This window comes from Capsicum annuum, chromosome 3 (assembly GCF_002878395.1).
Source record: "Capsicum annuum cultivar UCD-10X-F1 chromosome 3, UCD10Xv1.1, whole genome shotgun sequence".
NCBI classification, from domain to species: domain Eukaryota; kingdom Viridiplantae; phylum Streptophyta; class Magnoliopsida; order Solanales; family Solanaceae; genus Capsicum; species Capsicum annuum.
This window is the reverse complement of record NC_061113.1, coordinates 23992201-24064289: the sequence shown is the minus strand read 5'-3', so window position 1 is coordinate 24064289 and position 72089 is coordinate 23992201. Positions and strand designations below refer to the sequence as shown.

General features: G+C 34.9%; 3 protein-coding genes and 1 pseudogene across 3 annotated transcripts; 1 reads left to right on the top strand and 3 right to left on the bottom strand.

Moving 5' to 3' along the window:
- Positions 1-26152: 26152 nt before the first annotated feature.
- LOC107865521 lies at positions 26153-28411 on the top strand (annotated as a pseudogene).
- Positions 28412-28661: 250 nt separating this feature from the next.
- Positions 28662-32416, bottom strand: LOC107866444 (G-type lectin S-receptor-like serine/threonine-protein kinase LECRK2). The gene has a single exon (XM_016712504.2). The coding sequence runs from the start codon at positions 31436-31438 to the stop codon at positions 29084-29086; it is 2355 nt and encodes a 784-aa protein (XP_016567990.2). The 5' UTR covers positions 31439-32416; the 3' UTR covers positions 28662-29083.
- On the bottom strand, positions 32413-47492 carry LOC107865520. Its single transcript, XM_047408205.1, is given in 9 exon segments — positions 32413-34870; positions 39208-39401; positions 39510-39845; positions 40781-40834; positions 44901-45048; positions 45542-45956; positions 45959-46079; positions 46162-46265; positions 46346-47492. Coding segments are annotated over 9 exon segments (4977 nt in total).
- Positions 47493-51603: 4111 nt separating this feature from the next.
- Positions 51604-64964, bottom strand: LOC107865519 (primary amine oxidase 2-like). The gene is made up of 6 exons (XM_047408204.1): positions 64126-64964; positions 63359-63755; positions 63175-63294; positions 62906-63059; positions 62733-62784; positions 51604-51760 (listed from the first exon to the last, which is right to left on the bottom strand). Exons 1-6 carry the CDS (start codon positions 64905-64907, stop codon positions 51604-51606), a joined length of 1662 nt encoding a protein of 553 aa, XP_047264160.1. The 5' UTR covers positions 64908-64964.
- Positions 64965-72089: the final 7125 nt, after the last annotated feature.

Genomic DNA, 72089 nt, shown 5'->3' with positions numbered 1-72089 from the left:
CAGTAATCTCAGAAAGCTTAGAAATTCATTAATTTTAGTAGTATTCCATCAGTCAACGGAACTCAATGAACTCAGTCCAGTTCAGTTTAGTTAATAATGTTCAGTGTCTATTCAGATGAGAGTAGGATTTAGGACTGAGAGAGCCCAAGGATGGGAACTCACCTGTTATTAGAGGGTGTGATTCTTAGAAGCAGTCTTTGCGCTCCAAAACTATGTAGCCAGCTTAGGTTGAGACATCAAACCTACTATTTTGAGAGTAGATGAGATGGATTAACCTGTTATATGAGGGTCCCACCATTCTCCTTTGAGTACCTGTTATATGAGGGATCACTCACAGCTTGTCCTTACCAGTCGCGCAGTATTGACACCTTTCCAATTAGGGTTACAGATTGGACCCCAACTCAGTTATAATAGCTTATTCAGGGCATGTTGGTTAGATGAATTTTCCCATAATTTCAGTTACAGAATTAGGATTGTCAGATACAGTCACTCAATCTCAGTAATAGAACTCAGATAGTTCTTCAGATATCAGGACTGTCAGATATAGTAGCTTAGTACAATACGAAACTCATCTAGTTTCATCAAAATCTAGACTGTCAGATACAGTTACTCAGTATCAGTTATCTCAGTTATCAGTAGATCATGTTATTAGTATTCAAACTTAGTAGTCAGTATTACCATGTATTCAGTTTCAGTTACTTATCCATACATGTATTCTCATGTTCATGTTGTACAGTCAGTTAGTATTGTTCATCCATATGAACCCTTTGCATTTAGCTTACCTCACTTGCATACCAGTACATTCAATTGTATTGATGCATTTGCGCTATGGTATTTTATACCATAGGTTTAGAAGCCCGAGCTCCCAAACATCCTTAGTGGATCAGACGTTCAGCAGCCAGACTAGCAGTGAGTCCTCATCATTCGAGGATAGCATGATTATTTTATTACTTTATTATTTTAGTAGTTCAAAGTTAGTTGGGTACATGTCCCATCAACTCCATAGATTTCAGATAGTTTAGAGGCTTTTAGACTATAATATATTTCGGACAGTTTATTTCAATTTTAGGTATTGTTATACCCCCATTATAGACATTGTTTTCTTTTCAGTATTATTTCAGTTTTGAACCTTTGTCCTTACAACTTATATTCCACATATTTATAGTATATTATTCAGTACTCAGTTATAAATATTAGTCATGGGTTAGCTTGTGGTCCTTTGGGGTCATTAGCACTGTGTAGCATTCTGGGTACCAGATTCGGGGCGTTACATTAACATCAAGTTGATAAAGTGACCATTTTAGTTGAGCAACCAAGGCAAAAATTATTCTTATAGTTTCAAATTGAGCAACAGGGGAAAATGTATCTTCAAAATCAATGCCCTGCTACTATGAGTATCCCTTCACGACAAGTCTTGCCTTGTGTTTCTATATGATTCCATCTGCATGATACTTTGTTTTGAATATCCACTTTAAGCCAACAATATTTTTTCCATTTGGCAAGTCAGTGAGATGCCACATTTCATTTCTTTGTATTGCCATCAGTTCTTACTTCATTGCATTCTTCCACTTCTCTTTTTCAATTGCTTCTTCATAAAATTTAGGATCTGAAATAATAAAAGCAATTTGACAAGATTGATTAGAATATCTGGGATTCTCTTTTCTGACTCGTGTTGATCTTCTTGGTGGAATTGGCTCTACTGAATGTCCTTCAAGTGTTACAGATTTCTCTGGTGCACAAGTGAATCTGGGTCAGCCTCCCGTCCTTCATCTGGAGAGACTTCAAAGGGTATCAAAATCTCCTATTGTACTTATTTTTCACTCCAATTCCAACTTGTCTTTTCATCAAAGATAACATTTATGCTTATTATCACTTTGCCACTAAGTGGGTTATATAACCTGTATACTTTGGATTCAAGACAATAACTAATGAAAATACATTTTTGTGATTTTTCATCTAGTTTTTGACGAGTTTGGGAGTTAACTAAAGCATAAGCAATACACCAAAAAATTCGCAAATGGCTTACTGAAGGACTTGTACCTTTCCAAGCTTCATATGGCATTTGGTTCATAACGACCTTTGTAGGAGATAGGTCCAGTAGGTACACTGAGGTTGCAACTGCTTCTGCCCAATATTAGTTTGGAAGTCCCTTGCCTTTCAATAAACTTCTTGCCATCTCTACAATGATACAATTTTGGCGTTCAGCTACACCATTTTGCCCAGTGTGTAGGGTGCGGTAAGTTTCCTGTGAATTCTAGATTCGTCACAAAAATGGACAAATTCATTCGATAAGAACTCACCACCTCTGTCTATTTGAAAAGTTTTTATGCGCAACCCACTGTGATTCTCCACTAAAGCCTTGTATATTCTAAAATTCTCAAAAGCTTCTGATTTGTATTTTAGACAATACACCCAACTCATTCGACTGAAATCATCTGAGTGAAAAATATCAACTTCCACCAAAATATTCAGTATTCATTGAACCACACAAATTTGCATGAATTAATTCTAGGCAAGTAGAAGCTCTCCAAGTCTTTCCAACAGAAAATGACTTTCTACTTTGCTTCCCATAAATGCAACCTTCCCATAAATTAAAAGAATTATTTTTTGGTAATCCAATGACCATACCTTTTTGGCTTAGCAGCTTTAGTCCCTTGAAAGTGAGATGCCCATACCTCAAATGCAATAATTCAGAGTCATTTTTGGCATAAGTAACCAAAGCAAAATTTTCCACGTTTGAAACTTTTAGCGGAAACATTCTATTTTCAGCCATGAGCACATTAACCATTGTTTGTCCTGATTTTTTATCTTTAATAACACATGCTCCATCATCAAACAAAAGTGAATATCCAGCGGCCATGAGAACATTAACCATTGTTTGTCCTACTTTTTTATCTTCAATAACACATGCTCCATAATCAAACAAAAGTGAATATCCAGCTGCCATTAGTTGCCCAACACTCAGTATCTTAAGTGCGAAACTAGGAAAAAATTGAACATCATGAAGAAGTTTTACTTTATCATAGCTGCATTTGATTGCTACTGAAGGCCATTATTATCATCAAGCCTGACTGTTGATTTTTGTGTCTCATCAAGTTCCTTGAAGATTGACTTCATGCCTGAAATATGGTTGGAGCAACCACTATCTACAAACCATATATCACTTGCAACTTCATTAGTATCACAATAAGCCATGAGTAACTTACTTTCTTTATTAGTTGTCTCGGCATAGTTCATTTGTTTCTCCTTGTACCATCAATCTTCTTGCACATGACCAAACCTCTTGCAATGATAACATTGCTTGCTACTTCTATTGCCCCTTTGCTCATTAAAGTTCCTTTTTTCAAAGCCTCTACCCTGGTCTCAAACTCCGCTATTTCCAAAAAATACACCTCTGCCTCATCCTCTTCCTATTGCTTCCTTATCATGCTCTCTCGAATTGGGTGCCTCAACCTCAGATTGAAAGGCTTTTTCTTCCTGCTTTTCTGCTGACCTATTTATCCTTGCCTCGTGGGGTTGCAAAGAACCCATTAATTCATCGAATGAAAAATTTGAAAAATCCTTGGACTCTTCAATTGCATCCACAACATGATCAAACTTAAGAGTCAAACTCCTCAGATTTTTTTCAACAATGGTTTGATCAGTTATTTGGTTTCCATATGGCCTCATTTAACTAATAATAGTCATTGCTCTAGACAAGAAATCTTGCACAGATTTATTTCCTTTCATTATTAAAGCTTCAAACTAATGCCGAAGATTTTGGAGTTTTACGACTATTACCTTTAAGGATCCTTGAAATTCAGTTTGAAAAAATCTCCATGCCTGCCTCGACGTGATGGCTGTTGTAATTTGGGAAAACACTGTCTCATGGACTGCCTGTTGAAGGAAGAACAATACCTTTGCGTCCTTCTTTTTGTTTTTCTTCATCCGCCACTCTTTATTCGGATCTGCATATGTTGTCTCAATCAAGCCCCAAAGATCTTGTGACTTAAACAAAGTCTTCATCTTGATGCTCCAGAACTGATAACTTTGTCCTATAAAAATGGGGATGGAAGGCTGAGATATGTTCAATGAATTTCCATTGGAAGCCATGGGGTTTTTTCGGTTAATAAGATCATCTCAATCTAAAACTATCTCTGATACCACAGATGTTGGATAAAAGATCTCAAGCTCACTCAAGAACAAAATGTTAGAAAGAAAGAAAAAACTAGCAATAAAATAGAATGACAGAGAGTTCTTTGAAATCGCAAAGCTTTTTTTCTATATGTCATTCATCACTGATAAGCCCTTATAAATAGCTTACAAATCAACTAAAAGATGCAACATAATGGGCACTAACTGCACTAAATAGGCACTAACTCAGTAGTGCTTTCAACTAACAAGAGAAACTTAAGGACTAAACAACAACTACTCTAGACTAAGTCAAAAATAGTGAAATGTTGAAAGAAAGCTGCAGTAACTTTTCTCCTTTTTTTTGAATCACTTATTCAACAAAAACTTAATGCATTCCTAATGTCATGACTACATAAGAAAATAATGAACTTTGCTAAATATTAGTAATTGTATTGTACTAGTGATTTTCTAGTGGCTATAAGAAGACTTTTTCTGTAAAACTAAAATTAATTATTACTTGAAATATTGAAATAAAAACTTGATAATATAGAAAGAAGATTTAAAGCCAAATTCATCGACATGCACCTCAATTTGGCACGATCTTTCACTTTGAAACCTAAAGTCAGATTTTATTCATTTTAAGCACCTCAACTAATGTCCAACTGTGTCATTTTGACTCCTTTTGCATAGCTGGAATGGTGCGTGTATCACACTTGCCTTAAGACACGTGCATGAAAGGTATTTTTTGGCCGATGTGGCATCCAAATTGGCCCACACGAAATATATTAACTCATCCCCATTAATTTATACCTTCTTCTTCATTTTATCCACCATTTTTACCAATCTTAAACTTATTTAATGGTGAAAATTATTGGGAGAAATTTAAAAATTAAATACTCATTTAAGGTTTTGTCCTCTCTCATACGAATGAGGTTTGCAATAATATTCAGTTTAACTAGTTTAGTTGGGTGCATAATAACTAAATTGAATCTAAATAATGATTCAACCAGTCATATAATTTATAAAATTGATTTAACTAGTAATATAGTTTATAAAATTGAATAATAACTAGTCATACAATTTATAAAAATCCATTCGTATAAATAAAATTGATATTATTAATTTGATCTAGTATCGAATGCGGTAAGCTTTTTTTCAGGAAAATAATCTAAAATAAATTGAAACGAAAAACACCACAAAACAAAAAATTTTAAACCAAATAATTGTAAAAAAAAAAAAGGATTATATTTACACCCACCCCCACCAAATCTCTCTTCTCCAGCCCGCCCACCCACCCACCCCCACCCCTCGCCCACTCCCCTATCCTTAGTCGTATTCTCCAATGCCCACCATCGCGTCACCTCCTCTCCCCACCCAACCACTCACACCAACCCTCCACAACAAAATTTTCTCTTCAATTATCTCTAAATACACAACATTTTCTTTTTCAAAAAGAAAATTTGTTAAGAATTCTTTTTTAACAAAATCTATTAGAAATTTGTTGAGATTTCACAATTGAAGAAAATTTTCACAATTGAATTGCGTTGACATTATTCATTCTTTCATGTTAACTCTAAAATCTATCTCAAAATATTTCACCATTGAAGGAGCTTAAAATTTTTCAATGTGATAATCATAAGGTTAATGTTAATTTAACTTTTTAAACTATTTGTATGGTGGAATTTGCATTGTATAGTGGAATCTGGAGAAGTAGGAAGTCGTGGTAGATTAATGGTTACATAAAATGGTTTAGTTTGATGTATCCTTTGAATGTTGGATACACAAATAGAGTGGAATGGATACCAATTATTCTTATTATTGACCCTAGCTAATTGGGGATTGATATGTAGTTCGTTGGTTGATACATGTTTATGGAGAGTTTAATTGGATTAATGTATTTTAGGGAGGGGGTGGGTGGGGTGGGGGGAGGGAAAGGGTGGGAGAAGACAATTTGGGGGTGTGGTGGTTGAGGAAGATGATATGGGGTGGAGGTGGGGTGGTTGAGGAAGATGATATGGGGTTGGGGTGGGGTTATTAACATTTTTCTACTTAAATTAATTACATAAAAATTATTTTGATAAAAATGAAAAATGTCCTCTTATAATTGGTCTCTTTACATGTCATAGCGCGTGCAATACACATGCAACATATATATTTGTCGATTATGCAAAAAGTGTCAAAGTGACACATCGAAATGTTAGTTGAGGTGTCAAAAATGAACATTGTCTACTTTAGGTGCCAAAGTGAAAGATCGTACAAAGTTTAGGTGTCTGTTGATGGGTTTCGTCAAGATTTAATGCAATTCACATGTCACTATACATGAAAACTATACCCATCAATGGGCACTTAAACTTGACACGATCTTTCCCTTTGACACCTAAAATAGACGGTGTTCATTTTAAACACCTAAAGTAGCCATCAAGTGTGTCATTTTGGCACCTTGTGCAGAGTTGTCATGGTGCGTGTATTACACCTACATGAAAGTGCATGAAATCCTTTTTTTGACTGATGTGGCATCCAAGTTGACCCACAAATAATATATTAACTCATCTCCATTAATTTATACCTTCTTCCTCATTTTATTCCATCATTTTTGTCAATCTTAAGCTTATTTAATGGTGAAAATTATTGGAAGAGATTTAAAAATTAGATACACATTTAGGGATTCGTCCGGACAAAAATAATACATTAACTCACCCTCATTAATTTATACCTCCTTTCTCATTTTTATCCACCATTTTTGTCAATCTCGAATTTATTTATTGATAAAAATTTAAAAATTGTATATGCATTTAGGGGTTAGTAAAGATTAGATAATAAGCACCATTTTTTTAATTATTTAGGGCAAAATTGATGAAGAAAAACTAAAAATCAAGCAACATCAATGAATAAAAAATGGAGATTGAGCAACATTAATGAAGAAAAATTGGAAATTGAGCTAAATCGATGAAGAAAAATTAAAAAATGGGCTAAATCCATGAAGAAAAACTGAAAATAATCAGAATCGATGAAGAAAATCTAAAAAATGAAGCTAAATCCATGAATAAAACTGAAACCAAGAAAAATCAATGAAGAGAAACTGAAAATCAAGTATAATCAATGAAAAAAATCTAAAAAATCAAGATAATTTGGTGAAGAAAAACTAAAATCAAGCTAAATTGGTGAACAAACACTGAAAATCGAGCTAAATCGATGAAGAAAAACTTCACCATTATTTTCCTACACTGAATTTCTCAAAAGAAACAGTGTTGGAGAAGACATAAAGCAATACAAAACCTAATTTTGTTCATCCACCATTCTTAAATTGATTGGTGTTTGGTATTTGAAAATATAGTACATGGAGAAGATTAATGTTTTGTTTATCCAACAATAAACCTAATTTTTTTTATCTAACAATAACATAAATGGGGGTTGGGGAAGATGATTGTGGTAGTGGCGGGGGTGGGCCTGCGGGCAGCATTTGGAGAAGATTTGGATGGGTGGGTGGGACGATGGGGTGGGGGAATTTGGAGAAGATCATTCATGGGGGAAGAGGGGGGAGGGGGGAACGGAGGTTTTGCAGAAAGATAATTTGGGTGGGGGGGGGAGGGTGTTTGGAGAAGAGGATTGATAGGGGTTTGGGAGGGGGTTGACTTTCTTTTCATTTAAATTTCTTATTTAAAAATTATTTAAATAAAAAATGATAAATGTCCTCTTATTATTCGTCACTTTACATGTATATTAGTCACTCTACGTGTCATATGTCATGATCCCAAATTGTTAGTTAAATATTGTTGCTGGGGTTGGATATCGAATAAAAAGTCTTAATGGCTAAGAGGGAATAAACATCGAAGGGCTGATATTGATTCCATTTGAATGAAGAGGAATGGTCATGATTAGGCCACATGGCACAAGCAGTTATAAGAATATCCTCAGAGGAGAGAGATGGCAATGAAATTCAGGTGAAACTTTCTTCCCTCTTATTTTCTGCTTCTTTCTCTTTCTACTGCTCTTCTCTTCACCCTCATTCTAATTCTCTTCTCTTCTCATCCCATTTTGCAGGTCCATTGGCTATGGCAATTTCTTTTATTTGTTGTTGAATTTATTTTACGTAGTTGTATTAGGAACTCTGTTTTGGTTTATAAAATTCTAGAAAATCTCCCAAAATTCCTGTTTGTGTTTGATTAATATTTGTAATTGAATTTCAATCTCAGTAGAGGTCATAACAATTGGTATCAGAGCTCAAATCATGCGACCTGTGAGGTAGTTATGGCGGAAGGCTCTCGTTGGAAGCTTACAGATAATAAGCTAGCTCGTCATGGTGAGTTACTGGTGGAATTATTGAGTTTGCAACAGGACATGCACAATGCACAAGACGAGGTGCGTAATGTTCAACGGGGTATTTAAGTAATGTTAGAGCTTATCCTTGACAGATTAGGAGCATTTAAGAGAGCTCCGGCAGGTCAGAATAATGGTGGAGGTTTATTGCCTATTCCAATTCAGGACAATAGGAATCACAAGGTGCAGTAGGCACCAATACTCCCTCCTAAGTGGGAATTACCTATTTTTCAAGGGCATGAGCCGAAAGTATGGTTGCGGAAGTGTGAGAGGTATTTCACTCAGTATCGAACACTGGAGAATCAAAGAGTAGAGTCAGCTGCTTTATATCTGAATGAAACTGCTGAAGTGTGGTATCATTTCCTAGTATTGAGTAGGGGAATGATGAACTGGATCTAGTTTAATGAGGAGTTGATTAGTAGATTTGGTGAGATTATGTTAGAAGATGTAGTTGAGGAGTTCAATAAGTTACATCAAATAGGAACAGTTGATGAATTTTTGGATAAATTTGAAGATCTTAAGGCCCAAATGCTTATCAGGAATCCAGCTTTGAATGAAGCTTACTTCCTATCATGTTTTATAGGTGCATTAAAAGAGAAAATTCAATTTGTAGTAAAGATGTTTAAGACAACAACCTTGAAGGTTGTGATTGAGAAAGCTAGGATGCAAGAGTTGGCCATTGAAGCTGTACAGAAGAGGCATAAGGTGAACATTAAAGCCTCTCCACTAGTAGCTTCGACTCTACCTAATAAAATGCATGTTTCTCTAACCACTAAATCCACTTCCTATAGGATTTTTCTTGAATTTTACGAGTACAGGAAGACTAATTAGTTATGCTTTAGGTGTGGAGAAAAGTTTGGACCTGGACATATTTGTAATAGAAAGCAACTGAATTATATGATGGGAGTGGTAGAAGAGGAAATTAAGCCTGAGAAGTCTGAAGTTTGTGAAGAAAATGCAAAAATAGTGATTAAAGGGATGTTAGAATAGGAGATACAACAAGTTTTTTGTTTAAATGCTCTAACAGGTCATAGTAAAGGAGAGAATACAATTTTAGTTGGAGGAATAGTTAAGAAAAGACAGTTGGCTATCCTAATTGTCAGGTAGCACTCATAGTTTTGTTGATGAGCACACTGTCAGGGCAACAGGTTATCATTCAAGTCATTATCCACCAATTAGAGTGACAGTAGCAGATGGCAATTATGTCATGTGCACCTCCTATTGCAAAGGTTTTCTGTGGAAAATGCAGGGCAGATCCTTCCTAGAAGACTTACTTGTTATTCCGTTGGGTGGTTGTGATTTGGTATTGGGAAATGACTTGATGAAGAGGCATAATCCTACAAAATTTGATCATAAAAAAAGGTGTGTCACTATTAGAAGAAAGAGTAACAAGTTTATGTTGCCTGGCTTAGCTGAAGAAAGAAGATTGAGTATGATGACTAGTGGTGCAATGAGCAAAGTATTCATGAAAGGGCAAGCTCTTATAGCTCATTTGTTTATGCTGAATGTGGTCGCTGAAAAAGAGGAAGATAAGATTGATGATAGAAAATAGGATGTTCTTGACCAATATTCTGAGGTATTTGTGGAACCAAAGTCCTTACCACCTGCTAGAGAAATTGACCATGCTATACCACTCAAACCTGGTTCTATGCCATTAAGTTTGAGACCCTACAGGTACAACTACCATCAAAAGGATGAACTGGGGAGACAAGTGAAAGAAATGCTCATTAGTAGAGTGATTCAACCAAACCAATCACCCTTTTCTTCGCCTGCTTTGTTAGTAAAGAAGAAGGATAGGACGTGGAGATTTTGCGTAGACTATAGAGGCCTCAAAGACATTACAATTAAAGACAAATACCCCATTCCTATTGGAGATGATTTGCTAGATGAATTGCATAGAACCTCAATCTTTTCCAAAGTGGACCTCTGTAATGCCCCAAATCTGATGCCTAAAATACTACACGGTGCTCATGACCCCAAAGGACCACAAGCTAACCCATGACTGATATTTGCACCTGTATACTACATAAAATACTGAATAATGTAGAAATATAAACTGAAAGGACATAAGGTTCAAAACTAAACATAATTTGAATAATATAATATCTGTGTGGGGTAATAGAATACCCAAAATAGAACTAAAAATACTGAAGTCTGAAACATGATAGTCTAGAAAGCCTTAAACTGACTGAACTATCTGAGTAAGAAGCTGATGGGACATGTTCCCAACTAACTCCAACTAATAAACTAATTAATGAGATAATAGGGAATAATCATGTCCTCGAATAATGAGGACTCACTTCTAACTCTGACTGCTAAAACTGGAATCTACTATTGATCTAGAGCTCGTGTCTCTAAACCTATGGTATAAGACACTATAGCGCAAATGTGTCAGTACTTTGAATGTACTGATATGTATGTGAGGTAGGCTGAATACAGGGGGTTCATATGCATGAACAATAATAATAACTGACTAACTATCATGAGCGTGATAATACATACATAAGACATAACAACTGACACTAATACTGTGATAACATGATTACTGAATCTTAATACTGATAACATGAGTGACTATATCTGACAGTCCTGAATCTGATGGTACTATCTGAGTTCTGTACTGTGTCTGAGTTGACTGTATCTAACAGTCCTAAATTCTGAAGAACTATCTGAGTTCTTTTACTGAGACTGATACTGAGACTATGGGAGGTAGTCATCTAACCGAAATGCCCCAAATGATGCATTATAGCTGAATTGGGGTCCAATCTATGCCCTGATTGGAAGGGTGTCAATATCGCTCCACTGGTAAGGATAACCTGTGAGTGACCCTAATATAACAAGTAACTCTAATGAGAATGGTGGGAACCCTCATATAGCAGGTTAAGCCACCTCATCTACCCTCATATAGTAGGTTGTGATGTCTCAACCTATGTTGGCTACATAGTTCTAGAATGCAAGGATTGCTTCTAAGAACCACATCCTCATATAACAGGTGAGTTCCCATCCTTGGGTTCACTCGGTGCTAATTTCTACTCCTATCTGAATAGACACTGAACATAATTTACTGAAATGAACATGGATTGGGTTAATGAATTTCGTTGACTGATGGAATATTACTGATATCTGACAACTGACTAAATTCATAAGATCATGGAGATTTCCTGAGTCATAAAACTGTCTGAAGTCTAAGGATTTATAGCTTGGCTGAGAGTATCGTGGAAACATGACATGGCTCTAGGCACACAACTAATATTTTGGGTACAAGTACCCCCAAGACTCGATGAAAGGAAAACTGACCAAGCATAACTTACTTGAACATATAACTAACATCATAATATATAATACATTTATAAAAAACATTCCATAAAAATATGTGATAGGCATAACTTGCACGTACATGGAGATTTTATGATATCATACTAGTTGGGCATTGTTCCTTTATCTTGGCACTTAATCAAACACATGATAGGCATAGTACATGTAGACAACATTAAACAACAATTAATCATCATGATTCATCTCTAATTTCATCATCTAGGGTTTATTCATAAGTTCACATGAATATACATTTATACAAATCAATTCCACATAAAATTAATCACCCCAACATGGATTTGAATTCAATTGATCATTCTCAACATAAACAAAACAAACCCAACATGTAATTCATAAATAAATCCATAAACTTAAACTTAGAAAAGAGATTCTTGGATTTCATGGATGAAAGGAGTCCATGAATAAACACTATGCATACCTTAGTTCGTGATTTCGTAAGGAGTGACGAAGGAAATTCTTAATTATGAATCTTCTATGAAAAGCCCTAGGTTGTTCTTGAGAGGCTTTTTGAGAGAAACTAGTAAATTATGGGTGAAAAGAGGCTGAATCATGTGTTAAAAGGCTTAAATAGGGGTGGAAAGTTGACCTTTTTAACCCTGGACGCGTCATTTAATTTCAATAAAAATTTCCCGAATTGAAACCCTGGTACGACGCGGCGCTATCCCGCTGTGTCACTGAAATTTGAAAATTGGTAAATTGAGGGATGATGCGACGCGGATCCATCGCGCTGCCCCTTCTTTTGTGACCTGGAACTTTGGCGCGACGGGGAGGAAATTGCGCTAAGACACTGGAAAAGGACAATTCTGAATTGTGGCCCTGGCACGACACACCATAATCGCGGACCCCTACTGGAATTTGTCAAATGCCATTTCCTCTAGTGGCGCGGCGCGCCACAAACTAATATGGCGTTGTTTTATGACGGGAACTTGAAATAGTTGTAACTTTTGACTCGATTATCGAATTTGGGCGAATCTTATATCGATGGAAAGATTATTGAATTTTCCACATGACAAAAAGTGAAAATCTTAGTTATTCCTAATGGAATAACTATCATTCAATTTAGAAGCTAATACTAGACATTCTTAATATGAAATTATCTAGAAAAAGTATGGGGTATTACAATATATCTCCCGTGAAAACATTCATCCTCAAATGAGACTGACAGAGAGGGAAGAAAAGACAACTGATGTACATACTGAACATGAATAACTAGAACATAATCGCATGACTGACATGACTGACAAGCTGAACATATAATATTGAACATGCATATCTGATGCATGTGTAACTAATTAATGAATGCATGACTAAGTGTTCTGAAGAACTAAGTTTGTCATAATGAGAATGCATGTCTGATGCATAATTACATAACTAAACTGATACATGCGTGCATGACTGAATAAGCAATGGTACTTGATACCAAGTTTATAATGGGAATGTGAGCATAAAACTGCATACCAAGTTTATGATGAACATTGAACATGAAACTGAGTAAACTTAAGGAGAACTGTTACCTTAAGCTTGATCTGAGTTGGAGAAAAAGAGGTAAGGATACTAGGTACGCATGTCTTCCCCTACTTCCCAAGTAGCTCCCTCGACGGACTGATTTCACCAAAGAAACTTAACTAGAGGGACTTCTTTGTTTCTCAATCTATGAGTCTGATAGTTTAAGATTTTGACTGGAATCTCTTCATAAGAGAGAGTGTTCTGAACATCAATGCTCTGAATAAGTACTACAACTGATGGGTCACCTACGTACTTCTTAAGCAAAGAGACACGAAAGACTTGATGAATTGAGGCTAGATCTGAAGGCAATTCGAGCTCATAAGCTACCTTGCCGAATCAACTGAGAATCTTGAAGGGACTGACATATCGGGGACTGAGTTTCCCTTTCTTGCCGAACCACTTTACTCCCTTCATGGGAGAGATCTTTAGATAGACATAGTCACCAATCTTGTACTCGAGATCTTTTCTACAAATATCTACATAAGACTTCTGTCGGCTCTGATCAGCCCGGAGTCTTTCTCTAATCAGCTGGACTTTTTCTAAGGCATCGAATACTAAGTCAGGCCCTATAACTGAGGCCTCACTAACTTTGAACCAACCAATTGGAAACCTATATCTCCTACCATAGAAAGCTTTAAATAGAGCTATCTGAATATTGGAATAATAGTTGTTGTTGTATGCAAACTCAATCAAAAGTAAGTGGTGATCCCAACTTCCCTTGAAATCGAATGCACATGCCCTTAGCATATCTTCTAACGTCTAAATGGTCCTTTCTTCTTGACTATCTATCTAAGGATTAAAGTCTATATTAAGATAAACTAGGATACCAAGACCCTTTTGGAATGCTTTCCAGAAATAAGAGGTGAACTGGCTGTCTGAGATAATAGATAGCGAAACACCGTGCAATCTAACCAACTCCCTGATATAGAGTTTGACGTAATCATCGGCTGAATAAGAGGTATGAACTAGAAGGAAATAAGCTGATTTGGTCATTCTGTCAATAATGACCCAGATGAATCATGCTGATAACGAGTTAGAGGCAAACCCATCACGAAGTCCATGATCACAACTTCCCACTTCCAAGTAGGAATACTGAACTCCTTCATGGACCCACTAGGCTTCTGATGCTTTATCTTAATCTATTGACATGTAGAGCACTTAGCCATAAACTTTGCAATGTCTCTCTTCATCCCACTCCACCAATAGATTTTCTGTCAGTTACGGTACATCTTTATGGCCCCTAAATGAATAGAGTAGCATGCACCATGCACTTCTGCAAGAATTCATTGCCTTAAGTCATCTATACCTGGAACACAGAGATGACCCTGACAATAAAAAATACTATCTCCCCCTTAGAAGAAAACCTCTATTTTGTTATCCTGAACTGACTCTTTCAACTTGACAAGGTTGGGATCTCTATCTTGTTTTTCTTTCACCTCTAAAACTAGAGATGATTCTAAACTACTTTGAACCCATAAATCACCCTCATCTGTATCGACTAAGCGAACGCCTAATCTGGCAAGATGATGGACTTCCTGAGCTAACTTCTTCTTACTGTCATCCACATGAGCAACACTACCCATAGACAGTCTACTGAGAGCATCGGCCACTATATTGGCATTGTTCGGATAATAGAGGACACTCATGTCATAATCTTTCAAGAGCTCTAACCACCTTCTCTAACGAATATTGAGATCTTTCTTAGAAAAGACATACTTAAGACTTTTATGATCTGTGAAGACATCTACATGAACTCCATAGAGATAATGCCTCCAAATCTTCAAGGCAAAGACTACGGCTGCTAACTCACGATCATGAGTAGGATAATTTCTCTTATGAGGTTTAAGTTGTCTGGAGTTGTAGGCTATGACCTTACCATGCTACATGAGGACACAACCCAAACCTACTCTAGATGTATCACAATACACTACAAAACTATCTGGAAGATCTAATACTGGAGATGAGGTAAGTCGAGTCTTCAACTCCTGAAAACTCTTCTTGCAAGGATCTGACCACTAAAACTTAACTTTCTTCTGAGTCAATCTAGACATAGGGGGTGAATTAGAAGAAAATCTCTCAACAAATCACCTGTAATAGCCGCCGAAACCCAAGAAATTCTTGATATCTAATGGAGAGATAGGGCGAGGCTAGTTTCTTACTGCTTCGGTCTTTTAAGGATCCACTCTAATGCCATCACCGAAAATGATATGACCAAGGAATGCTACTGACCTTAGCCAAAATTTGCACTTACTAAATTTGGTGAATAGCTGATGATCTCTGAGAGTCTGAAGTATTGTTCTGAGATGGTCTGCATGATCACGCTCACTGCGGGAATAGATCAGAATATCATCTATGAAGACTATGACGAACATGTCTAAGTACTGTTTGAACACACGGTTCATCAAGTCCATGAAAGTGGTTGGGGCATTGGTAAGACCAAATAACATGACTAGGAATTTAAAGTAACCATACTAGGTACGGAAAGCTATTTTTAGAATGTCATATTCTCTGACTCTAAGCTGATGATAGCCGGATCTGAGGTCTATCTTTGAGAAATAATTGGCACCCAAAAGTTGGTCAAACAAGTCATCAATTCTGGGAAGAGGATACTTTTTCTTGACCGTGACCTTATTTAGTTGACGGTGGTCTATACATATTCTGATAGAACTATCTTTCTTATGCACGAATATTACTGAAGCGCCCCACGGGGAAACGCTGGGCCTGATGAATCCCTTATCTAAGAGATTCTTCAATTGTTCTTTCAGTTCTCTGAGTTCTGCTGGTGCCATTCTGTATGGCGGAATAGAGATAAACTGAGTATCTGGAAGAAAATAAATACCGAAGTCTATTTCCCTTTCGGGAGGAATTTCTGAAAGATCTTTGGGAAAGACATCTGAATATTCATTTACTACTGGGACTGATTCAAGGCTGAGAGTTTTGGAACTAGTGTCCTTAACTCGAACAATATGATAGACATATCCTTTAGATATCATTTTCCATGCCTGAAGATAGAAAATAAGCTGACCTCTGAAAGCGGATACACTACCCTTCTACTCTAGGATGGGTTCATTCGGAAACTGAAATTGGACTATTCTATTTCTGTAGTCGACTGTGGCATAGAAGGAATAAAGCCGATCCATGCCGAGAATGACATCAAAATCAGTCATCTTTAATTTGACTAAGTCTGCTAAAGTGACTTTCTGAAATACATAACCGGGCAGTTCCTATATACCCGCCAGGCTATGATGGTTTTACCCACTGGGTTAGAGATTGAAAAGAGCTCTGCTAGGACTTTGAGACTGATTCCAAAATCGCCTGCTATATAGGGAGTAACAAAACACAAAGAAGCTTCTCGATCTAGCAAAGCGTGAACATGCACATGAAAAATCTGTAACATACCAGTAACTACATTAAGAGAATTTTCCTGATCCTTTTGGGACTGAAGAGCATAAAGATGATTTGGGCGTTGCTCACTAGTAGCACTGGTGGTGGCACCCTGCTAATTCGGGTGACCAAACTGAGCTGAGGAGCAGATATAACTCTGATAACCTGACTGAGGGCAGTCTTTGACTCTGTGTCCTAGCTTGCCACAACAAAAATAGAAATCGCTACCAGCTCTGCATCTACCCTTATGGTTCTTACCACAAGTCTGAAAAAGGGGATTAGTTCGGGCATTGCTAACACTGCCCTGAGACCTAGAGTCTGGCACTCTATCTCTATTACCCTCCCTGAACTTAAGAACTGGAGTACTAACTGAAGAAGGGGCTGGAGCTGATGACTTAGGACAAAACTGGGAACGGTTTTCTCATTCTGATCTAGGCCGAGTGAAGTTGAAACTACCTATTTTCGCTCTCTTATTCTGCTTCTCCCTCTACTTAATCTTCTGCTCCTCTATTTGCTGAGCAAGAGTCATAAACCTAGCTAAAGTTATGTCACTGTTCAGTATGGCAGATCTGTACTTATTTACCACGCTATCATTTACCCCTAAAGTAAACTTACTCATCTTGTTTCTGTTATCTGTAACCATATGAGGGGCATATCTTGCTAATTGAGTAAACTTAAGAGAATACTCTTGCACCGTCATATTTTCCTGCCTGAGGTTGATGAATTTTAGCACCTTAGCCTCTCTAAGCTCTTGGGGAAAGAATCTGTCTAAGAATGCAGTGATAAACTCCTCCTACTCTATAGGACCTGCATCATCTAACCTTTCTGACTTCTACTGTTTGAACCAAGTATGAGCCACATCCTACAAATGATATGCAGCTAGCTCAGCACTCTCAACAGTAGTCACCCCCATGATGTCTATCATCTTTTGAACCTTATTAATGAATTCCTGAGGGTACTTATCTACCTTAGACTCGAGAAAGGGCAAAGGATTCATTCGGGTAAAGTCCCGAATCCTAGCTGCGGCTGAGTTAGCCATTGGATTGGTCGGAATGACAGTTGGTCATTCATTCTAAGCAGCAATTGAGTTATCAAGAGTCAAGAATGCAGCTCAGAACTCTGCATGAGAAACATGATCGCCCAACGGTTCTTCGGGCTGAGGGGCTGGCTGATTCCCATTTCTTTTTTTAAGAGGTATGTTCTATAGAAGAAAGGGAGAAATGGATTAGACTGAGAGATTGACTTGAGATTATGCTCACTGGCACAACATGAATACTGAAAGAGGGGAAACTGCTCCTAAAATATCTTACAACCTCTTGCACATAAATGTGGTGCGCAACACACCCATGTACAAGACTCTACTAGATGCGGCTTTCAGATTTCCTAGGACTCTATTGAACCTTAGGCTCGAATACCAAGTTTATAACGCCCCAAATCTGATACCCGGAATGCTACACGATGCTCATGACCCCGAAGGACCATAAGCTAACCCATGACTGATATATGTACCTGTCTACTACATAAAATACTGAATAATGCAGAAACATAAACTGAAAGGATGTAAGGTTCAAAACTGATTTGAATGATATAACATCTGTGTGGGGCAATAGAATATCCAAAATAGAACTAAAACTACTGAAGTCTGAAACATGATAGTCTAGAAAGCCTTAAACTGACTGAACTATCTGAGTAAGAAGCTGATGGGACATGTCCCCAACTAACTCCAACTAATAAACTAATTAATGAGATAATAGGGAATAATCATGTCCTCGAATGATGAGGACTCACTTCTAACTCTGACTGCTGAAATTGGAATCTACTGCTGATCTGGAGTTTGTGTCTCTGAATCTATGGTATAAGACATCATAACGCAAATGCGCCAGTACTTTGAATGTACTAGTATGCATGTGAGGTAGGCTGAATTCATGGGGTTCATATGCATGAACAATAATAATAACTAACTAACTATCATGAGCGTGAGAATACATGCATGAGACATAACAACTGGAACTAATACTGTGATAACATGATTACTGAATCTTAATACTGATAACATGAGTGACTATATCTGACAGTCCTGAATCTGATGGTACTATCGTAGTTCTGTACTGTGTCTGAGTTGACTGTATCTAACAGTCCTAAATTCTGAAGAACTATCTGAGTTCTTTTACTGAGACTGATACAGAGACTATAGGAGGTAGTCATCTAATTGAAATGCCCCAAATAATGCATTATAGCTGAATTGGGGTCCAATCTATGCCCTGATTGGAAGGGTGTCAATACCGCTCCACTAGTAAGGACAACCTGTGAGTGACCCTAATATAACAAGTAACTCTAATGAGAATGGTGGGAACCCTCATATAGCAGGTTAAGCCACCTCATCTACCCTTATATAGCAGGTTGTGATGTCTCAACCTATGTTGGCTACATAGTTCTAGAATGCAAGGATGGCTTCTAAGAATCACACCCTCATATAACAAGTGAGTTCCCATCCTTGGGTTCACTCGGTGCTAATTTCTACTCCCATATGAATAGACACTGAACATAATTTACTGAACTGAATATGGATTGGGTTAATGAATTCCATTGACTGACAGAATATTACTGATATCTGACAACTGACTGAGTTCATGAGATCACGGAGATTTCCTGAGTCATAAGACTGTCTGAAGTCTAAGGATTTATAGCTTGACTAAGAGTATCATGGAAACATGACATGGCTCTAGGCACACAGCTAATATTTTGGGTACAAGTACCCCCAAGACTCGATGGAAGGAAAACTGACCAAGCATAACTTACTTGAACATCTAACTAACATCATAATCCATAATACATTTATAGAAGCATTCCATCAAAACATGTGATAGGCATAACTTGCACGTACATGGGGATTTCATGTTATCATACTAGTTGGGCATTGTTCCTTCATCTAGGCATTTAATAAAACACATGGTAGGCATAGTACATGTAGACAACATTATACAATAATTAATCATCATGATTCATCTCTAATTTCATCATCTAGGGTTTATTCATAAGTTCACATGAATATACATTTATATAAATCAATTCCACATAAAATTGATCACCCCAACATGGATTTGAATTCAATTGATCATTCTCAACATAAAAAAAACAAACCCAACATGAAATTAATAAAGAAATCCATAAACTTAAACTTAGAAAAGAGATTCTTGGGCTTCATGGACGAAAGGAGTCCATGAATGAACACTACGCATACCTTAGTTCGTGATTTTGTGAGGATATAGGGAGGAAATTCTTGATTTTGAATCTTCTATGAAAAGCCCTAGGTTGTTTTTGAGAGATGTTTTGAGAGAAACTAGTATATTGTGAATGAAAAGTGGCTGAATCACATGTTTAAGGGGTTAAATAGGGGTGGGAAGTTGACCCTTTTAACCCTGGACATGTCATTTAATTTCAGTAAAAATTTCCCGAATTGAACCCTTGGCGCATGCGGCGCTATTGCTCCGTGTCACTAGAATTTGATAATTGGTAAACTGAGGGATCGAGTGATGTGGAGCCATCGTGTTGCCCCTTCTTTTGCGACCTAGAACTTTGGTGCGACGCGGAGGAAATCGCGCTAAGACACTGGAAAAGGAAAATTCTGAATTTAGGCCCTAGCGCGACGCGCTATAATCGCAGAACCTTACTGGAATTTGCCAAATGCCATTTCCTCTAGTGGCGCAGTGCACCACTAACTAATATGGCATTGTTTTACAATGGAAACTTGAAATAGTCGTAACTTCTGACTTGATTATCGGATTTGGGCGAATCTTATATCTATGGAAAGCTTATTGAATTTCCCACATGACAAAAAGTGAAAATCTTGGTTATTCCTCATGGAATAATGATCATTCAATTTATAAGATAATACTAGACATTCTTGAGATGAAATTAGCTAGGAAAAGTACGGGGCATTATCACCAAATCAGAATGAAGGTGGAAGATGTGTACAAGACTTCTTTTAGAACTCACATGGGACACTATGAGTTTAGGGTGATGCTCTTTGGGCTCACTAATGCACCGACAACCTTCCAAGCCTTGATGAATCAAGTTTTTCAAACTTTTCTCAGGAAATTTGTACTGGTATTCTTTGATGATATCCTAATTTATAGCATGTCAGTAACTGATCACATACAATATTTGAGAATGGTGTTTGATACTCTAAAAACTCATTCACTCCTTGCTAAGAGGTCTAAATGCTTATTTGGACAGCCTCAAGTAGAGTACTTAGGCCATATTATTACTAAGGAAGGAGTAACTACTGATCCACAAAAGATCAAGGCTATGGTGGACTGGCCTAAACCTAAAACACTCAGAACTCTTAGAGGTTTCCTTGGTCTTACTGGCTACTACAAAAAGTATGTTGCAAATTATGGTACCCTCTGCAGACCGCTGACTGATTTATTAAAAAAATATCTTTAAGTGGAACCCTGAGGCTGATATTTCCTTTGAGGCACTTAAGTCTGTAATGACCACTACTTTAGTCTTAGCCCTTCCTGATTACACTCAGGAATTTATGGTGGAAACTGATGCAAGTTATAGTGGAATTGGTGTTGTTCTTACACAAAAAGGAAGACCAATTGTTTACTTCAGTAAGGTGTTATCTCCTAAGCATAGAGGTAGGTTTATTTATAAGAAAGAGTATATGGCTTTACTGAGTGTTGTTGACAGGTGGAGAAATTACCTTCAGTTCAAGCTTTTTGTAGTTAAAATAGACCACCATAGTTTAAACTACAGCCATCCAACAGAAAGGACTGACCAAATTATTGGGACTTAATTATGAGGTGAAGCACAAGAAAGGTGCAGAAAATAGAGTAGTTGATGCCTTGTCTAGGCAGCAAGAGGGATTGGAACAGCTAAATCCTCCCATTCAAGGTCAACTTATGTCTATCAGCTTCACCACACCTACTTGGGAACAAGAGATAATCCAAAGCTATGATGGAGATCCTTATGCCCAAGAGTTGATCACTATTTTATCATCTGATGTACATGGACCTAGTTTGTGGTATTATACTGCTGGTGTGTTAAAAAAGAAGGGTAAGGTGTACATTGAGTCACAGGGTCCTCTTAGACAGCAACTCATCTATAATTTTCATGATACTCCTCTAGGAGGTCACTCTGGACAATTAGGAACCTTGAAGAGGTTGTCACAACACTTCTATTGGCCTACGATGAATCTTATAGTGAATGACTATGTCTCCAGCTGTGATGTTTACCACAAAAATAAAGATGACAATTCAGCTTACTCGGGGTTATTATAGCCACTCCCCATTCCTAACCAAGCTTGGAGCCATATTAGCATGGATTTTATGAAAGATCTACCAAAATCCAAAGCTAAAGATGTGATCTGGTGGTGGTAGACAAGCTTACCAAGTATGCTCATTTCATAGCTTTATCTTATCCCTATTCTGCAATATATGTCACCTTTTTGTATTGGAAAAGAATTCATAGCCTCCATGGAACTCCTGAATCAATTATCACTGACAGGGATAAGGTTTTCTTGAGTAACTTTTGGCAGGCCTTATTTAAGCTTTTGGGAACACAACTGCACTATAGTTCTGCATACCATCCCCAAAGTGATGACCAGACTAAGAGATTTAACAAGTGTTTAGAAAATTATCTTAGGTACATGACCACGAGCAGACCTAATTAGTGGAAACAGTGGCTCCCAGCTGCTAAGTGGTGGCACAATACTAATTTTCACACAAGTCTCAAGTGTACTCCCTTTGAAGACTTGTATGGTTACACACCCCCTCAATTATCCCTTGGAACCCTTCTTGAGACTATTGTTTTTACTGCAGAGGATGTTGTGATGATAAGACAATAATTTCTTCAACTACTCAAGGATAACTTGATTGCAACTCAAGCTAGGATGAAACACTTTGCTGATAACAATAGAAGTGACAGAGAGTTTGTTGTGGGTGACTCGGTCTATCTCAAACTTCAACCTTATAGACAGACTTCTATTGCATTAAGAAGGAACCTCAAGCTCAACTCTAAGTATTATGGACCCTACTTGATTACTGATTGGATTGGCCCTGTGGCTTATCGACTAGCACTACCTCCTGAGTCTAAGATCCATCCTGTGTTTCATGTTTCACTACTAAAGAAGAAAGTGGGTAATAGAGTGGTAGTACAATCTGTTTTACCCTCTACTAGTTCTGATTGTCAGTTCTTGGTCCAGACTGTGGCAATTTCGCAAAGGCAACCAGTAAATAGGAATAATACAGTTGCTGTGAGGGTATTGGTTCAATGGTATAACCTTCCACCTGAAGATGCTACTTGGGAGGATTATCAATTTTTGCATGCCAAGTTTCCTCACTTCGAGTATGATCCTTGAGGACAAGAATCATTTGAAGCGGTAGGGTATGTCATGATCCCAAATTGTTAGTTAATTAAATGTTGCTGCTGGGGTTGGATATCGAATAAAAAGTCTTAACGGCTAAGAGGGAATAAACATCGAAAGGTTGAGATTGATTCCATTTAAATGAAAAGGGATGGTCACGATTAGGCCACGTGGCATGGGCAGTTATAAAAATATCCTCAGAGAAGAGAGAAGACAATGAAATTCTGGTGAAACTTTCTTCCCTCGTTTTTTCTGCTTTTTTCTCTTTCTGTTGCTCTTCTCTTCACCCTCATTCTATTTCCCTTCTCTTCTCATCCCATTCTACAGGTCTTGGCTATGGTAATTTCTTTTATTTGTTGTTGAATTCAATTTACGCAGTTGTATTAGGAACTCTGTTTTGGTTTATAAAATTCCAGAAAATCCCCAAAATTCCTGTTTGTGTTCAATTAATATTTGTAATTGAATTTCGATCTCAGTAGAGGTCGTAACATCATAGCGCGTGTAATACACGCATACTATATATTTTTGCAGATTGTTCAAAAGGTGTCAAAATGACACATCCATACGCTACTTGAGGTTTCAAAAGTGAACAACGTCCACTTGAGGTTCTAAAGTGAAAGATGACGCCAAGTTGAGGGACGTGCCTATGGGTTCCGCCAAAAAATTTACTAAAAAGGTTTGAAATAGTATTTTATTCTATATAACATCATTTGGCAAGTTGACCTTCTCACAGAAAAAATATTGATTGAAAATTTTCTCTCAATTATTTTATTAAGTATAGGAGGACTTTAAATAGCCAATTTTAAACATTAAATATGCATAGTTTAAAATTTAAAGGACTTAAAATATCTCAACAACTTAAATTAATTATTTGACAAGAATTTGAATTTAAACAAAGTAGAATTCTGCTGCAACTAAATTGTTTATTATTCAAATCAACAATAATTTCAACAAATACACAACACCAGCGCAAATAAAGGTCCAACAACTTGGACATGACAATGGAAAATTTGAAGCACAGATTATAAACTAGCAAAAGTAACAAGTCAAATTCATGTCTTCAAACACATGAAAAAAAAAACTCTTAATGACCAAATTATAAGACCTGAGACTAGTTTATAAGAGCACAAGCACTCAAAGGAGGTCACTTAAGGTTCTTCAATACTAACTATTAACAATATGATAGTTTTCATTGTTCACTTGCACTCAATACAACAATAAAGGCTTTTAGGGACTATAAATATGCACTTTAATTAACAAAGAGTGTTAAAACTTTTACCGATATTACTTAATTTCCATTGGATCCAATATTGCTTAGACTTTAGGCACATTTACAAAGAGTGCAAAAATATAATTGTCCCTAATCTTTTTTTGGTGTAGTATCTTTGCAATACCAATAGGCCTTTCTCCTTAACTTTTTCTTCTTGTTCCTATGCTCCTCCTTGTTGATGATTTAAGCAATTCATTTGATGATCTAGAATTGGAGGAACTCCAACCTTTACTGTCCTTGAAGCATTTTTGCATCACTATTTTCATTGAAGGTCTAAGAATTGGATCAGGGTGGACACACCACAATCCCGCCTTGACGAATCGATCAAGTTGTTTAATATCATTCAATTCTTCTGTAGAAATTCAAGAGACAGTGTTTGGAAATTTTCTTCTATATTGGTCATTAAGTGTTTTTTTTCAGGAGTTTGAATTCATGAATTTGAATTGTTACTTTTGCTAGTTTATAATCTATGATTCAGTTTCTCCCTTGTCATGTCCAAGTTGATGGGCCTTTATTTACTCTAATGGTGTGCATTGCCTGTTATCCTCAGGCTAAGAAGGCAATTATTAAGTATTTCTCTTTGCTATTTGATGCAGTTCTGCTGGAACAAGATACTAGTGAAGCTGGCAGGGAGAATAGTTACTACTTTTTTTCTTATTACATGAAAAAAAAAATACATTTATAATAAAGACATTTATCTTGAGCCGGGGTCTATCGGAAACAGCCTCTCTACTTCACCGCTGAGGTGGTAGTACGGACTGTGCAGACTCTATCCTCCCCAGACCCCACTTTGTGGAAAAATATTGGGTATTATGTTGTTCTTGTTGTTTATAATAAAGACATTGGAGAATTGATTTACCTCTTATTTTGTTCAATTATCCTTTTGGTGCAGAATCTGAAGCTTAAGTTTAAAGAATGGCCGTATTCAAAGTTGAATGTTTCAAGAATTCATATACACTAATAGTCTAATAGGATATTTAATGGATTGGAAAGTTTGTTGCGTTAAGTTTTGGGGTCGAGGATTATGCTTTCGCCAGAGTCAGAGTTGAATGGTTGAATTTATTTTTAAAAGGTATGCTTAAAGATATTAAAACATTCAGATGCTATTCAATGTTGTAATCATTTTATTAAAGTATAGAAAAAGTTTTTTTAAAAATATTCAGATATAGTTGAATGTTTAAAGAATTAATATATGCAAAAGCTATTCAACATTGAAATTATTTGATTACATATATGCAAAAGCTATTCAACATTGAAACTATTTGTTTATCTGTGGAAAGTGAAAGTCAAGTACTTAAGGGGAAACTATTGAATAAAATCATGCAGACTTCAGCAATAAAGAAGCCTATCATGTGTGGATATACAATGATTTAGAAGGATGTTCAAACACTAATTCAGTTTTCACAAGGCAGATGACTCTAACATTGGAAAATATGTTATCCAAAACTACATAAAAATCCTTTATCTTTTTGTGCCAAATACAGAAACAAGAACAACATTCCTAGTGCAATCCCACAAGCAGGGTATGAAAAGGATAGTGTGTATGTAAACCTTACCCCTACCTTGGGAGTTAGAGAGGTTGTTCCCGATGCACCATCGGCTCAAGGAAAAACATATCAAAGCAGTGTTGTCAAAGGAGACCGAAAAAGAAATAACCGAAGAAAAGAAATCATGACAAAATACTATAATGAAAGCATGACAAAGTGGAAAATAGTACTTTTATCTTTAAATGCAGGAGAAGATGTCAAGCTTTGCAATATGACTTAGTACTAAATGTAAAAAGGCTACTATCATGATTCTTGGAAACTTACTCAACCAATAAAACATAAAAAATGAGGGGACTTAAAGGAAAAGGATAAACTCTGCTTAATCAATATATATGTATGTGTCAAAACAGTTGCTGCATTCTCAAGCACCACTTTGGTTCAATGGAACTGATAAAATTAGTATCCATGAATATTCCCATCAAAGTTATTGCTAAAGTCTTTTTGTTTTTTCTTTATAATAGCCAATCTCATCCTTTAGACCCTCTTAATCCAGCTGAAATCAACCAGTCTAGAGATATCATTCAGAAGTCTCACCTTGGTTCCCTCTCGAATTTAACATTTCACTATCTTGATCTTGAAGAACCAGAAAAAGAGGATGTGATCCATTGGTTGTCCTTGCATAAACCAAGAAATATTTCTTTTCCTTATCGTCGAGCCAAAGTGGTGGTTCGTGCAAATGGTGAGACTCATGAAGTCGTTTTAGACCTGTTCAATAGCTCTATCATATCAGAAAAACTATACACTGGTCATGGTTTCCCTTCATTTACTCGTGACGAAATTATACAATCTATCGTGCTGACAATAACGAATCCTAAATTTCAAGAATCAATAATGAGGAGGGGATTGAATACATCTGAGGTCAGCTGTATTCCATTGACAGTTGGATGGTTTGGTGAGGTGAAGACCAAAAGAGTTCTTAGTGTTACATGTTTTTATAGGGGAGGGACGACAAATTTTTATGCAAGGCCTATTGAAGGAATTATTACACATATAGATGTTGAATCAAGGAAGGTTATCAAGTATCTCGATAGAACCAGAGTCCCCCTGCCTAAAGCAGAAGGTGTTGATTTCCAGTCATCAAGCCAGGGATCAATCACTTGCAATGTGTCTAACACCAGCAGGATTATCATAGAAGGTAATGAGGTCAAATGGGCTAATTGGGTTTTTCATGTTGGATTAAATTCTAGAGCAGGAACAATTATATCTACAGCTTCTGTATTTGATGCTACAAGAAATGAATATCGACCTGTGCTCTATCGAGGACATATCTCTGAGACATTTGTGCCTTACATGGATCCTACATTTGAATGGTACTACAAGACTTTCATGGATAATGGTGAATTTGGTTTTGGAGGAGCAATTGCTGGCCTTGTCCCATTGCTAGATTGTCCAAGCAATTCAGTATATAAGGATGGATACCTGGTTGATGCAGAAGGACAAGTAGTGCAAATCCCTCGAGCCATTTGCATTTTTGAGCGCTATGCTGGTGATGCTGCTTGGAGACATTTAGAAGTACACCGGGCAATTTAGTAAGCTGCTAAATTACAGATTCCTAGTTATTATCTCATAATTAGTCACAGTAGAATTAACCATGTGGCTTTGCAGAATACCAAAGGAGAGCAAGAAGTAATTTTGGTGGTCAGAATGATCGCGACAGTAGGAAATTTGTTGATGTAGGCAAGTCTTAATGGAGTTGTGAATATGAAGGCTGTGAGGTATAAAGACAACAACAATATTACTGAGGATGTTTATGGTACGCTAGTGGCGGAAAACACAGTTGCAGTCAACCATGATCACTTCCTTACTTACTACCTGGATATTGATATTGATGGTAGCGACAATTCATTCTTAAAACCCAAACTGAAAACTACAAGGGTGAAGGATCCAAAAATTTCACCAAGGAAGACTTATTGGACCGTTGTCAAAAGAATTATGAAAACAGAAGTTGAGGCTAAGACTAAACTAGGACTAGAACCTTCTGATTTCTTGTTCATTAATCCTAACAAAAAAACAAAGCTTGGAAATGATGTAGCTTACCGACTAATTCCAAGTCATACTGCCACATCCTTGCTATCAGACGATGACTATCCTCAAATTCGCGCCGCCTATACCAAATACCAGTTGTGGGTGACTCCTTACAATAAGTCAGAAAGATGGGCTGCAGGGTTCTATGCTGATAGGAGCCTTGGTGATGATAACTTAGCAATCTGGAGCCGCAGGTAAAATCTAGTCCAGATTTCCGCCAGTCATTTCAAGTGTGCCGTTGTAAAGTGTCAACGTGTGCATCTCCAAGAGTCATCAAGATCAATTAGTCATTTTTTATGGCTTTTATCGGTGTTTTTTCTTTCTTTTTACGTTGTCCAATCTAATTATATGAAGTGATTATGTGTTGTCTGCAGGAATAGGACGATCGTAAACAAGGACATTGTGCTTTGGTACACTCTTGGATTTCATCACGTTCCTTGCCAGGAAGATTTTCCTATAATGTCAAGCGTTTATGATAGTTTTGAGCTCCGGCCAGCAAACTTCTTTGAAAGAAACCCATTGCTGACAAAATGATATTATTGTAATACAGCTTGAACATTTTAACCAAATGCAAAATCCCTGTTGACCTGATAATAATATGTAAAAGGAGCTTGATAGTTCAAGTGTTTCTCTAAATTTCTTTGTACTTCAGAATACGCTACATCATGTGAATATACTCCTCATCTCCAAATCCTATGCTAGCAATATTGACTCAGTACAACAACACATATGCAGTATAACCCCACAAGTGGGGTCTAGGGAAAGTGGGTTTCCACATACCTTACCCCTACCTTTGTGGGATACAGAGAATGTTTTCGATAGACTGAGCCTCGGCTCAAAAAAATCATTTTCAAGAACAGTTTTGAAAGAAACGTCAGAGTAGAAATAAATGCGGAAAATAATGAAGAAAGAAAAGTACTAACAGTAAAAATAGTAAAATAATCAAAAAAGAACAGCAGTAGTAATTAAATTGAAGAATAGGATCAATGCTGCTAGCGTAACTTTATTAACCATAGAGGGATTTAAATAGCTAACTTGAAAACATATTTTGTAGAACAAGAATTAGAAAAAAACTAAAATATCTCAACAAACTAAAAAAAATCTAATAGAAATTTAAAATTCAAACAGCAGATTATGCTAAAAAAAAGTCAATAACTTCTTCATGTTCCTTTGCATTCTCTTGCCTGTCAATGATTTGATAACGGAAAACATTCACTAATCCACCATTGGAGGAACTCCAACCTCTATTGTGCCTTCAAGCATTTGCATAACCATTTTCATTGAAGGTCTAAGAATTGGATCAGGATGGACACACCACAATCCCACCTTGACGAATCTTTCAAATCGTTTAACATCGTTCAATACTTCAGGATCATTCCTTGCAAGTTTGTCGATTCTACCACTTCTCACACAGCCTGCAGCCCAATTTACAAGCAGTAAATCATCACCTTCATCGTCTTCGCTCTCTTCCTCTACCCTGCTAAGCTCAATATGCCTTCTGCCACATGTAATCTCCAATAACATTACACCATAACTGAAAATGTCCACTTTGGGTGTTATTGGTGCATTCTTTAGCCATTCTGGTGCTAAATATCCAACTGTCCCTCTTGCGCATGTATCTGTTCTTGTTTGATCCTTCTTCAAGAGTTTTGATAGCCCAAAATCTGAAATCTTGGCATTGTATTTGCTATCAAGAAGTACATTTTGAGGCTTTATGTCACAATGGATGATTGGAGAATCACATTCTTCATGCAAGTAAAGCAGTCCTCTTGCAATTCCTATTGCCATTTCTGTTCTGTGACTCCAAGTAGGCAGCAGTTCTTCCTTAAACAAAAAATCTGATAATGCTCCGTTCTTCATCAACTCGTAAACCAAAAGAAAGTGATTGTCCTCAATGCAAAATCCCAAAAGTTTTACCAAATTCTTGTGATGAGTTCTGCCTATGATTTTTAGTTCTGTCATGAATACCTTCTCACTGGGCTCTGCAACGTCTGTTATCCGCTTCACAGCAATCTCTACTTGAATATCCTTTAACTTGAGATTCCCAAAGTAAACTTTCGCCGAAGCTCCTTTTCCAAGCTGCTTGCTGAAGCCATTTGTTATTTCATACAGTTCCTTGTATTTGAACTCGCGGAAATTGATACCTATTGTTGATGAATTCGGATTCCACTCTCGTCGTACCAGTCTCCGAGGAGCAGGATGATAGTAGAAAGCCAGTGCTCCAAACAGGACAGCAAGTGAACTGGTGGTTATAAGGCCAGCAGTGAGATGCGCTCTCTTGTTGGATTTCTTTTTTGTTGATACGCCATCTTTCACCAACTTTGTTGGCACCTTGATGAAGGAGATGCTACCTTTGGTCATAGAAGTTTTACGCGCGTTAAGTATAGGAGTTCGCTTCTTGGAACATGTCCTATTGACTAGAGAAGCAGCCATGGCATAGCAATCTTCCATGACAACCCTCTTGCACCACTCCTCATCGACATCAGGATAAATTTCGTAATCCCCAACCTCCTTGTAAGGCATGTCACTATCCTTAATAGCCGCTATTGTGAAATTTTCTGGAGAATGATCTGCACAGAAGTTGATCATTGTCTCTGGATGACAACCTTTGGTAGGATTACTTGGATCCAAGAAGACATAGCTCGGTAGACATTCACAATTTACTGTTTCATTTTCATTTGAGCTGCATAAACCATAAGCCCCACAAATAGCATTCGCCATACATGGCTCTGAAGGGATCTTCCAAACTCTTATCCAATTGCTACCATTAGTCTTATGATAAGCATACTGCTGGAAGTTGCCAAAACTGTCTAGTGTTGCACGGTGGTAGTAGTCTTCAACCGGGGTTGGGACATTCGATGGAAAGGAATAAATAGTGTTATTGTTAGTACCTTTCACAAGGTACAGAGATGCATTCCTCTGGTTGAAAACCAAACTCACTTCATTGCTTCCTTGAGGATCTTGACTACTAAGCCAATATCCTGTGTCAGCGAAATGATAAGCAGATAGCACCAACTTTCCATCAGCTTGCATTTCTAGCATGAATTTCCCTCTAGAGTACTTGGAATTCCCATCTGAAATAGAATTAGAATAGAGCTTTACTGTTGGTAACATAATTTGTCCCGGTAACAGCGTATCAGTGGAAGAATTAAAGCTCTCCCAAACTTTTCTTAAGTTGGAGTCAGTCAAGACAAAGTTCCCATCATCCTGTATGAATCCCCACCTTGAAGTCCCACTGTAAATCCGTATAACTGTGCCATTAACATAGTTGAGCACTAGCTGGCCACCATTTGTTAGACTAATAGTTGATCCGATTTCAGCTGGACTGTCGCGATTTGCTGACCAGACTAGTGTTCTTTCCTGGATTTTGTTGAACCAAATTCCAACTAGGAAGAGAGTATCTGAAACAGGATAAAATCCGAACGCAAAGTCCCCGGATGAGGATAACAAAGAACCATTGTCTGCAGCAGTGAAAGTAGAGCCTGTGCTAATATTTGGACTATTTTGGCCATTTGACTGATGATGAAGGATTAGAAATAGGAATGCAAGAAGATGAAGTGATGTTCTCATCTTGTGTGAACTTGGGAAGCTTAGTTTTCGACAAGAGGAAGTAACAGATTATTTCATATACACAATGGTTCACCAAATTTTCACTGTTTAACGGGGAACCTATAACTCAACTATCAATTTCTAACCAGAAGCTGCAGCCATCATTTTATACAAAACTTGGGTATTTTCGTGTTAACTTTCATTGACTATTAACTAGTGGTGGACTGAAGAATTGGTCACGGTAACAGCTTTTGTGGTCTATCTATTATTAAAGTTGGAAAGAATTTTGGAATACAACACATGAGGTGGGAATTTGATTTTGATAACTTAAAAGTCTATACATATAGATGGAGTTGACAATTCATCTTAAGATAAATATAGACATATCAGCTGCTGACTGATGTTGCCATGTTACCAGAGTCATAATGACTGGAGCGTTCATAACTTTTTCATGCTTCATACGCGTAAAAATTCTAATAAACACAAGAAAGGGTTTCATTACCAAAAATCGAAAGGTTCATCAACAGTTTCTCAAAAAGAGTTTCAGGAAACATGGAGATGAAAAATAATTCGTCATGCTTCGTGTGTAAAAGTTTATACTAATGCTTCTCCAGTATTAATACTGGTACTTGTGGACAACACAAGGCATATCTAGTGCAACAGAAGCTTAAAAAACATCTTTGTCTCCCTCATTGGAGAAAAGACACCATTGGTGAAAAAAAAAGTGATTGCTTATTACTGCGGACTTCAGCACATGCATTAGTGACATTAAATAAGACTCTTCAGAAGGTAACACTGAAGCTCTTCAGCCACAATTACACATATTTGTGAGGTAGAATTGCATTACTCTTATCTTGCCTCTTCATAAATGAACAATTTTATACTAATTACAAAGAAACCAGAGAACTATGAGAAAAACACTAAAGTGTAGCCAGGTCTAATGACTAATAAAACAGTATGACGCTTAATTGTTGGACAAAATCACAAGATAATACTCATATAGTTGTATCAACCATAGGAGGAACACCTAAGTCTGTAGTTCCTTCCAACATCTGAACAAGCTTTGCTGCAGATGGTCGAAGATTCGGCTCAGGACACAAGCACCATAGTGCAATCATAGTCATCCTCTCAAAATCGTGAAAATGACACATAATTTCTTCATCAAGACTAGCAACAGCTCCCAGCATTCCGTGTCTCACACAATGCAGAACCCAATCTACTAAGATCAACTCGAGCTCTTCATTTGCTTCGACAATTGGGTTCAAGTCCATATGCCTTTTGCAGAAAATAATCTCCAGCAGCAAAACCCCAAAGCTGTAGATGTCAACTTTGGTTGTCACGGGCACGTTTTTTAGCCATTCTGGTGCCATATAACCCATGGTTCCTTTAAAATTCGTGTTTGTTCGTGTCTGATCTTTCATAAGAAGCTTTGCTAGGCCAAAATCAGCAATTTTGGCAGTGTAGTTCTTGTCAAGAAGGACATTTTGTGGCTTAATGTCACAATGAATGATCTGGTTCTCACACTCTTCATGCAAGTATAACAGACCTCTAGCAATGCCAAGTACTATATCACTTCTTAGCTTCCAGCTTGGTCTTGGTCCATCCTGAAAGATCAAATTTGACACAGCCCCATTTTGCATTAATTCATAAAGAAGAAGCCTATTGCTTTTTTCATTGCAGAAGCCTAACAAATGAACCAGATTTTTGTGATGTGTTAGGCCTATCACCCTCACTTCTGCCAAAAATTCTTTATCACCACCTTGTTCAAGGCCATTTCCTAATTGCTTCACAGCAACCTCAACTTCTTCATCCTCTAACTTGAGAATTCCGCTATAGACAGCACCAGAAGCTCCTTGGCCTAATTTATTCTTGAAACCATTGGTGGTTTCGCGCAGCTGCTGGAACGAAAATGCCCTTAAATTCAGCTCAATGGGCTTTCTTTTTGGAGGGTTTTTGGCAAGTCTATATTTCTGCACAAAAGGATGATAATAGATTGCAATTGCTGCAAAAAGTGGCGCAAGTACTGAACATACTATCACACCTGCTACCAAAACACCCTTTGATACAGAGTGCTTTTTGTTTTGAGTTACTGAAGAGTTGCTAATTTTAAGGAATGCAACCATGTTATCTGTATCAGGACTAACTCTTCTGGCACTCTGTATAGGCATCCTCTTCTTGAAACATGTTGCATCAATCAACACCGCTGCCTCACAAAGACAGTCATTCAGCACTTCCTGCATGCAACGCTCCTCATTAGCTTGAAATACCCTTTCTAGTTCTGCATACTCCCTATTATGAAAATCAGCACTAGAGATTCTTTGAACATAGATATCCGAAAGGGAAGTCTTTGGATCACAAAAATCCTTCACCACGCTCGGATAACATCCTTTAGATGGATTGTACTGATCCATTGGAGAATAGCCTGGCAAGCAACTACAATTGATTTCCTTATTGTCAGGTGACTCGCAAAAGCCATATACACCACAAATGTTATTCACAATACAAGGTTGCTTGATAGCTTGCCATGCAACATCCCAACTGCTCCCATTTATTTTGCTGTGGAATTGCTGTTGGAAGTCTCCCTTATCAGTGATTATAGCTCTGTGATAATAATCTCGAACTGAAGCAGGCAAGTTCGTCGCTGTCATGTTGGATATAATTGAGCTTCCATTCGTAATGAACAAAGTATCAGTGGTGTTTTCGAATACCAGTCTGACATTACTATTGCTTATAGTTATAGAATTCCAGTACCCAACATCAGCAGTTCTATATGCAGACAAGACCACATTCCCATCCATCTGCATCTCTAATCTGTACTTCCCTGTCGAGTAATCTACTGTCCCATTGGCACTGGAAAATAGTTTCTGTCCCATAACAAGAACTTGACCGGGCAAAATAGTATCCGTCGGGAAATCAAAGCTTCCCCATAAGACCCCTGAGGATGAATTTCTCAGTACAAAATTCCCATCATCTTGCATAGAAGCATAACTTGTTCCTGTACCATTGTACAGAACAAACTCTCTCCCATCAGGTTCTGTCAACACAAGGCGTCCACTCTGCGTTAGATTAACCTTTGATCCAACACGAACTGGATGATCGCGATTGGCTGACCATACGATAGTTTTCTCGGGGATTTTATCAAACCATATGCCAACAAGGAAGAGTCCAGTGCTAAGATTGTAGAAACCAAAAGCAAAATCTTCAGAGGCTGAAAGCCAGCGTGAAGATTTACTTCCAGCTGTGATATTGGAACCAAGAGGGACAATATTTGTAGTTTCTTGAGAGAAAGAGATGATAAATGTAAGATATATTGAGACAGACCATAACAGGATTTTCCAAGAAGCCATTGTTACACAAGAAAATACCATTGTTGAACTTGTGTAAAAATGGAGGTGATTTGGAATGTGTGAATTCTTTTTATTTATCTTACAATATAATTCCACATGCTTATTACTTCATCTAGAAATAGTCTATATAGATTGTGGTAAGCCAAGTCAAGTCAAGGAAACAACAGTAAGATATCTAATTAGAAGTTGGTCAAAAATGAATACTTGGTAAAAGATTCATGACTGAAACATTTAACTAAAACAGCTTATATGCATGCACCGGACTAGGCTTCATTTTTCTTCTGCTGTCCATTTTTTCTAAAAATAATTGTTGTAAGCATGAAAAATATGGGATTCAATTACTTACACACCAAAGAATGAGAAACAAGAAAGCAGTGAATGAAGCATATACAAACTAAACAAGTTGAATTTTGCTTAGGAAGGCTTAAAATAACATGTCGAAGTTTGCTCTGGCAGTCAAACACATATACTACTCCCTCCGTTCCAATTTGTGTGACATCATTTGACTTGACACAAAGTTTAAGAAAGAAAAACTTTTATCCTTGGTCTAAAACACTCCTTAACCATTTATGTGTTGTTGTAATCATTTTATTAAGGAATTTTAAAGTTAAAATATATACAATAATAGAAAAGTCACATTCTTTTTAAATAGACTAAAAAGAAAAGTTTATTATAGGGATTAGGGAGCAGATGAATAGCCATTACAACAAACTTGTGCGTTCTCTGTATAGAATCAAGTGTCTTTTCTACCCTCATAATTAAGTGTAGGAAATAACTAATCCCACCATATGTATTAGGAACCTGGTGTCAAAAATTAAAGTAAACAGCAAACAGTAAAATAAAGTGCAACACAAATTTACCGTGGAAAACTCCCTGCTCAAGTAAGTAAAAAGCCACGATCTACACTGCGTAGGATTTCACTACCAATCTCCACTAATTTCAAAGAGCTTTGTTCAAGATTACAACCCCGCAATCCTAGAACCTAACTCTTAACTCACAACTCCACAGTTTACTCCAACTGTTCTACCCACTATATGAGCACTCCAAGAAGTCAAACCCGTTTCTTATTATAACACCTAAACAAGAAGTCAAACCCACTTCTTGTTACAACACCCCACGAATAAGAAGTCAAACCCACTTCCTTCAATAATAGAAAAGATTACAACTCAGAATCTATCCTATTACAGACTCGAAACTCATTAATTTACTCCAACTGATGAACTCAACAACGACTACTAACTCTAGCCTTAAGCTTCTCACACTTCAGCATTAAGTAGTGTAAACTCGAACAGAAACTGTGAACCAGGTTTCTGTTTTGCTATGATGAACTCCCGCAGTTTTTGCTGTGATGGCTATTGTTCCGAAGATGATTAATTTTGTGAATATGCAATAGGTGCGGCTCTAATGATCTTTTTGCCATATATATGCAGGATATTTGTCATGCCCTAGAATATCACGAAATTGGACTCCTTCTCCAAATGGAACTTGATTTTCTGTGAGGAAATATGTAATTCCTTTCCTTATAATGAAATGTATCATGTAAGGAAACTTTGACTCCTCTTTAGACTCTATTTCTTCTTTTTATTTCTTTCCTTCTTTGTTCTTTATTTCTTTCCTTATTTGCTCCATTCTTTTCTTCTTGCTCTTTTATTTATTTTCTTCTTTATTTCGTAGCTCCAATCTTCCTTATTTGTACTTGATTTCCTTGTGTATTCACGTCACCTGTTCTGGGACCTGGTTCACACATATTCTGGGACCTGGTTCACATGATACAACATACAAAAGGCAGCAAGTAGTAAACCAGGTTCTTATTTGTCAATACAAAAGACAGCAAGTAGTAAATCAGGTTCTTATTTGTCAATCATCAAAACTACAAATATGTTCTTCTGCTTTCCAACAATTTCCCCATTTTTTATGATGACAAACAGTGCATCATATATTCCTTGTCCACGCCATATAACTTTCTCCTTTTGGCATAATTGAAAATCAACAACCAAAGAACTCAATGAACATACAATAAGTGCAATCATTTTAACTCATGGCCACTCGGGCAACACTATTCAGCACACACTTGTTGACAATAAGGTAAGTCAATCATAGGATATCAATCATCTTACATAAACAACCAAGAGATGCAGAGAAGGAAAACAATGAAGTAGATATGTACCAATTTAAGCCCTTAAGACCCTAATCAAAAGCATATCATATCATAAGTATGAGAAAAAACATAAGCACCACAAGAAAAACTGGAGGTAAAGGTACTCAAGGATATATACTGGGAGGAGAAGTACTAAGGCTGAGAAGGAGGATGTGGAATACTTTTCCATACCATTGTGCACATTCCTTTTTTTGGCATTTTTTCACAATACTTCATGCTAAGCATAAATGAGGTCCACCTTTACCTGAGTATTGTCAGCTTCAAGTAAACTATACATTTGCAAGATGTTTGATGAAACAACAACTGAATGATGAAACCTAAATTTTTTCAGAACCTGGTTCATATGCACAAAGATCTTACTCCTTTTGAATATTTTTGTCAAATGACTTCTTCTTGAAGACTTTCAAACCCCGGTTAAGGAAAAGTAGATATGATTAAAGGACTCATCAAATTTTGTACAACAATGATGGATTTTGAAATAATAAGGGAACTGATATTAGTTTGTTCCTAAGAAAGTTGTTCCCCCAAGAAATGGTTAGGTACACTTGAAAGGTGAGGCCATGATTTGGGATTTGTGAACCTGGTTCAGATGACTGAGGTGGCTAAGACAATGATGACACTAAAGGAAATAGACCAGGTTCCCTCCTAAATTGGAGCTAGGGTAATTTTAAGACTGATATCCTCATTATCAAAGTGGTTTGGCATTGAAGGATGTTCAGCATTCAAAAGACAGAGGAGGATTCTTGATGCTTTTTCTTAGAAGAATTGGCTTTTTAAGAATGAATCAGGTTCACCAGTGCTCAAGCTTTACACATACTCAAGAAAATACATGCATTGAAAAGGATGGTACATAGATGACTATAAATAAGGAATCAAGTTCCCTTTTTGTTAGTTCCTCCTCGATTTCTTGATGCAATTAGTAAGAAAGAAAGGGTAATATCCACAGACCTTCTAGCCACTGTCAGAGATGTGTCTGATGTGTGTACCTATAACAGTACGAGACTGAGTTATTAGATATACATTATATGTCCAATCAAGCATAAAATTATTCATTTACCAGCCGATTATTAAGGAAGTGATGATGCGTCAATGCTTCTTCATAAGAAAAAGCTCCAGGCAAAGATAAACCAGGTTCACATTGCATTGAACCCTTTAATCATCCAACACTTCCCCCTCTTTTTTGTTCACCGTGCATTTTCTCAACATTGGTTCCCCCTGTCTCATGTACCCCCTCACTGATATGAGGATCACCACTAGACTGTGAATTTGATCATTTTCAGGAACTGCTTAGAAACCAGGTTCTACCAGTACAGACTAATCGTAATCTTCGCAATTATCTCCAGCAATAATAAATCCTTCATTGTCAACCTACTCTTCAAGATCACAATCATCAAGATTGCCATTCACAAAATCAATTTTTTCATCATCTTTCTATAAATTTGTACGAACCAGGTTCCTGTTGTATAGTTTTTCCAATTGTTGTGAGAGAGCCTTCAATATTGAAGTTAGAACATTTTAACATTCTTCTTGATTTTTGATCACTTTGAGCAATTATTCACTAAATTGGGTGTTGGGCAACTTATGAAACAGGATTTTCATGACTCCTTCATGGGGAACCAGGTTTCAGAATTTGAGTGATTTTGTTTTGTCATGCAACTAAGAGACGCTCAACAAGTTATGTTTCAATCCTCTTTTTTCTTTCCAAGGACTACTTTGTAACCTTGGAAGTACGCGAGTGAGAGGAAACTTTCTCGTATTTTGATCATGTGTCCAAAGATGTCTTATTCAGCTATCATGATTTGTATTTTCCTCTCACCTTCACCTGAAATACTAGTTAAAAATTAGTCTTGGGTACCCAGATTAACTTGATCCCCTTCCGGTGAGTAAAAAGATGAATGAGATCTCTTCTAGCCTAAAAAGGCAAACAAAAAGACCATTTCTTTTGAGCATTTGTATGGTAAGGACCTGATTTCTTTTTAACAAAATTAGAACGATTCATCTGACAAGAATCAGGTCCCCTTTTGACAAAATTAATACTTTTATGATTTGCTCGAATTTGACCTTGACATTGATTTCTACGATGGCCTTCCTTTCCACAGTGAGTACAAAATTTTAATCTAGCAGGGTTACCTTGTAAGGACTTGTGTTCTTCAGGTTTAAAACCAATCCCATGTCTAATGGTGATTTGATTATCCTGAATTTGAGTTAACAGTGTTGAGGACCTGGTCTACTTTTTATTGTGTTCTAACTCATCTTTAGTCCTTGCAAGATTTTCCTGCAACAACCTTTTATTTTCGGTAAGCTCTTGAAGATTTATAGTCAATTTCTTGATGTCATCTTCTAAAGATTGTTGAAAAGTGATTGCTTGGTTTTTTCCTTTAGAAGAAAATTCCTTTAAAGAGCTTTTCAAGGAACAGTTTTCTTCATCGAGACTTCGATAGTCCATTCTTAAAGATGCATAATCACTCATAAGTTGATTCTTGTCAAAACAAGCAGAGTAGTAGGCATCAATAAGAACATAAGCCAAATTTTCAAGTTTTTTTTTAGAAAAAAATTTGAGTTCGGGTTTAAGATCAAGAAAACATACCTCAGATTCTCCTTGTTCAGTATCACCATCTGAGTCTGAACTTGCCATGTGTGAAAGTATGGCCTCCTTTGAATTTTCTTCTTGTTGTTCACCATCCAAATCAGCAATTACAACAAGTGCTAGAGTGTCCTCATCATCAGATTCCACCATATACAGTAATGACCAATTTTGTGGTTCTTCATCTTCAAATTCATCAGAAGAATTTTCCATTTTAGCAAGAGCCCTTTTAACAGCAATATCAGCTTCATGTTTTGTCATCATTCTGTGCGATGGAAGAACCAGGTCTTTCTTTTGTTCCTTAGATTTTGCTTGATTATTTTTCTTGTGCTCCATTGTCTACAAAGGACAAAAATTGATGAAGTGTTCAGGACTGCCACACTTGTGACACACTTCATCATGATTTTCCTTGTTATAATTTCTCAGAACCTGGTTCCTGTTTTGTGACTTCAAGCTCTTCCTCACTATCTTTTGAAATTTTCTAGTTATGAGTGCCAAATTTTAAGGTTCAAAATCTACCTTTTCAGTAGCTTTTAGAACTAAATTATTTTTCTTTGTGACCCCAGTAATTTCACGTTCCTGATTTTTCTTAAGCTTATACGTTTTCAAGTTTCCGATGAGCTACTCCATGGTTAATGTGTCCAAGTTATGAGCCTCAGAGATAGCTTCAACCTTACATTTCCATGACTCTAGCAACACACTCAACAATTTTCAAATAGCCTTACCATTGGGAATAACTTCACTAGAGAGTAGATTTCATTAATGATTGATGTGAACCTGGTATGCATCTCCTGAATAGTCTCTCCTTCCTTCATCCTAAATAATTCATATTTTCTGCTTAGTACATCAATCTTAGACTTCTTCACTTGAATAGTACCTTCATGAGCTGTTTGCAAAGTATCCTAAATTTCTTTCGCAGTGGAACAAGAGGATATTTTATTGTACTCATCAGGGCCAATGCCACAGATAAATTTTTTTTTAGTTTTTGCATTATTTTAAACATTTATCTTGTCATTCTCATCAAATTTCAATATTCCTTTAGGAACCCATGTCTTTCCATCTTCACCAAGCTTCATTGGAATTGATGGTCCATCCAATACAATATTTCAGAGATCATGATTTTCTTCAATAATGAAGTCCATCATCCTATTCTTCCATCATCCATAATATTGCCCGTTAAAGAGGGGTGGTCGAATTTGCGAAACACCTTTTTACGATGTTGGTGGGGCAGCCATCTAATCCTTTTCAAGGTATTAGCCTTTAATTTAAAAAACCTGCTCTGATACCAACTGTAGGAAATAACTAATTCCACCACATGTATTAGGAACCTGGTCTCAGAAATTACAGTAAATAGCAAACAGTAAAATAAAGTGCAACACAAATTTAACGTGAAAAACTCCTTGCACAAGGGAGTAAAAAACCACGACCTATACTGCATAGGATTTCACCATCAATCTCCACTAATTTTAAAAAGCTTTGTTTAAGATTACAATCTCGCAATCCTAGAACCTAACTCTTAACGCATAACTCCACAATTTACTCCAACTGTTTTACCCACTATATGAGCACTCCAAGAAGTCAAACCCGCTTCTTGTTACAACACCTAAACAAAAAGTCAAACCCGCTTTTCGTTACAACACCCCACGAATTTTTTATTATTCATACTCATAATTAAATAATGTTCAATAATAGAAAAGATTAAAACTCAGAATCTATCCTATTACAGACTCGAAACTCATTAATTTACTCCAACTAGTAAACTCAACCACGACTACTAACTCTAGCCTTAAGCTTCTCACACTCCAGCATTAAGTAGGGTAAACTGGAACAGAAACTGTGAACCAGGTTTCTACTTTGCTGTGATGAACTCCTGTAGTTTTTGCTCTGATGGCTATTGCTCTGAAGATGATTATTTTTGTGAATATGCAATAGGTACGGCTCTCAATGATCTTTTTGTCATATATATGCCGGAGACTTGTCATGCTCTAGAATATCACGAAATTGGACTCCTTCTCCAAATGAAACTTAGTTTCCTGTGAGGAAATATGTGATTCCTTTCCTTATAATGAAATTGTATCATATAAGGAAACTTTGACTTCTCTTTAAACTCTATTTCTTCTTTTTATTTCTTTCCTTCTTTGCTCTTTATTGTTTTCCTTATTTGCTCCATTCTTTCCTTCTTGCTCTTTTATTTATTTTCTTCTTTATTTCGTGGCTCCAATTTTCCTTGTTTGTACTTGATTTTCTTGTGTATTCACGTCACCTATTTTGGGACCTAGTTCACATGATACAACATACAAAAGACAGCAAGTAGTAAATCAAGTTCTTATTTGTCAATACAAAAGACAGTAAGTAGTAAACCAGGTTCTTATTTGTCAATCATCAAACCTACAAACATGTTCTTCTACTTTCCAACATTACGGATCCGTTTGACCATGAGAATTTTTTAATTTTTTTTAGAAAAAAAAAGCTTTTCACTTTATTTGTAAATTTGGCCACAAAAATTTATGAGTATGAAAACTTCCAAATTCTTTTTTCACTTTTTAAAAAAATTTCTTTGTCAAATTTACATTTATAAAATAACCTGATTTAAATTATAATTCACATCTAAATCAAATTTCATGTTTTTTAAAAAAAAAAAATACATTCAAATTCTAAATATTTATAACAAAAAATATTGTCAAACACAATCCTACTCCAATTCGAATTTTGAAAATTCCAAATAAATTTTTTGTTTGTTTTCATGTGCAAACGCCCACTAAATTCCCAAGAAAAAATGCAGAAATTTCATCTTTTTTTATTTATTTTCTTGTAATGGCTGACTTCCATATCTTTTCCTGGAAACTCAAGTCTTCCTCGAATGCTCAATATTCTTCCAAAAAGTTAATGAACCTGTTAAATGTAAAGTCTTTGTATCTTGCTAGTGATGATGACTTAAGACACGCATTAAATTTATGAAGTGATCATCACTATTATAGAAGACTCAATCAATCATGACAGCATGCTGAAAAGTCATTGCTCAAAGCCAAAACCAATACACCCTCCCGTAGTTGTCGTGCTTACTAGTAAGAAATCAATATAAATTTAATTATTAATTTTCATGTTTACGAAAAATTAATAAGTATTAAATTGTGATTGAAGAAGAAATAAAAATAATTTAATTAAATTGTTTTTTAAGTCAATATTTTCTTAAAAGACATGAGAAAAAAATTCAACATGACATGTTGACACTTGATTTTTTATTGCAATTTGGTATACACATGTTGACACTGAAAGGCGGATTCAGGATATTTAAGTTTCGGGTGTCAATTTTTAAAAATTTTGAATTATGATTCGAATTATTTATATTTTTTTATTTTTATAGACGAATTAATCAAATATGGATATTTAGTTATATTCCCGTTCAAGGCATTCTAAGATTCAATATACCTTATTAGTCCAATGTTTTTTTACGAATAAAAGAAATTTACTCTAAAACTCTGAGAAAGAAAAAAATCATGTTAAAAGATCAAACTTTGTATAAACCATCTAATACCGTTACTTCAACATATTCACATTCCATTATCTTTATATGTTGTTATAAATATATAATTGAGAAGGAGTAAAAATTGTGTAGTTTCAATATAGCTATCTTCACTTAGCATGAACTTTGATGAAAGATTAAACTAATCTTTAAATTTAAAATTACGTTAGCATGATAATAAATCATTTTTAAAACTTAAATTTTTAAAATAATTTACTATTTATAACTATATGTTTATTACCGACAATTTAAAATTAAGAGCTCATTGATATGAGATACACATAATACTCGTATCAAGAAATTAACAGTAATCAACAAAAGAGAAAGTTAAAAAATTAAGAATTAACTAAAGCAAAAATTTAGATTGGTAAAGAATAGAACTAAAAAAGAAAAAGCAAAACAATGAAGAAAGAAGGCTGAAGCCCTTCCTGAGGAAGCACAACATAAAAATAATATAAAAAGCATGCGCCAAGAGGAATTTGAACTCAGATCAGATGGTGGCAAGAAGCTTGCTTTGCCACTGGTGCTATCTAGCTAATTGATTTTAAGATTGGCAAAGTTAATGCAGGGGCGGATCCAAGATTTTCAGTGAGAGGGTTCAGTAGTACATATACGGACTAGTCGAAAGGGGTTCAGCCTCTATTATTTATACATAAAAAAAAAAAAAAAAATTACCATGTGAAAATAGTATAATTTTCCGACGAAGGGGGTTCGGATGAACCCCTGAAATACATGTACATCCTCCACTGGGTTAATGTATATCTCATTTCTTCTATACACACATATATATATATATATAAAAAGTTTCCATCGCCGTGGCACCCTCACCCATACACATAGATTCGCCCCTGTTGACACTTCAGATGTGTGAGAGAAGCCTATTTCCTCAGTCTCAAATTATTTGGTATATTTTTTAAAAATAGTAATCCTTATTTATTATTTTAAAATTTTGATATAAATTAATTATCTTCTTTAGCATTTTATTTTTGATATTAATTATTCTTTAAGACGACAAACACATCAATAGAGTAAATATATAATGAAAGAGATTAATTTTAAGAATAAATGAGAGTAAAATAATAAATTATATCTTTTAATAATATTTTTAAGGGGCGAGAAAAACAACAAATAATTTGAGACGTGAGAGTATACTACAAATTTTACCTGTGGCTCTAGATTGTTAAATTATCACCATCATTTTACGACTCATCTCTCTAATTAAGGTAAAGGATTTGTACGGGCAAAGTAAATCCAATTTTAGTAATCCACTCCTACTTCAATGGGTTGAATCATCTAGTAAGAATGGTTGAGTTGGTATAATAGGTAATTTCGTACTAGGGAGATCAGGAATCAATTCCTCTATTAACACCTCGTCAATCGAACTTGTTGTACTTGCATCAAACTTATTTAGTACAATTTGCATTTCTACATCTCCAATATAATTTACAATTATTAAACAAAACAAATTATTCAATCTCCTCTAAATATCCAGCAGTAAATTTGGGGGTATCGTAGCAACGTCCTTTATAAGTACTTTCGAAACAAAATTCCTTATTTTTCCATTTCATTCAATTTTCATGATTTGTTCTTTAATTTAAATTTCTTTTATATCCATATTATTTTAAAATAGTTCTAAAGATATTTCTTTTTTTAAACCATTTTCTATTAAATGTTTGACATGATTATATTAATCATCTCTAAAAATATAAAAGGGAATAAAGATTAGTAACTGAAGCAGAACGTAATCAGAGAACTTGAGCAATAATCATGAAAACACTGTTAATTTATTCAGTTGATTATATATCAACACAACAATATATCATTGTTTAAACTAATCAAGTAGTTATACAAGAATATCATTTATTTTCCACCAATGGATTTTTTTCAAAAAAATTTGTTGGCCGTAGTTCAAAAGCATCATATATTGTTGGCATTATAGGATAATCTTCTTGACAAGGTATATGATGGAATCCAAGTGTGTACCATTGCACAATGTCCTTATTTTCAATTGATCTATTCCTGCAGATTACAACACAAGAAAAAAATACTAAAAACATTCATCAAATCTGAAACCTATAGTACTTGGATTCAAGAAATGTATTATCTATGAAGTAAATAAATTTAATTAATATACATTGAATTTTTATACTATTAGTGTACTTTAACATGTTGTAGCACGTACTTTTCTTGTTACTAATCCCATATTTTATCGATGGTACATGTAGCTATCTTTAGGTGACTTGATAGTGTCAAAGTTAATTTTTTATATCGTCAGTGTATCTTAACCTGTTATAGGATGTTATGTTGCTCGGACTCTTCAAAATGTTTTCGGCGGAAGTGAGTCGGTACTTTTGGAGGATCCGATCCATTTTTGGAGAGTCCGAGCAACATACCTAGCATGTACCTTTTCTTATTTTTCAGGTTACTATTTTCGATTTATTTTAATGAACGATCACGTGTAGTTATTTCATATGAAGGAAATGCCTAATATCTAGTAACAAGATGATTTTACCTGCCACTCCAGACTGTGAGACCATCATCACCATGACTTCCAGCAGCATAAAACCCTGCAGCCCATCTTTCTGATTTGTTATAAGGAGTCACCCACAGTTGATACTTTGTATAAGCTGCTCTAATTTGAGGGTAATCATCATCTGATAGCAAAGACATAGATGGTCTACCAGGAAATAACTTATAACCTACATCATTTCAAACTTTAGTCTTTTTCTCAGCATTAACAAACCACAATTCAGCTGGTTCAAGCCCAAGTTGAGTCCTGCCTTCAGATTCTGTTTTCATAGTTTGTTTAACGACAGTCCAGTAACTCTTCCTTGGTGACATTTTCTTGTCCTTGAATCTTTCAGTTTTCTGTTTGGCTTTCAGGAGTGAATTGTTACGACCATCAACGTCAAGATCAATGTGGTAAGGAAATGATCATGGTTCACTGCAATTGTGTTTTCTGCCACAAGGGTACCGTAAACATCCTGATTTATTTGATCACTGTTCGTGTATTTCACAGCCTTCATCTCCATAATCCCTGTTAGACTTGCCTTCACCGATGAAAAGGAAAAATGAAAGACAAAGATTTTAAGGATTTAGGTGAAAATAATTGAATAGTATCTTAATACTTACTCCAACTTTAATGGATCCACTTTGTTTGAACTCCCAATCAAGTATATAGTCATAATTTCCAACTGTTGTTACCATTCTGATCACCAGTTAACTTCTTTCTGTCCCTTAGTGTTCTACAAAGCCACCGAGTAAATTGTATCAATAAAGTGATCATAATTTAGCAGAGAGATGTTTATTTAGAGGCTTACTAAAGTGCCAGGTACTCCGATTTCTGTATGCCTCCATGCAGCATCTCCAGCATATCGTTCAAAAATGCAAATAGCACGAGGTACTTGCACTACTTGGCCTTCTGAATCAGATATATAACCATCCATATACACTGCATTGTTTGGACAGTCCAACGACTGGACAAGGGTGCTAGCCGATCTTCCAAAACCAAATTCGCCAACATCCATGAATGTCCTATAGTACCATTCAAATGTAGGATCCATGTAAGGCACAAATATCTCAGAGACATGACCTCTATAGAGCACACGTCGATATTCATTTCTTGCAGCATCAAATATAGAAGCTGTTGAAATGATTATCCCTGCTCTATTATTGAATCCAACATGAAATTTCCAGTTAGCCCATTCGACTTCATGGCCTTGGATGTTTATCCTGGAGGGTTGCGTGTCATTGCAAGTGACTGATCCCTGGCTCGACGAATTGAAACCAGCATCCTTGGCTTCAGGCAAGGGGGCTCTGAATCTATCAACATACTTAATGATCTTCATTGATTCAACATCTACTAGTGTAGTTATTCCTTCAATAGGCCTTGCCCAAAAGTTACTAGCCCCTCCGCGATAAAAACATGGAACACTAAGAACTCTTCTGGTCGTTATCTGACCATACCATCCAACTGATAGTGGAATGCAGCTGACTTCAGATATATTCAAGCCCCTTCTTGATATTGAATCTTGAAATTTACGACTACTCAATGTCAGGCTGCTGGACCGTATAATTTCATTAAGAGTAAAAGGAGGAAATCCGTGGCCAGTGTACAATTTTTGTGATATGATAGAGATTGTAGCCCGGTCTATTGTAACTTCATGCGACTCGCCACTAGCGCGAACTACTACCCTGGCTCGACGATAAGGAAAAAAGGCATTGTTTGATTTATGCAAGGAAAGCCAATGAAGGACATCATTCTTTTCTGGTTCATCAAGATCTACAAAATGAAATGTTACATTGGAAAGGGAACTAAGGTGGGATTTTTGGATAATGACTCTAATTTGGTTGATTTCATTAGGATTAAGAGGGTCTAAAGGATGACATTGACAGTTAATAGAAAAGAACAAGAAGAAAAATGCAACAGATATGCGTAACAGTAATATTCTTATCAGTTCCATGAAGAAGTGGTAATGTCAATTCATCAGGTACTGCTTCCACATATAAAGTACCATTTAACATGTACTCCCCCTCTCTCATTTTACGTGTCTCATTTTCTTTATTATCCGTTCCGAAAAGAATGTCATTTTTCCTCTTTGATATTTGATAATTATTTAAAGACATAATTTCACTTTTAATCTTGTTGATCCCACTTAATTAATGATAGTAGTAGTATATTTTTTAAATGAAGAACAATTTGGTAAACATCACCAAGTCTTTCTTTATTTCTTAATCTCCGTATCTGGTCAACGTATGCCACATAAAATAGGACGGAAGGAGTATTATTCTTTCCTTTTCAATGTGTTTCTCTTACTTTCCTTTAGTCTTTAGTCTGAAAAATAGCTTCTCTTTTCTTTTTTAACAACTATTCAATTTCAACTTTCCATACGTCATATTTAAAATCATAAGATTAAAAAATATTTTAGTACATTCTACATATTTTTAATTTAAAATTATAAGATTCAAAAGTTCTTTATTAACTTAAATTTTATGTTAAGTAAAAATTTCACAAAAAAACTAAAGCGGAGGGATTATATTTTTTCTTTTTCTTCTGTTTTCTAGTTGTAGTGATTATATATGTTCTGCACGATCACGAGAAACGCGTTTAACAAATTGTTTTTTACACACACTTGACAATATTTTTTTTATAGAAACTCAAAAGTCAACAAATGAAAACAATTCTTCATCTTGTTATTTTTGTATCTTCTAAAAGTCACGTAAAAAGAAAATCCTTGTATGACCTTTTTTTAGTCCATATCAAGATCCATAAAACCAGAGCTAATTATTAGGTACTACTATTAAATTCTTTTAGTGTCTTGGTGGCAAAATTTTAGTAGCTTAGTTGATTGGGTGTTGGAACTCCCACTTTGGTTGTGAAAGTTTGCTTTTCCATTTTGTTATCCCATCTCCTTTCCCTTCTTTAAAAAAGAAATGCCCGTTCGTGTCACGATCCGAATTAAGGCCTTGGCCGCGACGAATATTCCGAACCATGAAGGTCCGAGAGTCCTTCTAACCAACAATCATATGCATAATCCATATACTTATAAAGAAATGAGGAAAAAACATAACAAGACGGAAACATGGTCATATTATTTCAACTGACAATATGATTATGAAATCCATAAAACATTAACATCTGTCTAAAATTGGGACAAGGCCCCCAGTCGGACCATAAATCAAAATAAAATAACAATGTTCTAAAATAGGTCTTCTGAAATAAGGGAGGCTCACCAACTGCAACTTCTGACCGAATTGATCTACTGTTTAACAGGACCCCAGGACTGAGCCTCAGATCCTGAAATATAGGGGTCAATACAAATGTACTGGTACGCAGACCAATCCAAAATAATGTATTTTTATGTAACATAAGTGAGAGAAATTCATAAAACAGTTTACATACCATATATAAAAAACACATGGGCATACTTTAGATGACTTTGAAACATTTTTTTGAAATCATGAACCACTCTTTATGTTACTTCTGAGTTAGATGGTACAACCTACAATTGGTAATTCCACGGGCTATATAGAATCTGCCCTTGACTGGCGGCTAACCCTCCAATCCAAGTTTGCCGCAAGGATTGGAGTATTTATAAGGGGAGACACGCAAGACCACACAGCATGGTGCCATGATCCCCAATCAAATCAACATGTCATGGTAGTGCACAAGACCACTTAGCATGACTCCTAATCATAGTCCCAAATTGGGACGACATGAATCAAGGTACACAAGGCCACAAAGTATGGTACCATAACCTCGTGTCGGCAAATCACAATTTCTAGCATTGAGTCTTTCAACTCGTACTTTCTTCGGATAACCATCTAACTCTCTTTAGGCCTATTTTTAACCCTTTTCTAAAACATGCATCTTTCTGAATTCAAAATCTGAAAATCTGAGTAAAATCTGTATTTTAGTTTGTTCTGAATTTGCTATGGCATTCATTTGTTTGGTATCGTCATACCAAGACTTGCAAGTCATATCTCTACGCCATACATTATCATATTACAGCTCTTTTATTCAAATAATGTTTAGACCACCAAGTCATTCAAACAGTATAATAGGATTCATGTTTTCAAAACATATTTCAAACCATACAAAGATTTTCTTTTTCAACATTTCAATAAATGGTGATCAATTTCTCGAACAATCATGCAATTCCTTTGATTATCACCTTTAGCATTTAAAAATAAGAAATTATCCCTCTCTTTAATTCACAATCAACATAAAATCCATATAAGTTGGTAAACCCTTGGTTCATGCTTTAAGACATAAAATTGAATAATCCTTAACTTGTAAATCAAGAAATAACATAACGATAGAGGGAAATTCGTTCTTCATGCCCTCAATTCATATTTTCAAACTTCAAACGCATACATACATATCATATATATATGATCAAAAATCAATCTTTAAGGGAAGGCCTCAAGACCAAAATATTATATCGTTAAAAAGGATTCATAATGCATAACCTTTAAATTGTTCTCAAAACCCTTCATAAGTATATGATTTCATAATTTTTGAAACTTACTAAAATGATTTCAACATGCCCATGTAGTTTAGGAAAACCCCACGTACCTTATGTTGTTTAGTTGTGAAGATTGGACTCAAATCTTGACCATTTTCTTGAAATCTTGAATTTAGAGGATAACCCTAGTTTGACCTTATTTTTTAGAGTGGAGAGGATTTGAGATGTTGAAAACTGATAGCAAAATGAATTATAACGCTTAGTATATGATTTATATTCGTGGGGTAGGTTTTAGGGTGAGGAAAAGACCAAAATACCCCTAAAGAAACCAAAGAAATCGCAGATTTTTTTTCAGTTGACGACCAAGGTTGATGGCCCATCGCTCAGGCGATAGCTCGACACCTAGGTCGTCACTTTTGGGCTGGCTAGGCTGACGACTAGGGTTGATGGGTCGTCACTTAGTTGATGGTCCGTTAACTTGATCGTCACCTAGTTGATAAGTCGTCAACTTCGTCGTCACATTTTGGCAGATAGACACTTCGAAGTAAAATGAGCATAATTTTCTACTCCGATATCGAATTTAGGTGAAATCAGTTGCGTTGGAAAGAGGACTCAAAGATATTTCTTTTGGTATATGGTAGGACACGTAAATTATTATATACTATGAATAGTGGTTGTTTAAAGTTGACCCAAGCTGAAACGTTCAATAAAACTTAATCGATAGAAACGTTCTCAACTCGTCTTTGAGTTAGGAGATATTTGTGATCTCAAATCATATCCAAAAGTGTTCCTACACTAAAGAATTTATCATAACACATATATTAACAATGAATCATTTGATCTAGGTCTATATGCATAGGAACAATGGTTTAAATTCTAGCCCGAAGGAGCGAAGTGTTACAATTTATCAAGGATATTTTTTATTTTCTTAGGAAAGCTGTTTGGACATGAAATTATTATAATTTTTCAGGATTGAATTTCGGAATTTGAAAAACCTTCCTTTTTCTTTTACACCTCTCTAGAAGCTCCCTAGGTGACTCGAACTCACAAACTCGGAGTTAGAGGGTACTTACAATCCAAGCAACCCGCTCCTGTCAATTTGAAAAACTTCAAAAAACTATTTTCACAATTTCACTCCAAATAACTCACAAATATCAAAAACAACTCTAATTGTATTATGTCCAAACATAATTCAAATTTTCAAATGTCAATTTCAACTATTTTTCAAATTGCATAACTTTTATGCAGAAACACTCACTAATTCACTTGCTTTAATTTCCACATGTAGACTAATTAATGCTATAGCTGCAAAATTCAACTATGGCTAGGGCTTACTTTCGTTACTTTAATCAGCGAGAGAGAATATTCTCCTTAAGTTTATGAATTTAAATTTGTAATCATTTTAAATCATAATAATTTATACGTACTAAAAAATTCTTAAGAATAACTTTGGAATAAGTTCCATTCCGAACGGAATAAACAAATACTTATTGCTATAAGCATTGAATTATGACAAGCTGACTTTCTTTAACAATAGTAGAATTTTTATTTATAGATGATGGCATAATCCACATGATACAAATTTGTCCACATAACTCTATTAGACTTAATAAAGAAATGGATTATGCTGAAAAAAATTAGCAGGCCTGAGCTCCAAACTAGTACTTAATGTTGGCATAACTGGAAAATCTTCCTGCTTAGGTACATGATGGACACCCAATGTGTACCTTAATACAATATCCTTGTTATCAATTTCCCTATCCCTGCATCACAAAAGGAAGTTGTAAATTCTTTAATTAATCAATCTAATCCAACAACAAATTAGTATATCCAGTGTAATTTTACAAATGGGGTCCGAAGAGGGTAGAGTGTTTGAAGAATTTACCCCTTCCTATAGGGGTGGAGCTACCCCTCGTCGAGGGATGTCAAGCAACACCCCTTCGCCTGAAAATTACACTATATATGTAGGCAAATTTGTTGAGATTTACCTTCATTAATGGTAGAATATTTTTATTTTTATTTTTTTAGTCTAAGAATATTTTACATTATTTATTTTCTTTTAACTCTAGGATTTATTAATTATAGAATATTTAGTCTTATAACTATAAGGAAAATATATTTTCCTTATTTAGTTTCTTATAAATAGAGATGTACTCTTCTCTTTGAATCAAGGAAAATAATCAATATCAATATCAAGAGTTATCATTCAGTTTCTGTATAATTTTCTTTCTTGTCTCTTTCATTTCGTAATAGTGGTATCAGAACTTTCATCAATCCTCATGAATCTGTGAATTTATTTAAGAAAAAACTTTCAACCACTTTTAATCCATACCTATTTTCAACATATTTTTAATCTTACTTTTATTTTTAACGTAAGACTATTTTTAACCATTACTTTTATTTTTAACGTAGGGCTATTTTTAATTAATTTTAACCCATATAATTTAAATCTTGTTTCAAACCATGACAAGCAATAAAATCTCTTTCAATGCCCCACAAACCTTCAAGCACATCTCTCTGCCAATCTCCGCTTTGGAAGAATCTAAAGATCCCTCTGTCATCTCTCTTGTTGTATTGATAAACTCTCTTCAAGCACAAGAGCAAAGAAGAGCCTACTGAGAAGAAAAAGTTGTTGAAGGTATCTTTTACGTGAACCATCAAAAAAAAAATTGATTATCCACCTTACAAATATTGCAAAAAGAAAACACACTTGAAAAATTTTGCTGCTGAAAATTCGATGCATTATGTGGAAGTTGCAAACAAAAAGGTCATGCCACAAAAGTATGCAAGTTCAAACACATTCAAGACAATTCAAAAGCACTAGTTGTGGAAGAAGAACATGAACACGATGAAGACCAACTTTATTAGATTGTTGCAACAAAATCAAGAAAAAATGCATTTTTTCAAAAATAATTCAGTGTTCAAACTCAAGTTGGATACATCAACTTGAGTAAACTATAAGAATGATAAACATGAAGAAACAGTAGAAAAGAGGGAGTACTGAGTAGGTTTTACAAACTGATATACTAAAAAATCAATCATTATTCACTGAAATATATCCTCGTTTATTATCTTTGATTATCTTTGTGAAATATAATATTATTTTATTGAAATATAATATTATTGAAATATACCACTGTTTTGGTATCAGAGCGAGAAGGTTTTGGGAACATTACCTACTAACTCGCAAAAATTTATAAACTCTATATGAAAAGACATAGATCTTTCCAAGACATAAGGTGTAGCTATTTCTATTTATATAGAGAAATCAGGAAAAGAAATAATATAATAGCTAGAAAACATAATCTAGAAGAAAGTCGAAGAAGGTTATTAGAAGAAAACAGATTACATAAATCCTATAATACATCTAGACAAGTTTGTGAAGATTTAGTAAGCGCGTTAAATTGGGAAATACAAGTTTGTGAGAGAGATTTAGAAAATAATATTTCAGGAATAAAGTGGCTTAAAGAACGGATTAAGAGAAAATCTTATCAATTAGGATAATAAATGCCAATAAGATATATTGAGTGTATTAGAGAAATACAACGTCAATATTATAGAGAATTTGCTTATAAATATCAACTTGTAAAAATTCGGAAACAATTTGTAGAAAGATTAGAGTTGTTAAATAAAGAATTAAGAAACCTAGAAATAGATATTTTAAATTTTAAAGAAACAGACGAAATAATTACCATAACATCTAACTATTATAAAAAAGCATTAATTAGCGAACAATCTAGGCTGATAGAAAATATACAAGAAGTAGAATTGGATATAACCTATACAAATAATAGATTAAAATATCAAACTAAGCTAAGCAAAAAATACCTTAACTTAAACCACTTAGGATAACAAGATAGCTTCGTTAAAACACCTCGATTACCTAGATCTTAGATTTCAACCAGAAAAGAAATATAGAGTATTAAAAGATAACTCCACTATAAGGTGTAATTTCAACCAGGGTGAACATATTTTATATTCAGAAGATAAACAATATAATACAATAATAGACTTTTTGATAAATTCAAGCGAAAAAATTCAGGAAAAGGATAATAGTATAATAAGAATTTTAGAAGAAATAGAAGTTACTCAGAATAAACATAAAAAGACACTAGATAAGATAGAACAAAATTTAGATTATTTAAAGTCACAAGAAGTAGAAATAGACAGAAAAATCCAGTATTTAATCACAAGTTTAATTTAGAAAAAATACCTACAAAATTAGAAATTGAAAAACTAATAAAAATCATAATAGAAAGACCTAAAGAATTGGAAGTAAAAACAACTCAACTAATATCTAAGCTTGTAGAACAAGTAGAAAATATAACAGCAGAAATCAAAAATTTGCAAGAAATAACAAAAAGATTAGAAGAAATATCACTTTCATGAGTGAAGAAGATATAAATTATAGTAAAGCACTAGAAAAATCAAGAAATTATCATAGCGAACCAGAAGGATTATCTAAGTATATACCTTCAAGTCAAACAGATAAAATTTTATTAAAACAAAATAATACCATAATAGAGTTATTATTAGACTTACACAAAAAGATAGACATCTTAATTAAAGGCAAAGAAACTCAAAAACCTCTCCAGGAAGAACCAGAATTACCCGAACTACATAAGAAAATAGACATCTTAATAAAAAATAAAGAAGTCCAACCAAAAAATAACTTTGAAATAGACGAACTTATTAACCAATTAAAACGAATTAAATTAACTCCTAAACAAGAACGAAAAAATATAATAAGAAAACCACAAAAATGGACTTTCTATCAAATAGACGGAGAACCATCGAAAATAATGAAAGACAAGGAGAAGAAAGACAAAGAATAAGTTTTTCGGAGAATAGAATAGGAAATAATAATATATTATCTAGAATATGCAGAAGACAACCTAATATGGAGTAGAACCAAGAACTTAACGAAATAATAGATGTAGACAAAGATTTACAAATTTTCCAACAACATCAATTAAAATTATTAAATCCTAAAACACTATATAACGCCGGATATTTTTCTACAGACAATCAGTTATATAGACATTATAGGGAAGAACAAATATCGGCTATAGGAGAAGATTTTAAAATACTAGATTTAGTAAATGCTAATTCCTTAAGACATTTAAAAAATAATAGAATGATATTGATGCATATGGGTTTAATTGTTATAGGAATAAAATGTCTAACTAGAAAAAATCTAAGATCCAAAGTATTAATAACAATATATGATGATCGATGGTCAGACATTAAGAAGTCAATAATCGGATTAACTGAAGTAGATATGACAAATAATGGAGGATATTCTATATAAGTCCAGACTTCCTAATGAACTTAAAAGAATTTGGAAAAAACATTAAAATAGGAATCCAAACTAAAGGGTACGAAGAAATGAAGAGTGGAAATAATTTATTAATGTGCATAGGATTTATTGGAAAATTAACTTTAAGTAGTAATACAAAATTTAAACTGAAAGTAAATGATGTAGTTGAAATAATGGGAAATAAAGGCATAAGTTTAATAAAACCAATAAAAATAGACCCCGAAATATATGCAGGTTTAGAATGGAATTTAAACAAATTTACTAAACCAAAAATTTTTACACCAGACTCTCATCTATTATATACTACAAGTAAAGGAGAAACTTCGGTCAGGTTTACGGATTATAATTACACAACTAAAAGAAATTTAGACGATGATGAAACAGAGAGTAATATCGAAACAGAAAGCGAGTTTATGAATATAGAAGTCCTACAAGAAGGATATGAAGTAGACATGGCCATAGAAAAGGCTGAAAACTTAGCAGAAGAATATAAATATATAACTTTTAAATGTAAAGGATGTCAAAAGGACGACATGAAAATAGAAGAATGTATAGAACATTTTAAAAACTGCTTAGAGAGAAGTGATAATTTAGGATATAGAAATAACAAATCAGTCCTTGAAAGAAAAGATGAAGACACAATCTCTATATTAAGTTCTACCATCAGTTATAAAGAACTAGCAGAATTAGAAGCAACTAGCTCCTCAAGTGCTAGCCCATTCCAACAAACAAATCCTAATCCCCAACCAATAGATTATAGTACAGGCAATGTACCTAGAAGACCAGCAATTAGGATAAACCCAGATACAGAGCTTAGAGGAGATAATATAAAACCAGCAGGTAAAAGAATGTCAATAGAAGAACCAATTAAACTACAAGAAGGAGGAAGCAAAAGTAAAATTCTAAATATAGCAGCACATGATCCCCAAATGTGGGATACAGTGATAGACTAATGGAAAGGAATAGTAGCTGCAGATTACTTAAGACATTATACAGAAACAGATACGGAAACAATGTATAAATATTTAGAAACCTTCTTAGGGGAATCTGCAAAAGCAACATGGGAAAGTTTTAAGACAAACTGCCCATATGATTTCCAGGTTTTATTAAGTATGGGACCAAATCCCTATAATTTCACAAACAAAATGCATAAGTTATTAACTGGAAAAGATCCAAATAGTGGATTATTAGCACTACAAAAGGAAGCATTAATCAAACTAGAACAATTAAGTATTTCGCATTGGGTATATATAAAGAAATTCCTACAAGACTATTTTTATTATTGCACCGTCAGCGGAAATACTTTTAATGAAGAATTAGGCAAAAAATTATTCAATAAATTACCTGGAGCCTTAGGAAGAGAAATAGAAGATAGATGGTATAAAAGAGATGGGGTAGTAGCCAACCCAAATTTAAAATGGACAATAGGACATAGAACACAACATATAATGGATATATTAACAGAAAAAATGTACAAACATACAAATACAAAAATAATTAAAAAGAAATGAAATGAATTTCTGTAAATCTGTTATCTATTCAACCCAGAATTACGATCAGAAACAATACAGAAAATATAAGAAGAAACATAATCAAAAACCATATAGTCGTAAACAATACTTCTTAAGAAAATCAAAAGCTAAAAAACCATGGTTAAATAGAGATAGACATGTTAGGAAATATAGAAATGATAGAAATTATAAAAACAAATTAGAATGCTATACTTGTGGAAGTATCGACCATTTAGCTAATGTATGTCCTAAAAGAAATAATAATAGAACTAGAAATTCTCAACTAATAGAGGATTTCCAAGAAACTTTATTAAATGTAGACGAATACATGTCAGATACAGAAAGTATATACTCAATAATAAGTATTGATATAAATGATAAAGATAATCCAAAATCTGATTCTTCAGAATCGGAAGAGGATAACTTAGTTAATGAGCTAGGACAAGAGATAGAGGATTTAGACTTAAACAACCTAGTAATCAATAATTTAATGAATATTACTCAAGAATGTATACATGAATTCCAAATAAATAAAGGTCTAGACAGTAATAGATGTCGTATATGTAATTGGTATCCAAGTAAAGACAATAGAGCTAAATGCAAAAAATGTTACTTAGAAGCATGTATAAATTGTATAGAAAACACTTTAAAAATAAAAGTAGAACCAGAAATAAATAACGGAAAAAAATATACGAATAATCAAATCCTAAATCTAAGGGTGTCTACTTTAGAAATCAGAGTAAATGATTTAGAACAAAGATTAACTATCCTAGAAAAAGGAAAAACCAAAATCGTCATAGAAGAAACAGATACATAAGAGGCGGTACATTTAGAAAAACTAGAAGCAGAACTTATGAATTTAGAAAATAATGACACTAGTCTAATATGCAACGAAGATAAAGAATTCTCTACCATAAAGTTTTAGTAAAAATTAAAATAAAAGATGTAGAAATAGAAACTCTAGCATTAGTAGATCCCGGATGTACTAGCTGTTTAATCAATAAAGAAATAGTACCGGAACATTTACTAAAAGTACTTGAAAGACCTATAACAGCCACTCAAATGGATGGATCACAAAATATCTATAATTATTACATAGAAAAAGCACAAATAAGTTTTTTAAATACATGCAATAAATTCTATAACCCAGTTTACAATGTTAATAAAATATTAGCAAGAGATTTAAATATAGGATCAGATTTTGTTATCGGACTAGGATTTTGTATACAGAATAAAGGAGGATGTCTCTTAACAAGAGATGGAATAATGCTCTTTAAAAATTTAACTTATACACCAGTACAAACAGTAACATTGCCAACAGTATATAGAACACTAAACACACATAAAACAAGATTGCTTCCAGAACCATGTTGCGACAATTGTCAAAACAATCAATGCCAAAATAGCAACCTGTCAAAAGAAAACAAAAATATAAAAGAAAACCTAGAAGAAGTTAGAAATTATACTCTGTTTAATGCAGAAGGACAAGAATGCTTAACAGATATAGAAAAAGACTATACCCTAATAAGTATAGAAACTCAGTTCTATAATTTTAGAAAAGAAATGGATAAAATAGGAATAATAAATAGTCCAAAGGATTTAGAAAATATAATATCTATATTAGATAGAATGGAAATAATAGGAGAAAGACCGTTAACCCATTGGGACGCTAACGAGATAATGTGTAAATTAGATATAATTAATTCGGAATACACTATAAAAACAACACCTATAGAAGTAAATAATGAAGATACTAAAGAGTTTGATATACAAATAAAGGAACTTTTACAATTAGAAGTAATAAGAAGATCTACCTCTAGACATAGATCGGCTGCATTTATGGTAAAAAATCATAGTGAACAAATAAGAGGTAAAGCTCGTATGGTAATTAACTATAAAAGATTAAATGATAACACCCGAACAGATGCATATAAACTTCCAGATAAAAGTGAGTTAATTAATAGAATTCAAAATAAAAAGATATATAGTAAATTTGACTGTAAGTCAGGTTACTGGCAAGTAAAAATACACCCAGACAGCATAGAATGGACGGCATTCACATGTCCAGGTGGACATTTTGAATGGTTAGTTATGTCGTTTGGGTTAAAAACAGCTCCACCCATTTTTCAACGAAAGATGGATAATATATTTGGAGAATATAAACATTTCATATTAGTATATGTAGATGATATTTTGGTATTCAGTCAAAATTTGCAAGAACACTTAGGACACTTACAAATAATTTTCAGATTATTTGTTAAACATGGAATAATAATAAGTAAAAAGAAAATGAAATTATGTAAGACTTATATTAATTTTTTAGGAATAACTTTAGGAAATGGAAAAGTAAAACTCCAACCACACATTGCAAAGAAGGTATTAGAAATGCCAGATAAATTAGAAAAGACAAAAGATTTACAAAATTTTCTAGGATTAGTAAATTATGCAAGAAATTTTATTCAAGACTTAGGAAAAATAGCAGGACCATTATACGCAAAGACAGGTAGTAAAGGGCAGAAAAATTTCAATATAGAAGACATTAAATTAATCCAAAAAATAAAAGAAAAAATTAAAAATATTCCAGATCTAAAAATTCCATTAGAATCAGATTATTTAATCATTCAAACAGATGGAAGTGATTTAGGATGGGGAGCTATCTTAAAAGCACGACCTAATAAATACAGTAATAAAAATGAAGAACAAATATGTGGATATCAGAGTGGGGCATATAAAGAAAAAGGAAACGTGAGTACTATAGACCTAGAAGTATTAGCTATAATATACGGGTTAAATAGTTTCAAATTATATATTCTAAATAAAGAAGAAATTTTAGTTAGAACAGATTGTGAAGCTATAGTTAAATTTCATCAAAAAATAAATGATAAAACTAGTAATAGAAGAAGATGGCTAAATTTTACAGACACCATATTTGTTTACAAGAATATAGTCTTTGAACATATAAAAGGTAAAGAAAACGAATTAGCAGACCAGTTAAGTAGACTACAACTGGGAATAAATAAATAAGTTTAATCTCACTCATTTGTTTTCAGCATGAGACCAACAGGACAACCTCCTGCAGACAAAGGTAAAGGTGTAGCTTCGTCTTCAGAGTCGTATCAACAGACAATGTTAGGTAATTTAAATTTTAGACCACTAGAATCTTTAGAGACAATGGAAAGAATTCACTTCAGACCATTTAATTTAATTGCTTACCCTGAAAGTAATATATCTTTTAGAGTAAGACCAGATTACATTTTAGATAGACCCCAAAGGTGTTTAGTAGATAACCTTTGGATCTCTTATAATAAACAAAACCGTAATCATTTTATGGCATCCATGAACTCTTTATGCCATTACATGGCAGAAAAGAGTAGGCCTAGATTTAAATACTATGTAGTCATTTATGGAAAAACTAAACGGAATTTTCCAAACATGGTTAGAAGTGTTAGATTCAATACAAGGTTTTAAAGCCCCTCTTTTTAAAGGTTTTAATGATTTTACCGAAGCCACCAATCATGCTAGAGGATATTTAGGACCAAACTACTATATATCTCCTTCACTCAGACAAAATTCAGATCAAATACCTCAGTATACTTTACAAAAAGAGACTGGAAAGATTATTTTCTGCAACCATTGTTTTTCAATGACGGAGAATTTCAAGAAACTAAATGCCCAGAAAGAATCACTCCTCGTGGAAAACGCTAGATTAATAAAGCAGATACAATTATTAGAAGCAAGACTCAACCAACAGACAAATGTAAGCAAGACGGATACAAAAACACAGACTCAGACTCAGAGTTCTCCATCTCCTCAAAAAATGGATGAGAAGGGTGTGCATTTCCCACTAAATGCTCAGAAATTCACTGTACCGGATGTTGGTACAGCTAGTCCGATTCAAACGGTGACCGATAAAGACAAATCAAACCCGTTAATGGCTGTCACTTTGCCAAAAAGTGAAGATGAATGGTGTTCTTCATCAAAAAATAAGTTAACAAGATCAGGAAATAAGATTTTAAAGAAGACTTTAATATGTAAAAGAAAAAATGAAACAATAGCGACTATAATTAAACAGACTTTAGACAGATTCTTCAGCAACCAGACACAAGATAAACATATGAATGGACAGCCAGACGGACAACCCACTAATTTAGACAGAACTGTCCCAGAGATAAATAATACAAATAATAATTCAGCAAGATCAGACGAAGAAGATAGTATTGCACACTTCCACGACGCTCAGGATCCATATGAAGACGATGACTCAGGAATGAGCTTCGACTCAATTGCCCTGCACAACTTGGATACATAAGACAATATACAATTTGTATTGTTAGCTAGTATAGTCAGGTGGGGATGCCCACTTTATGTCTTGTAATAATCAGGGTGGTCAGAGTGCTTCCTTTATCACTACTTTCCAAAAGAAAGAAAAACTGTTGAAGCACACGTCAAAATAAGTCTGAAAGAAGAATTAATAATGCATGTGACGATGGGGCCCAAAAGAGTACCCGGCTTGCATTATTAAAGATTCTTTCTTATCTCTTATCTTTAAGTGTCGGCCATATGTGTTTAGGCCACGTAGTAATCCTTAGAACCACTACTTTATCTAGTTTTTGCCTATAAAAGGTGTACATTTCTTAGAAGGAAGGTAGAGTGAAATCAACCAACTTCAAAACCTACTTGAAATGTTTAAACCCTTCCTCCCAAAAAACTTATCCAAGCCAGTCTTTCTTGTATAAACTTTGTATCATTGTGATTTAAATAAAAGCTCCAAGTTTTCTATTCGATCTTAAAGGGGTTCCCGAAAGGGAAACCTCTCTCCTAGTTACTTCATGTAAGCTCTTATTTACATATTTTCCCCACAAAAAATATTTATACTCATGTTCTTATATCCATGTTTAAAGTTATTCTATATATTTTTTGTAAATCAAGTAAATTAAATTATCTATAAAATTCTTACCCTTAGTATATGGTTAGCCTCTTAATTTCTTAATAACAACGATGGATTAACCTGTAAATTCCTAGGAATTCTGGCCTTGATAGTCCAACAGGTCTGCAAAATAGACAAAGGACAAGTGTTAGCTGCCAGACAAAAATTTTTCGGGGTGTGGTTAAAGAAGTAAGATGTTAAGAACATAGATTAAGAGGAAGAGATGAACAGGGTAAAGTGAAAAAAAAAAAAACACTCTGGGGAAAATATAAACTATAAGAATGATAAACATGAAGAAACAGTTGGAAAGAGGGAGTACTGAGTAGGTTTTACAAACTGATATACTAAAAAATCAATCATTATTCACTGAAATATATCCTCGTTTATTATCTTTGATTATCTTTGTGAAATATAATATTATTTTATTGAAATATAATATATATATATATATATATATATATATTTTAGTCTAAGAATATTTTATATTATTTATTTTCTTTTAACTCTAGAGTTTATTAATTACAGAATATTTAGTCATTTTTCTTATTTATTTTATTTAGTTTATTATAAATAGAGATGTACTCTTCTCTTTGAATCAAGGAAAAGAATCAATATCAAGAGTTATTATTCAGTTTCTGTATAAATTTTTTTCTTGTCTCTTTCATTCCATAACAAAATTTTGATTTTATAAATATATATCCAGGAGTTGACGACATTTGATACAAACTGAAGGTTTAGTGTAATGGTTAAGGTGCTGCAAAACTTTTTTTATGTATTTGTCTAGTTATAATGTAACTCCCTTTTGTTTTAAGTAGTGAAGTTTTTTGTGTTGCCTTTTTCATGTGCGCACTTTTTTATATTTTGACATCTCTTAATGAAATCCTGGCTCCACCATTATCTACCTCGCAGAGATAGAGAAACTATTTTCAATAAACCCTCAGCTTAAATAAAGCTTAATCAATCTACTATTGCATTACATGAGGATCCACATGGCTAATGTATCATTATGGCTTTGATCAGTATATAATCCTTGCATCCGACTCCGTTTTAGCCGTTTCACTAACTACTGTCCGATAACTCTTTCTTGGCAAACTTTTATTGATCACACGGCTAGTTTTTAAGTTATTTTTGACGAAGGAATTTTCATGACCGTCCACGTATAAATCAAGGTGAAAGGTTAAAAAATGATCACGATATGCACCTAAAGTGTTTTCTGCTACTAGTGTACCGTAGGCTTCTTCCGTTATCTGGTCGTTGTGAGTGTACATCGATCCCCTTACTTCAAGCATACCAGTTAAGCCAACCTGTTACAATGAATTTGGAATAAACGTTTTAACATTATTTCTACACAAGTTGATACTAATTACCGTAAGCTAATCATAAAAATTTGTTGTACTTTCACAGATCACAATTACTTACAGTGACTTTGATGCTGCCACTTTGCTTGAACTCATAGTCAGTAATGTAATCATAGTTCCCTACAGTTGACACCATTCGTACCACCAGGCTCACCGCTGGTTTAACTTTCTCTATCTGCAGCTCGAAATTTTGAAATGAAAGAAAAGCAATCCAGAAGGATTTTAAACAAGAACATGTATATAGCAAGTTGATTTACCACTTCTCCGGGAATTGCAAGCTCGGTATGGCGCCACATGATATCTCCAGCATAATGTTCGAATATACAAATTACATTAGGCATTTTTCCTGGAGTACCATCCTGATAGATAGAATATCCATCAAGAAACTTTGCATTCTCCGGACATTCTTTTGATGCTTGAAGCTCTACAGCAGAAAGACAGAATCCAAATTCACCTGCATCAAAAAAGGTCCTATCATACCAGTCTTCACTCAAATCCATGTATGGCACAAAAACTTCTGATATAAATCCTCTGTACAAGACACTTCTGAATTCTCCCTTGTCATCGTCAAAGATCGATGCTAGTGATATGATTATTCCTGCTCTCATATCGTAATCCACGTGGAACTTCCAGTCAGCCCACCTAGAATCAGGAAAAAACATGTCATTGTTCAACAAAGAACTATGGTTTGCATCAGTTTGAACGTCTTTTTCTAATGGCATAATACATAAATATGCCCGTTAACTTGCCTCAACTTGCATTTATACCCTCCAACTTTGAGTGTACACAAGTAGACACTTAATCATGTATAAAGTTGAATAAGTGGACACACGCGTCCTATGTGGCAATTCATGTGAGATGCCATGTAGGACACCATGCAAGACACACGTATCTATTGGTTCAACTTTATGATAGTTTAAATATCTACTTGTGCGCACCGAAAGTTGGAGGGCTCATATGCAAGCTGAGACAAATTACTTATGCCTTTCCTAATTATGAATCTGATGTTCACCTCACTGCGTTTCCATCTAGAGTAAAAGTTGGTCCATCAGGCTGCATTATTCTTTTTCCATCTAGTTGCAAATTGGAGCGAGCCCTCGGCTTTGGTTCAATGTAATCTGTTCCATCAGCTTTGGGGACTGGAACCATCAAACGATCAAGGTAACTCGCGATTTTCATTTGATCAAGACCAACAACAATTGTAATTCCCTCAATAGGTCTCATATAAAGATTAACCATGCCATCTAAGTAATAGTAAATGAGTTTAATCATTCTATTACTCTTCCTTTTCTCTCCATACCATCCAACAGTGGAGCTTTGGCACACCACTTCTTTTAGCCTTAGCCCCCTCTTTTCAATGGAGGATATAAATGGTTGATATGTAAACGGTAACTTTTCGGCAACGTTCTGTTCTTGAGAGGTAAGCATAGGATAGCCATGCCCATCATAGATCTTATCTGATAAAATTGAATCACTCGATAAGTCTACGATGATTTCATGTGTTTTTTGATCAATTTGAGTGATAACAATAGCTTCGCGAGGTGGATTCTTGGTGGGATGATTGATTGATATCCATGAAAGGACTAATGGTTTCTCAGGTTCATTTAGGCCAACGTAATGAAAGGTTACATTGATTAAAAGATAGGACTTTTTGACTATGGTTTTTACTTGAGTTAGTTCAGATAGAGTGAGAGAGTCCAATGGATGGTTGTAACCAAAGGGAGATGATGAGGATGATAATGTACTAACAAAGAGCAATAAGAAGAGATGGGAAATCTTGGAAAACAAAGGCATTATTCTTGCTATTAGAAAATTGCATGTAACTTGAGAATCTATGAATTTCAGAATCAGATGATTCCTAAAGGTGCCAAGGTGCATGTTCAGCACAACCACATCTACTGATATATAGACAACAACAACAACAACAACAAACCCAGTGTATTCCCACCTAGTGGGGTCTGGGGGGTAAGATGTACGCAGTCCATACCTTTAACTCTGAAGAAGTAGAAAGGCTGTTTCCGATAGACCCCCGGCTCAAGGCACGAGATACCACACAAACACATAGTAAAGCACAGAAGCAGATTACATAACATAAATACGGCACCCATAAGTAATATAAAACAGAGGAGAGCAGAGGAAAGCACACAGATTCGTAATGAAACATGGAACACGGAACACGGAATCATAACAGGAATAAAACCCCCGCCAAGTAATTCCCTACATTAGCGACCCAAACTGGCCCTAGTCCTCTGCCGTAATTCGCGTCCTCCAGACCTTCCTATCTAGGGTCATGTCCTCAGTGAGCTGTAACTGTTCCATGTCCCGCCTAATCACCTCACCTCAGTACTTCTTCGGCCTACCCCTACCCCGCCTAAAACCATCCAACGCTAGCCTCTCACACCTACGGACCGGCGCATCCATACCCCTCCTCTTCACGTGTCCGAACCATCTCAATCGTGCTTCCCGCATCTTGCACTTCACTGAAGTCACACCAACCTTCTCCCGGACAGTCTCATTCCGAACTCTATCCCCTCTAGTCAGCCCACACATCCAGCGCAACATCCGCATTTCTGCCACCTTCATTTTTTGGACGTGGGAGTTCTTAACTGGCCAACACTCTGCTCCATACAACAAGGCCGGACGGACTACCACCCTGATACTGATATATAGACAATTTAGAAAATCTAAGTGTATAAAACCATCAATAAAGTATTCGCAGCACTAGTCATCTCAAGATTCCTATAATAATAGTGTAATTGGTATTTCAAGGCATCAGCTGCAAAGGGCGAATCCACTATGTTGGGTGTAGGTTCACGAGAACTTAATAGCTTTGGATTGAACTCTATATATGTATTACATATAAATATTTTGACTGTGAAAATTATCATATATTAACTTGGTGTCATTTTAGAAACCCGCAAACTTCAAATTCTGAATCTGTTGAGTCAGGCAACAAGCTAGAGTGTTGATCACTTAGTAAAGTTAAGTGTGGCAGGGGCGGAGCTACATGTATGATAAGGGTTCATCCGAACCCTCTTCGATGGAAAATTATACTATATATACATGGTTAAATTCATTTTTTATGTATATATAGTAGATATCGAACCTCTTTCAGGTAGTTCGTATGTTCACTTATGAACCCCTTGGTGAAAATCTTGACTCCGCCACTGAAATGTGGTATGTGAGAATAGTGCAATCTAGTGAGAAATTATACTAACTGTAACCATTTGAGGGGAAAGAAATCTAAATCTGCGTTGCTCGTTTGTTGGATTTGATTAGTGTATTTCTTGGAATATTTTGCACAGTTGAGTCTTAACCTAAGTGCTCAATTATTGGAGTAAATTCACTACTATTGTTTTGGGTCTATCACAAGGTCATTCTCTACATCAAATTTGATTAAATTCACTATTAGAATATTATTTTTGGGTCATCTCAAGGTCATTCTCCACATCAAATTATGAATGGCTATTATGATTTTGTAGTTTCAAAATGTTTTGCACGTTTGAGTCTTTATGTAAGTGCTCAAACTTTGGAGTAAATTCACTACTATTGTTTTGGTTCATCACAAGGTCATTCTCCACATCAAATTATGAATAGCTTTATGATTGTATAGCTTTAAACTATTTAATGATTCAGATGCAACTAGACATGATAATTCCATAGTTGCTATATGCAAGGAGTACTACCTAGACATTAAAATGTTCTAGTATTAGGTAAATTTTTCTTCTTTAGTTTCAATAGATACATACACGAACGAAATAACAAAACATAATGAGTATTAAATAGGTGGAATGACCTGGAAGATCCTTATACTTTATTTCAATTCGTCATCTAAGCCCTCATACTCATTTTGACGTCAGATTCACATCACATAAAAATAAATGTCACTTTTTTTTATCAGGTAAAAGATTTCATTGATAATAACAAGAACAACATGGCCGTATATAAGAGGAAGACAAAGCTTTTCCCTAATCTCTTTTTAAATTTTTCTTTACATCTCTTTTTTCCATCATAGCACTGTCGACCAGTTAATTTAGACTAGCTCACACAAGCTTTTGAATTTGACGAGTCGGGTCAGACTTATCCGTCATTTCTATGAACCTAAAAACAGCTAGCTCAACCCATCATTACATGGGATGCAGGTCGCTTCCGGATCCAATTCACCTATTTTACAAAATTCTATTTAACTTTATAATTTTTAAAATTTTAGTTTTAATTTAAAACTGTTAACATAAATATACAGGATAATATTACAAGTGTTGCTACTTGCTAACCAAGTCTCAAATCCGCAAATAAAATAATCTTAATAATACTTATTAAATTTCATTTCAAGTTAAAATTGATTTTATGGCTTTAATCTGAAATCACTATGAGTCTATGCAAATAAATTGGATACAATTGTACAAAACCTAATCTTTTCAGACATAAAAATTTTGTGAAGCTGAATCATTGTATATAAATTGGAAGTTATATACAATGACCTGGATAATATTAATTTAAATTTTTTAATCCTTGCTTCAAATCTTCAAAATCAAAAGTTAAAAGTTTTTTCCTCCGTAAGACATTACATATTAAAATTAAAAATTTAACTATGAGACAAACAAAATCAAAAGTTTAAGAACGTTCACTTCCAAAATCACTATGGTAAATTCACCTATATATTGGCTTTGAGAAAAAAGGTTAATATTGTAAACTCACTCATATTTTTGGCTATGAGAAAAGGTCATTCTTGTAAGCTTACCTATATTGTTAGCTCTGACAAAATGGCCATTCTTGTTAACTCACATATATTGTTGAAAAAATAACAAACATACACCTGAACTTACTATATTTATACAAATCTTCATCCTTACAAAGTAATAGTAAAAATCTCAACTAATTATGTCTCTTCATTGAATATATTGGGAGCTAATTATGTATCTCGACTGATTCAAAATTGAGAAAAGTGTACCGGGAGCTAATTATGTATCTTCACAAATGTAAAAATGTATCTTGATTGATCTATCGAGAGCTAATTATGTATCTCAATATATCCAAAATTGAAATTTTTGATAATTATACAAAATATCAAAAAAATTTATAATTAAACTTGAAACGGGTGAATCTCAAAAATAGATCCAAATTGGGGTGGCTTTCAAATTTTAGCCCCAAATAAAAAAAACTTCCTTAAAATAGCCTTTACCTATTAACTAATATTTTTTTTGGACAAAACTTCCCTTAATCAATGGAGTAAATTACATAAATGATCCTCATAATGGATAACAACTCCATATTTATATCTTTCAACTTTTATTTTTTTTTCTTTTTAGTTTTACTTTGATTTTTATTTTTTATTTTTTCTTTTCTCTTTTTATTTTTAATTTTCTCAATCCTTACTTTTTTTCTTTACACCTTTCAACGTCTACTTTTATAAAACAAAAAACTTTTTTTTATTTTTCTTTGATTTTTTTCTTTTTAAATTTTTCTCGACCTTTATTTTTATTTAATCTTTTTTTATCAACCTTTATTTTTTTCATATTCGCTCTCAACTTCTACGTTCTCTTTGATTTTTTTTTAATATTTTTCTTCATTTTCTTCCTTTTCCGCAATTTTTATTATTTTTGCTCTTTTCTTTGATTTCTTTCATTCAAGTTACATCTCATGAGCAAGAGTTGACACTATCACATATAAAGGCAAGACTTATGACTTTCGAACAATAAGCTACGTTTCATGGCAAGAGTTGACACTACTACATTGTAGAGGCAAGACTTATGACTTTCAAACAACAAGTTATGTTTCATGGGTCAGAGTTGACACTACCACATTGTATTTTAATTTATGAGATGTTTTATAACTCTTACCTTAGAGGAAAGACTTAGCTCAGGGACTTTCAAACAAGAAATTATAACCCATGAGCAAGAGTTGACTCTACCACGTTATGTTTTCATTTATGAAATGTTCTACAACTATTGCCTTAGAGGCAAGACTTAGCTCAAGGACTTTCAAACAACAGGTTATGTTTCATGGGTAAGAGATGACACTACCACATTATATTTTGATTTATGAGATGTTCTACAACTATTGCCTTAGAGGCAAGACTTAGTAGCTCAGGGATTTCCAAACAATAAATTATGCCCCAAAGGCAAGAGTTGACTCTACCACGTTATCTTTTCATTTATGAGATGTTCTACAACTATTGCCTTAGAGGAAAGATTTAGCTCAAGGACTTTCAAACAATAAATTATGCCCCACGGGCAAGAGTTGACTCTGCACGTTTGTAACGTTCTATGTCTGTACCCCGGACGCCACACGGTGCTTACGACCCCAAAGGACCACAAGCTAACCCATGACTGGTACCTGTTGTGAGCACTGAATAATAATACTGTAATAATGTGAAACATAGGTTGAAATGCCATAAAGTTTATAACCTGAATACTGATAATAATAACATATGATGATAATATCTGAAAACTGAATACTATCTAAACTAGTCTAGTCTGAAAAGCCTCTAACTGAACTGCAGAATGTGGAGTTGATGGGACAAGCCCCCAACTAACTCCGACTACTGAAATATTGAAGCTACTGAAAATACTAAAATAAAAGTATATCCTCAATAGATGAGGACTCACTACTGAATCTGTTGCTGCTATCTGAATCTGTCTAAGTGCGGCCGGGAACTTGAGCATCCAAACCTATGATATGAGACATCATAGCACTAAGAGAAAGTATGTATCAGTACGTGGAATGTACTAGTCTGCTAGATAAGGTAAGGCTGAATGCAAGGGTTCATATGCATGAATAATAACTGACTGAATAATATGTAGAAACTGAATAAGAGTACATGGATAAATGAAACTGCTGTAAATACTGAGTATGCAATACTGCGCATATACATGTATACTGTATCTAAGCTTTTACTAAAGCTGAGTATCAATTTCTGATAACTGAGTAACTGATCTCTGAGATTTACTGATAACTGAGTTTCTAATACTAATGATTATATCTGACAGTCCTGATTCTGTAGAACTGAACTGAGTTTTATACTGAGACTGAAATTGAAATTATGGGAGGTAATCATTTAACTGGTATGTAGATTTGGGATCCAACCTGTAACCCCAGCTGGAAGGGTGTCAGTACCGTGCCACGAGTAAAGACAAGCTGAAGAGTCACCCTCATCTGGCAGATTCCCTGAATGAGAATGATGGTACCCTCAACTGGCAGGTGAAACACCTCATCAACCCTCAACTAGCAGGTTGATGTCTCAACCTACGTTGGCTACGTAGTTCTGAAATGCATGGACTGCTACTAAGGGTCACACCCTCTACTGGCAGATGATCCCCCATCTTTGGGTTCACTCGGTGTTGAATTCTACTCCCATCTGAAGGACACTGAGTCTTATACTGGACTGAACTGGACTGATACTGAGTTTCACTGAGTTCTGTAACTAACTGAGTACAAACTATTCTGTAACTACTGTAGCTTTAGGTAAACAACTAGATTTTTTGGGTATTGGATACCCCCAGGACTCGATAGCATTAAAAGTAAAGCATAGCATGATCATAAAAGCACAACAATGCACTCATTTAGACATTTTGTCAAACACTTGGTATACATAAACCTGTACATGAATGGGACCACATAATAACATGTCATAAATTCACTATCCAATGCACTTGAGCATTTTATCAAACACTTGAGGAGCATGCTTACTTCATATAACACTAAATATATAATAATATCATAGATACTATATTCAACTTGTAATTGAAGAGTTCAACATGAAGATCACATAATTCAACCCACAAACTATCTATTTTTCATGAGACTTATAATTAAGCATGGAATTAAATCCCAAATGATATCATGAACATGAATTCAATCTAATTCAAATATAGAAATCATAAATCTAAGATCTTGTATGTTTAAAAGGAGATCTTGGACTTCATGGGTGAAAGAAACTCATGAATGAACACTTAACATACCTGAGAAGATTAATTCTTGAAGGTTCTTGGTGAAATTCTTGAGATCGTTCTTGATTCTTGAAGCTAGGGTTTTGTTAATTTAAGAGAGAATAACTTAATCTTGAAAGAAAGTGAGTGAATAATGAAATAATAAGCAATTAATGCTCTTTTAGGGCTTAATTTCGTGTTTAGGACTGATTAGGGTCCTGGAAAAATACCAATTTACCCCTGGAAAATTATTAAAATTCGTCACTGAGAAACCCAATTTTTGGCTTCATCGCGATGCGATCGCGGTGAGCCACTGGAATTTGACTAGGAACTTTGTAAAAAGGACGAGCGTGAAATTGACCCTTGGCGCGATGCGGCACCATCGCGGAGTCTCACTGGATTTTGACAATTGGAAAAATGGCCCTTGGCGCGACGCGGTGGGATCGCGGTCCCTCACTGGAAAATAACAATTGTGAACTGAAACATTGGCACGACGCGCCATTATCATACAACTTCACTGGAAACTGACGAATGCCATTTGAACTGGCTCCGCGACACGGTACTGCACCAGGTGGCACACTGTTTTACAAAAATTGCTTTAACTCTTCATCCGGGTATCGGATTTGGGCGAATTTTATATCGTTGGAAAGCTAACTGAATTTCCTACACAATGGTAAGCTCTAAACTAAAAAATTCTAAGTATTTTAAAAATTTTATATAGAAATACTCATATACTGAGAGTTAAACTGGGCTAGGAAAATATTGGGTATTACAATGTTATATTTTATTTATGAGATGTTCTACAACTATTGTCTTACAGGCAAGACTTATCGCAAGGACTTTCAAACAACAAATTATGCCCCACAGGCAATAGTTGACTCTACCATATTATGTTTTCATTTATGAGATATTCTACAACTTTTGCCTTATAGGCAATACTTGAATCAAGGAATTTCAAACTACAAATTATGTCCCAAGGGCAAGAGTTAACTCTACCACGTTATATTTTTATTTATGAGATGTTCTACAACTATTGCCTTAGAGACAA

What these genes read in the sequence shown, in the direction of transcription:
- LOC107866444 (XM_016712504.2), bottom strand. Translation starts at nt 31,438, where the DNA reads ATGAGAACATCACTTCATCTTCTTGCATTCCTATTTCTAATCCTTCAT.
- LOC107865519 (XM_047408204.1), bottom strand. Translation starts at nt 64,907, where the DNA reads ATGCCTTTGTTTTCCAAGATTTCCCATCTCTTCTTATTGCTCTTTGTT. An exon ending in GAGAAGTGGTAAATCAACTT is followed by an intron (nt 63,295 to 63,358) that starts GCTATATACATG and finishes CAAAATTTCGAG; the next exon opens with CTGCAGATAGAGAAAGTTAA. An exon ending in CCTTGATTTATACGTGGACG is followed by an intron (nt 62,785 to 62,905) that starts GTCATGAAAATT and finishes GTCGGATGCAAG; the next exon opens with GATTATATACTGATCAAAGC.